General features: G+C 42.2%; 1 protein-coding gene across 6 annotated transcripts; it reads right to left on the bottom strand.

Annotated features, from left to right (window-relative positions):
• Positions 1 to 28,532: 28,532 nt before the first annotated feature.
• Positions 28,533 to 47,648, bottom strand: LRATD2 (LRAT domain containing 2). 6 transcript variants are annotated; one of them, XM_041460657.1, is made up of 3 exons: positions 46,786 to 47,040; positions 45,717 to 46,595; positions 28,533 to 29,561 (listed from the first exon to the last, which is right to left on the bottom strand). In XM_041460657.1, exons 2-3 carry the CDS (start codon positions 46,588 to 46,590, stop codon positions 29,509 to 29,511), a joined length of 927 nt encoding a protein of 308 aa, XP_041316591.1. In that variant the 5' UTR covers positions 46,591 to 46,595; positions 46,786 to 47,040; the 3' UTR covers positions 28,533 to 29,508. The 6 variants fall into 6 exon arrangements, with proteins under 6 accessions (XP_041316591.1, XP_041316589.1, XP_041316587.1 ...); XM_041460655.1 differs by lacking the exons at positions 28,533 to 29,561; positions 46,786 to 47,040 and adding exons at positions 38,186 to 38,475; positions 47,361 to 47,648; XM_041460653.1 differs by lacking the exons at positions 28,533 to 29,561; positions 46,786 to 47,040 and adding exons at positions 38,186 to 38,475; positions 47,378 to 47,648.
• Between the last annotated feature and the right edge of the window lie 24,441 nt (positions 47,649 to 72,089).

Genomic DNA, 72,089 nt, shown 5'->3' with positions numbered 1-72,089 from the left:
TCTGAGACACTCTGGGCTGGTTAGCCTGATCATGATCCCTGGGAAGGTGTTGGAACAAATAACCCTGGAAAGCATTCCCAAGCCTATCAGTGACAGGAAGGTTACTGGCAGTAGTCAGCATGAATTTAGGAAGGAGAAATCAAATCTGACCAAACTGATATCCTTCTATGCTAAGATGATACTGACTCCCACAACATTCATAGATAAACTGGTGGAGCAAATATGGAGCAAATAACAGGACAGTAAAGAAGACAGTCAGACTCTTCTCAGTTATGTTTATTGAAAGGGCAACAGGCAAAAGGCATGAGCTAATATGTGGGAAATTGCTTTTAAACATAATCATAATTTTTTATTATGATGTTGGTCAAACAGTGAAACTGGTTGCCCAGAGAAGTTGTTGAGCTTCAGTCCTTGGAGATGCTCAAAACCTGGCTGGATGCAGTCCTGGGCAATCTGTTATAGTTGACTTCAAAATATATCAAACATATTAAACTATTGTTTGTTTGTTTATCCAAACCCAATGTGCTACCAGAGGACAAAGATTCTGGAGTAGGCTTCTGAGTCTTTTGCCAGGTTATTTGTTTCACCTCCACCATAGTGGAATCAAACCAATGATCCCATTGACTGAAAGCTCTGCACCCAGGAATGCTTAAATAATCAAAACCATTAACAAAGTGTGTGGCAATGCTTTGGATTCTTCTTGATGACGAACACAAGCAATAAAGTGTTGTTTCGTTTTTAAACAGTGACTTCTGAAGTATCAGGTAAAGATCATGAGATCTGGAGAGTTTATTAGTGTAATAAATGTTGTCCAGGAAGATACAGAGGCACATTAGCATCATGTAAACATGATCCAAGACTGGGTTTGCTCATAGCACCATTGACTGGGTCCAAGAGCAGTAAAAGAGCACATAGAGTGTGGGGTGAAAGGGTTTGTCCATGACTGAAGTCAATATAAAATTTTCTCCCTTCTCTCTAGCAGAAACTCACTAAGCAGGAGAGTTGAACTAGTTTTTAATTTACCAAAGTGTTTTTTTTTTTCTTCTCAAGGCCCAGAGGAAAACCAGACTTCTGTAAAGTGAAAGGAACTTGAAGAATTTCTTCTATTTCTTCCAATCTCTAGGGAATCTGGCCTCTTCTCTCATAGCCTACCTCATTTTTGAGACCAGTGGTTGTAGAATACTCAGAGAGATGAACCAAGAAAAATAATAATTCCCATTGTGCTTGGGCAGAAAATAACATCCAGTGTTCTCAGTAGCAGGCCTGGCCATGTGGTCCAACCTCTGCAACCTTCAGGCTTCAGTACTGAGAGTCCCAACAGCGATGAAACGCTGCCTGCCAGGGCTTCAGCTGGTACAGACTGCAGGAGCATGTCGTGCTTTGTCTCATGGGTCACTTCCTCTACACAAGTTTCTGCCCCTTTCCCAGCTCCCCAGTGGCTGTGGCGTTCCTTTCAGTGCCTCCAGAGTGGAGTTCGTGCCTGACATTCCAGCAGGGCTTGCTGCTTCTGAGCAGTCGCTTAGGCTATAACAAAAATGAGTTACAAAGTGACAAGACAGCTCTAGACACACCAGTGAACTAGAAATAAATGGAAAGGTCAGTAAAATATTCTTCTGCTGAATTAAAATGTGGGGTTTTTTTTTTAAGAATACACGGAAATGGAGCAATAGTTAATGCTTTGCTATTGCACAACATATTTTTTATATATTTCTTATCTCATTAGCACACTGAATAGGTGTTTGAGGATGGGATGCACCCAAAAGCCCATTCTCTGCAAAAATAAAGGAAAGGAAATGTGCAGACAATAATGTCACAAGAGCCAGACACAGAATTTTCTTCAAAATCCCTTTACTTCTCTTTTCTTGTAACCTCTGATCATGATCTTTAGGAGCAATATTTTTCAAATTTCCTGTGTCCTAGAATCATTATTAATGGAACACTGAAATGTTCTTTGAACATCTCTAGGTGCAAGACTTTTAAAATCAGATCATTTTCTATTACTGCTGCATTTTCCCTTTTTCTTACTGCAGCATAAGCATCATTTGAACAGATGATACTTTATGATACTTTATGAACTGACCCACTTAGAGACAATACCATGCAATGTTTGAAGCTGGTATTCTGATCTGGCACATACTTGCAAGTGTTGGTGTCTCTTCTAATAGCCCTTTACCTCTACTGAAATCCAACTGCAATGGAAATGGGCAGAAAAGGCAATGCTGAATGTGATAAAATGCCTCTGAAAGCACAATACATAGCTTAATGTACATAGCTCAATGTACTGTGCTCCATCCCTTAACACAGAAGTTAACAACTATGGTTCCAGGTGCTGTGGAAAGAATTGGAAACAACAGGACCGAAATGGTTTATTAGGAAAATTTCCCTAATGAGAGGGTCACAAAATCAGGATTTAGGCTTACTGTCCCTTCCTTGGTAAGTCTCAAGTCTTCCTAGAGGTACCCCTTCACTGTGTCCCACTTCCCTTCACGGAACATGTGGATCCCAGTACTGTCCTACCCTCTGGAGTGATGATGGCGAAGTTTTCAAAAATGATGGTAACTATAAGGAAAATACCTATAACAATTAGGAAGGGGTCGGGAACAAGGATGTAGCAGGTATTTCTTCATCAGATGTTTTCAACCTTGCAGGAAGCAAGGCATTCTTCTAGGAAATCTTTGCCTGGTGGAAGCACAACTGCTCTGATGTTCATCTGAGAGTGACATTCTGGCTAGCTCCCGTCAGAAGCTCTTCTGGTAGCTTAGACAGCACTTGAGATAGGGAGGATGCCCAAGCACTCAATCATGGTACAATTATAACAAGCTGCTGAACTGCTCCAGAAAACATCTCAGTTTCAAACCATCAGGTTTCTCATATTTAGAGTAAATTTTACTCTAACGAGCTTGTTCATCTAACAGGCTGGAAAATAGGGTAGGAACTGCCAATTTGTACACATTTGCCACTAATAGGCTTCTCAAGCACTGTGGAGGTTTCTATAGCTGTGAAGCCATTTAGATGGCCTCTCAGTCACTCTCTGGGGATGGATGTTAGATCCATCACAGCCTGCCTCAGAGCTATGATTTGTGTTATGGGTTGTAGTGGCTAGCAAAATTGTCAGTATCCAGAACTGCACTGTGCTTTGGCTGTCCAAAACCAGTCAGAAAGTCATCCCCTCTCCCAAAAACCAGCACTCTTTATGTACAGAATGAAAAGTCACCAGCTGGTGTGTGTCTGACAGCAGACAAGTGGTGAGTAACAGAGTCAGAGCCAAGTCTTAGTTCACCAGTGAAATGCCAGAATGGGCACAGCCTCCAAGGCACATCACACTTGGATGGATGAAAAGTGTCAGCAGACTTAGATTATTAATTAATTAATAATGTCTATTTTTATAGGTTCCAAAGAAAGTGCAGCTCTCTTTGCATTCTCTGTACTTGCAGTGTGGTTGTGTCTGCAAATGAGAACCTGTCCAGTAGAGTGAGACCTCCTTTCAGGCTACAAGGTAGCTGCAGTACACATCCTAGCCGTGTGAGCTTCCCAGTGTGGGTGCTGGTGGGTTAGGGACAATATTTCCTTCCCAGGCAAAGTTGTTACAAGTTAGACAAAAACTTTTTTTTTTTTTTTCCTCTTTGCAGGGTGAGTTCCTTCTTTGCTGACAGAGAACAATTTGCTCAGTGATTTGATGCTTCCTGACTGTTTAGTTACTTTGTACACTTAAATAGAATGAAGTTTTAATCTGAATTATTCCACTTAGAAACAAGGAAAAACTCTGCAAAATAGGGCTTTAAAAGGCAATATTCTTTCAGTTTTGGTCAGTTTCTATTCCAAGCCACTGGAATAGAAACTGACCTCAGGAACAGATGCCAGCTATCCCTGAAAAATACTGTCCTTCCTCTGCTGCAGATGGGAAGCAAAAATGAAAGATGTTGCTCCATTCTGCCTGCTGGCAGGGGTATTTACCTAATTGTGCCTTCTCAATGGCAGGAAAAAGGCCAGGAGGATGAGGGTCACAAGACCTTCATCCTGGTAGACTGTGAATAGAAACCCAAGATTTAACAACTTCAGAATATTAACCCAAGCTCAGCAACCAGTTTATCAATATGCAGTCACTTACTGAATGTAGGATCAAGCTGATGATCCCAGAAATTACTGCCCTGGGATCTAGTTTTGACAGTTTGATTAAACTCACTTAAATATGACAAAAGTGGAAGTGAATAAAGCTGGTGCTCCAGAGGGCACTCCCTAGTACTGTATCAATTTTCAACACAGTAACAAAAGTGCTTGTAATCCAGCCTTAAAGTGAATTAAAACTAAATGCAAGATGTTCAATTCTTTCTATGCAGTTTGTTTCTCTAAACTGTGATTTGTTTGGGTTTTTTGTTTTGTTTTGTTTGGGGGTTTTTTGTTTGTTTGTTTGTTTTGTTTGTTTGTTTGTCTGTTTGCCTTTTCTCATTTGGTTTTTTTTTTTTTGGATTTTTTGCTTTGTAACGTCATGGTTTTTTTGAGTTTGTTAACCAATACGGTCAAACCCCAAAACCTAAACCATGAAATTCCTCAGACGGATTAAAAATAATAAGAGTTTTAAATGTATCTCTTTTTTTAGTTGCTATTTGAACTGTTAGAATTTAGGATTTTGATCCTTTTGGATTAAGCATTTAATTTTTCTCACTGTAAGCAAGGACTATCATTCTCAAGAATTCCAGGAGACAGTGCTTCTACTACCAAGCACTATACAAAGTGAGAATACAAATGGTATCTGGAGTGTGGTGGGCAAAGTCCTCTACCAGTGGAGGATTTCTGCCTGTAACCTGAAAATTGCAGGCAAGAAATTTCTGATGTCCCATGATGAAGAAAAAGAGAATTTCACAGGATTCTGACCATTCGAAAGAAGCCATTCACATATTCAGAAGTGGTCTTATTCACCTTCATCACCATTGTTTGCTTCATTTCTGTATGAATATGATTGCATACAGTGAAGACCTATGCCTTATATCTATGTGCTTGTATTGAGGAGATTTAGAAATTGCAGTTGAGTGAATCTTTCAGGCATTAGGCCTTAGCTCTAAAGAGATACTCAGAAGTAGCTTAAAGCCTTTTATTGACTCTGATTTTTTTTTTCATTAGAGCTATGCATTAAAAGCCTCAGCTTTAATAGAAATTTGGGAGTAAATTGCTGTGCTGCTTCAAAGCTACTAAAGTGGAATCTCATGTAGCTGCAAGGACTTCTTGCCCAGTCCAACAGCTCTGCTTCTCACATTGCTTTCAATTTGTCCATTTTCCCTCTTGCTCAGCATCACTGCTCCCCTGTCAGGCACTTGGATGTGCAGCTGCCATGACAGAGGTCTGTCACCTCTCTAGATAGACAGCAAGACGTAGCATCAGTCTCTACTGAAAGAGAAAGACTGATAATGTGGCATTTTATTTTAGCTTTGAAGAGGATGCTGTGTACAGGGGTTACCTTTCAGTATCATCTTGGTGGCTTTCTGAGTGATTTCTATAGTAGGAAAAAAGGTTTGATCCCCCTTTAGGATATTCTAAGGTCTGATAGACTCCTGCAGCCTGTATTAAGATGATGAAACTCCACCTGGACTGAAGAATCATAGACTCATAGAATCATTTCATTTGCAAAATTCCTTTAAGGTCATTACATTCAACCATTCACATGGCACTGTCAACTCCAGCACTGAACCATGTCCCCAAGTGCCACATCTGTAGGGTTTTAAATACCTCCAGCCATGGTTACTCCACTTGAATGTATAAATTTTTTTTGTTGTTGTTGGTTTGTTATGTGTTTTCCATAGAGAAAGCTTTTCTTCCAAACAGACAGCATTTTGTCTTGCTAAGCTGAGTTATCACAGGTTCAGCCCTGCCCTTTTTCCTGAGGAGAGGTGTTGTACCAGGGCTTAAAGTAAACCCAAGGAATGGCAATAAATTGTGAGACCTGGAATTAAGGGATTAATCCTAGAGGAAAATACCACTTAGGAATAATTCAGAAAAGGGTCTGCAAGCCCTGCATCCTGCATGGGCTCACAGTGGGGCCAGGCACTGGCCCCCCTGCCCGGTGTGACAGACACAGTGGAACTCTGGAAGTAGGTCCAGCACCAACCAGGGCTTCAGAGGAGCAATCTCTGCTCCAAGAAATCAAGTTTTACAAAATCAGGACTTAAGTTTGTAAGACAGCTATTACAGTCTTTATTCAAGCAAAATATTTGAACATAAGCTGGGCTGTAAGGGTACAGTTAGTCCGCCAATTTCAGTGAATGGCACATACTTCAGCTTCACCTGCTAAGGAAAAGAACTTATCAGGCAATTGTATTTCCACATTGTCATTCTGTTTTCCAGTTCAGTGAGAAGAAGCACCCTGATTTAACTGAGACTTCCCCTGAACAAGCAACTCATCAAAGCAATACAAGGCTATATTATGCAATAAAAATTATGTTCTTTCATGTTGTACCTTGGCTTTCTCTCTTAAATGATGATTGGTGGGGGTTTTATTGATGTTCAGCAGCTATATATCAAAGACAGCAGCTCATAAGATCAGAGAAAAATTATGATTGTGTATTATTGGCTGGTTATTATTTAAAAACAAAGCCTGTATTAGCTACCCCTCCATCAGACACACTCTTGTGGATATTTTTTAATGATTATTCCATTTTCTGAGCCTCACAAAACAATTTAAAGCTAAGCATAGTAGAGCTTATTCTGCTTAAGATATCAAGGGAATTTACATAATGACAAATTTAAACGCAAACACACAAATTAAATAACTTCACATGTGAAGGAATATGCTTCAAAATTTGGCATATTCTTGCTGGCTGGGATTCAGAGGATAATTAAAACCCTCAACCTTCTTGCTGATCATCAATCCAGAAAGCATGTAAGTAGGTTTATAGAACAAAAGGCGAAGGCCGTGCTCTCGGTATCCTGTCTAGACAGTGAGTTGACCTTATTTAAAGTGGTGCACTGGGGGGCATCTCCCAGGACTTGAAATCCATGAAAGTTAAGGAGCTAATTGCTGGAGATAAATCATAGTGTCCAATAGAAAAAGTGTCCAAAATTTGTATGTACTTAGGGAATATTTTCAAAGAGAAAATAGAGCCAAGGAACCCGTGAAGGAAGGCTGCTTAAACTACCATCTGCAATTCCTGTCTGTTGCTTGAGCCGTCTTGTTCTGTGCTAAAGTGAATCTTTGCACAGTTGTGCTGTGAGCCATTTTGAGGAACTAAGCCAGCTGAATACTGAAACTAATTTTCCTCGGTTTGTTTTCAACAGATCGGTTCCTCAGTGTGACTCACTCGTGGACAGCCTGAGGAATGATGCTAGGGCAGGAAGGAACAGCAAAGAAGCTGAAATGATTATCCCTTTACTGACCATTGAATGCATTATTCATCTACTGCCATGCTGAGAAATATGTTTGTTTAGCAATTTGATGTCTTCTTTACAAGGGCATATAGTGACAGGACAAGGGGAAATGGCTTCAAACTAAGAGAGAGTAGGTTTAGATTAGGTACTAGAAAAAAGCTCTTTGCTGTAAGGGTGGTGAGACTGGAAGAGGTTGCTCAGAGAAGTTGTGGCCCATCTCTAGAATTGTTCAAGGCCAGCCTGAATGGGGCTTTGAGCCTGGTCTAGTAGAAAATGTCTGTGACCATGGCAGGGGGCTGGAATAAAAGGATCTTTAAAGTCTCTTTCAACCCAAACCATCCTATGATTCTGTGATTCTTGATGTTCAGACTGACAGGTAATTGTAATAAAGTGTCATATGGCTTATTACCCCTCCTTTCTCTTTAGCCCGAACATTAGGACCAAGGTGTTCAGCATAGTGCCAGGAATAGGTGAGAGACTGAAAAATTCTGTAAAACTTACCTCAATAGTTCCCTAATTAACATGCTTAATTTGATGAGACTAAAACCATATTCAAATTGGCTGTCATCAAGTTATGGTGTGTTCACTAATATTTTTATAATACCTCTTATTTGCATGGCATAACTCATTTCAAGTGAATTATGGCTTTTTTTAAAAAAAAGCTGTAATTGTGGGAATGGTAAATGATCATCAGTCTGTGTTTCATCAGCTATAGAATAGGACTATAAAAAATGAAGTGTTTATCACAAGGACTTGGGCTTCTTATGATTATTCTCTACTGGGTTTTGAGGTACAGTTAATCCTCTTGGTGCAAGCATGAATCTTAGCATGATCTTATACAGTGTTGCTATGAAGACTAAATATCAATAGCAAAAGTAATGATCAAACTTTTTACTTAAAGAAGGTCTAGATGTTTTGACTCAGCAGAAAGTGCAGCACACAATTTGAAAATAAGATACATTTTAATATCCTGAAAAGTGATTTATTGCAAAATGTGTGCACTAAAGAAGTGTATGGGTAGATATATAAATATGAAAGTACTCTGCTTATATCTGATGTCTTGTAGTTATTTCAAATTAAGTCTTGAAAAAGTCTGTGTGATTGTTTTAATTAATGTTTCTTGAGACAACATAGTTATCTGTGGGTTAAGTAATAAAAGGAAAATTCTTAAAACATGAAGATTTTTATTTTAGGCTACTGAGCATTTTGTGCCATAAATTCCATTAGTGTGGGATAGTTGATAGATTTAAATTTGTGAGGAACTTCTTGTTCTAGATTTGTGAGTTTTAGATTCTTTTGGAGATGGCATCATCTGAGCTGGCATCCTCAATAATATCCTTTCCTAAAACCACTTATTTGAAAGCCTGATCTTTAGAAACATATAATCATTTAGGGTGGAAAAAGATGGTGAAGTCCAATTGTTATCTTAGCACTGCCAGGCCCATCACTTAACAGTTCTTAAGTGCCCTTAAGTACCACATTTTCACATCTTGTTAACACCTCCAGAGTTGGTGACTCCACCACTACCTTAGGCAGCCTGTTCCAGTGCTTGATTACTCTTTCCATTGAAGAATTTTTCCTAATATTCAATATAAACCTCCCCTGGTGCAACTTGGGGATCTTTTGTCTTGTCCTATCCGTTGTTACTGTGGAGAATAGACAGACCCCCACCTGTCTACTCCCTCTTTTAAGGTCCCACTTGATCCTCCTTTTCTCCATGCTAAACACCCCCAGCTCCCTCAGCTGCTCCTCACAGGACTTGGGCTCCCTTCCCCACCTGCACTGCACTTCCCGGGACATGCTCCAGCACCTCCTTCTTGTAGTGAGGGGCCCAAAACTTTATTTTTGTGGTACATTTTCCCATTTATATGGGCTTCTTACAAAGGAGATTGCTTCCTTCATAAGCAAAGGGTATTAGAAATTAATGCCCACACTCTGAGAAGTGAGACAGATTTCCCTGATTTCAGAGAGTTCAGTTCAATTTTATGCACTGTCACAGACAGTGGGACCCTTTCCCTCTGAGATATTCAGGTACTTCCCCAGCCACTGAAAGGGGAATATAGTAGAATCTAAAAATCCACCCAGTCCTCTGTTCAGCTTTTTGTTAGCTAATTGGAGGTAGATTGTTTTGGAACCAAAACCCAGGAAATTCACCTTTGCTTGCCTTGACACACAAACAAGGGCCTGTCAGTGACAAAACACCTTTAATTCAAGCACTCTTTCTTGCAATGGGGCACAGAGCGACTCATCCAACCGTGTCAGGCCATGCTGGGACCACTGTCTCTGCTCTCCCACCTCCATTATGTCCTTTTTTCTCTGCTCTGTCTTGGCCGTGCATGCTCTGGGGAAAGGTTGTTTCATACATCCTTGTATCACTTACACTGGTGCTGGACCCTTACAGTAGTTCAGGTCCTTGTGGGGTCTTTGCTGCACGACACCAAACAATCAGCTGAGATGTTTAAATCTGAAAGCTTTTTCCTCTTCACTGTGCAAGCAATCAGGGGAGGAAGAGGAGTTCTTGCCTGCCTTTGCAGGCTTATTTAGGCATGTAAATTGAGTACTTGACTGAATTGCTCTCTCTTCATTGACCACATAGGGAGTCTCCGGAGACTTATGTCCTGCCTTAGGCATCTAACATCAGACAACTACAAATTGGCTGTGTGCTATCATGATTATAATTTTTTCCTCTCTTGCTTTATTTATAGGTTTATCATTTCCATTATTGTTTGTGTAGTTGCTGTGACCTCTTTTTTAACAGCAAGATGCAATTTTTTGCTTTTTTATCTTGACCATCTAGGCTAGTTTTCTTATTCTAATAATAATTCACTTCAGAGAGCCTTCATCCAGTTTTCAATCCACTTTGCAAGCTGCTCTCATTTGCATCTTCCAAAGCCCATATGAATCACATAATCATTGGCGCTGAAAGAAACCTTCAAGATAAATCTTGTCCAGCCATGTAGCCAGCACCACCATAACCACCTCTAACCCCCAAGTGCCATCTCCAGACTCCTCTTGATCACTTCCAGAGACAGGGACTCCAACCACCTCCCTGGGTAACTTATTCCAATGTCTGACCACTGTTTCAGTGAAAAAAAATTTATAATATCCAATCTGAACCTCCCCTGGTTCAACGTAAGGCCATTTTCTCTTGTCCTTGAGACAAGAGAAAGAGCATCTCACTTGAGACATGGCAGAAGAGACTGACCCCCACCTGGATACCATCTCCTTTCAGGGAGTTGAGAGTGATAAAATCCTCCCAAGCCTTCTCTCATCCAGACTAAACAAACTCAATTCTCTCAGCCACTTCTCATAACAATTATTTTCTAGACCCTTCACCAGCATCATTGTCCCTCTATGGATAACCTCCAGTTCCTCCATGAGGTAGGAAAGGAGCCCATAAGACTGACACCAAGATCCTACTGAAATTAACTACATCCAAGATGAAAAGCATTGTCTGTTAAATGAAAACACTGTGAATATAAAATTTTACCTAAGTTCTGCCAAACATCCACTGATGTTAAAAACATCAGTGGAATGATAACTGAATTTTAGCTGAGATTCTTGAGAAAGTGAAGCCATAGTTAAAGTTAATTTGGGGGAGTTGAATTACCCATCTTTGCTCATAGAAATGCTGTGGGTGCTTCACTGATTGGAGAGCCAAGATATCCCAGTTCTTGATTGCTGGCTCTACACCAAATTGTCTGCAGACAGAATTTTATATGATTTGCTGAAGCTGTCCCCAGTTTCTGGTCTGCGTGACTTTTCAAGCTGATATAAAAATAAATCCCTTCAAGTTTCTTAGCACAGTGTAAAATTATCTAGTTTTATACACTAGCCATTTTTAATAAGTTTTGTTTTCTGGACAAAAGCCTGTATTTATTTCCCTGGGCTAAGCAGGCAGGTTGCACACAGTGAAGCTACACTGGTGTCATGCATTAAGCACAGCTCCCAAAATTAGTGACTATCTGTGGATACAGCCCACTGCCAGAACACCCAAGGAGTGGAAAAGGCCTAAAATACTTGGCATCAAAGAAGTGATTGTAGCTAGAGTGACTGACTGATTTTTTATTTACTGGGGATTGTCTTTTCCAGGAGGAACTACTTTCTGCCTTTGTTACTTTCCTGGTAAATGAAACAAGAAAATAGTTTTGCTTGAACTCATTCATTTTACCATCTGTGAGACTCAAGAGGAGATTCGATGTGCTAAAAGTGATATGTGATTGATATCATTATATTCTGGATAGAATGCATTAAAATATTTTTATTTAAGGTCCAACTAAAATAATGAGCTTCTTTTTTGCACAAGATTCTACATCCTTTACACTTTTGCATTCTTTAAACTATGCTTCTAGAACATTTTTTAAAAGTACCCACAGCTTTCAGTTTATTTGAAAAAATATTATCATTTTCACATACATTTAATTAAAATTTGAAGAAATTTAAATGGTGGCATGAAGCAGATTTCTGCTGGAATAGAATGGAGAAGAAACACCCCCTAAGATGCAGCAGAATTTTTCTATGTTCCTACTGTTAATACTTTGTCATTAATTTTCTATTATTTTTAGGAAGTGTTCTCTGGTATGTATTTTCTTATTCAGTAATTATAAGAAGTACAGATCTGTTAATACAGAACTTCAGATAAAGGAGTTCTTAATCTGATCACTGTCAGCACTGGGGACAGCATAGACCCACCATCACAAATTGTTCTTTTGCTCCACAACGTCCAAATTCTGAATGTTTTGTATTCCATTGAATTATCATACTAAAATATCACAGCTTGACCTCGCTTCTGGTTTAAAAATTGTCTGTACTGAAATAAGAGTTAGAAATGAAACCTAAGCATGAGAGACCTGCTCTGTTTCTTCAGCATCAGAGCTGTTGATTGCAGTGACTACAGTAGATTTTATCTTCCTTCACGTTTGGAGAATTAGTGTATCAACATGAATAAGTGATGTATCTTATTTTCTTTTTATTAATTTTATTCTTTGCTAAGTGTCACTGCCAGCATGGGGTAGCTTGTAATGGCCACTAATTTCATGGTCATCTGCAAAGTCTTAATTTGCGATAGCAATAGGAAAGCTTTTAACAGCCAGATCTGTTTGTAGGTCCCTTGGCAGATCTTCTTAAGCCTACAAATCCGTGCATTTTTCAAGAGAGAGAGTAATTTTTAGATAGTGTTCTGCTTCAAAGATGTAGTTTAAAACTGCCAAAATGATACTTAATATTTCAATATTTAGATTTTAAATTTTTCTCTTTTTTTTTTCTTTTAATGGTACAGCTAATGTTTTATGGTTTTAGTATAATAAGGGTGAAGTTGAAACAAGACATGTATGATTGAGGTTTGCAGTTGACCTTTCTAACATTTTTAATTTGCAGACATTCTATCTTGATTTTTATCACCAACATGTGATGGGAAGAAATACCAGAATTTCAACAATCATTTAGAAGATAGATAAAGCATCTAACCTGGCAGAGTGCATTGAGCTGACAAGGTTAAAAGCTAAGAAAATTTTGCTGAGTGGTGGCTGCTGATTAAACATGAAAGGACAATAAATGTGTAATATTATAATGGTGGTTTTATATACTCCATTCAAAAAGAGAACTGTAGTTTAATGAAACCTTAATTTAAACAACAAAGAATTAATTTCTCGTCTTTTTCTTCCCTTCCTAAAATTACAGGAGCCAAATAAAATTAGAGCCTTTCTTTGAACATTTTAAAGATTTTACTAGTTTAGGACTGCCTGGATACTTGCTTTTATTAATATTTTATCCTGCTTCTTCACTTGAATTGCATTTTTTGTGGCAATACTTTAATTAAAGGGAGCTGAGAAGCAGAAGAATTGTTCTTCAAATCTTCAGTTGAAATAAAGTGGGGTTTGGTGCTGTCAGTGTGAGACTGAATGGTTTACTCTTGAGGTTTAATTTATATCAATTATAGTTGACCATCCTGTGAGGATAACGTGGATAAATGTTAAGGAGAATGTAACTGCTATGATTTTTTCATACCCAAGACTGTGTAGTTTGCAGAGTCTTTAGTGTTGTGTAGCTAAATAGGTATTAATATGGTGTGGTAACAGCCACCTATCCAACCTAGGCTGCAACATGCCATCCTCACTAACTTCTGTATGTCCTTCTTGCAGGGAAGTAAAATGAAGGGAACATAAATACATCTGACAAAGTCATCAGGGATTAGAAAACAGAATCCAGCAATAAATATGGTAATTAGGCAATTTGAGACTTAAAGCACAGGGTTCTTTGAAAATGCAATTTTGGGACTGAGAACCAGCGCTGAAAATTTTACCATTAAGGAGAATTATGATAGAACTGAAACTTTTTAATGACATTTAAACATTTTTTATTGGGAATTTAATAACTTTTCTGCTCATGCTAGGGAAATTTTAATGATGAAGCTACGTATAGAGAGCTTTCTGTGCACACCCGTCCTCCCTACTCTGTCTAATCTGCAGCAGCTGAATTTAGACTCCTCCAACATTCTTTCTATTGCAGTATGATGATGGGGGACTGCTTAGCTAGCAATGAGAATGTGGAGTTTCATGATTAACAGTAATTTTGGACAGATAACACAAACTAATTTCATGTATTTGAGAACACTTAAGTAAGCTTTGCCATTTTTCAGTATTATGTTCCTCATTAATATCTACATATATTTTTGTGGTTAGTGTTTCCCATTATGATAACATGGTAACAAAGCTAATATCTTGAAGCCCTGTGAGTAGGTGATTCCTATTAAAGAAGGCTTAATGAATTTTTAAAGTGGAATTTGAATAAGCAAAGATGCCAAGTCTAAATGCATGACAACAGTACAATTTCTTTGCATCCATGAGATTTTTCTGTGATGTCTCTCTGCTCCTCCCCACTCTCCAGTCTGCCATCAGTTGCTCCTCAGCCCATGGGGAAATCTCTTGGTCTTTCAAGCAATGGCAAAACTTAAATAAGAAATCTGTGCATGGCACCTTGGGGAATATATGATGTTAATTTGGTCTTGGTGATGAACCATAAATTTGATGTCTCACTTGTGTGGACCAAACTAAGAAATTTGCAGATTTGCACTCTTTCAATATTTCAGAGTGTGAAGAGATGGTAGAACCTTTTCCACTGTATCTGCAGCAGTGTCATGTTTAATTAGGGACCATTACAGATCACTAATAAAAGCATAACAAAGAAACTCTCACTGTAACTTGCAAAATTATTATAACTAGCCCTGAAAGCTGAGGCAGATGGAGGCAGCTGAGGCAGAGGTAGATAATGATCTATGCTGGGCATTAATTGCATTTCCCCTGGGCTTGGCTAAGCAAAGTGTGAGGTGCTCCAGCCTGGGGAGCCCTCCCTCTCAGCATGGCAGGGCAGCCCTAGTGCCACAACATCATCTTGTTTTTGCAGGAGCACTAAATGCAGGTGTGATGGTATAAAATCTGTATGTGCAGGTGAGGTGTGCTGTGCTGCTTTTGAAACTGTGCAATTCAAGATGAACACTCTGTACTGCTTCCTAGACCCTAAATCTGTGCACAGAAAGTATACAGGTACTCAAACAAAAAGGTCAGGAAGTTTTGAACCCTTTTGCCAGAGGCAGGGTAACCAGTATATCTGTCACCCCAAAATATTTCCCATGTGGTTGCAGTGCAGGAGACAGGATGGAGAGAATTACGTGCTGATAAAAGTTAATGAATACTTTGTGTATGCCTCAAAGAATAAGCCCCCTTGATTTTTAAATCTCTTCTGTGTCACTTCAGCTCCCCAGACTGATCAGTATCTCTCAGACAAGGCTTTGTCATTGGATTGCAGCCAAAGCATATTTTGGCATAGGCAATACTAACAATCTGCCACTCTGTGGATAAATAAACATTTGCATCATTGTGTGTTTAAAAACTAATCCTGAAAGGCATTAAGTTGCATTTGCAAATGTCCTCAGTGTCAGTCTGGGTATTCCTGATGTCCTCAAGAGCATTTTCCAATGAGCTCCCTTTCCTGCATTGTGTGATTTCTGTGTGAGCACTGGGGGATGCTCACTTTTCTTTAGCTATTTTTTTTAAATGTAAAAATTCCCAAATTGAGCCATGTCAGTGTCACTCAGCTATCTTTGCTGTCACTGCTTTTGTGCAAAGTTCACACAAAACTAACAATGATCTCAACTGGACAGGAAATCTACAGCCCACCTGATGTTTTTCGATTGCCTTTTCACATGAGCAGTGCAGCCCAAAGCAGATGGAACAATACAGTGATGAGAGGAAATACTATTGTTGTGTGTATATCTACTGCACCATTACAGTGTCCACAGGGGCAGACCAGGCTTTTCCATTAAAAGGGATCATTGACCTTAACACATTTCAAACCCACCCATTTCTATCCTGAGTTCATGTATTGCCTTGCAATCTAGTCCCTTTTTCGATGTTTGATGTTTATAGGTAAATGTTTTACAGTAAGGATAACAAACCCAGAAAGAAATGAAACAACATCAATTTCAGAGCCCATTTGGTTTCCTGGAATGAATCCTTGTACGCTGGTACACTCTGATCTTGTGCTGCATTTTGTCCCTCAGTTTTAGCAGCACTGCAGTTTGGATTGCTATATCCTACTGTCTCTGTGGGACGTCAGGTTCATAAACCAGTGAATGAATTATATTCATCCATTTGTTTAGTTTTATCGTCTGTGGCAGATAGGATAAGGAAAATAACTTTGTGTAATAAGGAATCTGTGACTGATGCTGTGTAAGTTTAAAATATATAAGTCATGGCTGGTCCTGTGTATGCAACTGAGCCCAGTTTGGTGTAAAGAAATCATAGAAATGCACTGATTTGTGGCATTTCTGCAGTCTGTAACTACGGCCACAATTTAGGACTATTTCCTTCTTCTCGGTGCTTTCTAATGCTTCCCCCTCTCTCTGATGTTGTTTGTTCCCACTCAGCCACACATCTGCACCTTCTTTCTGTCTGTAGAAGAGGGCAGGAGCTGCTGCAGGACCCAGCCACGTGTCTCTTGTCCCAGCTTTCCAGTGGAGCTGGATCCAGGTGCAAAAGCCTTTCCCATGAGCATCTGCACTTCTCACCCATTTGAGAAAAGGTTCTGCTTTGAAGTACAGCAGGAATGGCCACAACTGGTCCCTAGAGAGACCCTGGAGCCCAGACAGGGCCCCGTGCCAGCAGGAGGATATTCCTTGCAGGAACTGTGACCATGGAGAGTCCTGGCAGGATCAGCTGTCCCTGAAGAGCTGTAGCCTGGGGAAGGGCTTGCAATGAAGCTCTCTTCCTTGATGCATGCCACAGATTAAGTCTGTGTGTTCAGTGCCATGACAATAATCAGTCGTGACAGGTTACTGCAGGGACCGTGATGTCGCCAGTGGGAACCCCAGTAGCATTTGGAAAAAGTCTAAGGGATATTTTCAAGTTTAAATTTGGAGCATTTTCATTCTACTTAATATTACTTAATTACCTAATAACAGTTTTTCTATCACAGAGACCAGCTGAGCCAGAGCAATAGCAGAAAATGCACAAATCAAATCAATGTTGGGGTTTGGCTATGATACATTCAGAATTGTAAGTGCATTGTGAACATTTGGACTGTTTTGCTAACACAGTTTTGATTCCCTGAACAAAATTTAAAGTGAAGACAAGATGAGAAGTTCCCATTTGACTCTAAATACTGACAGGAGGTTGTTTATTTCTTTTTTTATTCTAATCTATAGTTTCAGGACTCTGTGATGTTGTTCCATGACTTTGCTATTGAAGGCTGGCTCATTGTTGGAAATTCAAACCTCAAACTCAAAAACTCTAGCTCCAAAGAAGTGAAAAATGTAAGTGCTAATAGAATGTATTTTGTAGCAATTCCTGGAATATGAGAGCTTGGAAGCATGATAGTCTGCTTGGAGGCCAATATCCCTTGCAGTTCATATAATAAAATTAATCCTGTGCATTTTGTTTGATCTCCAGACGTTACTCCAGCTATTTGTCATGAGGAGAGTAACGCAATCCCTCAAATCATCCAAGATGTTGTAGGCTAAGACCAACACCTTTGTTGCTAACTGGAAGGCAAAGCAGCAAGGACTGTGGGTTTCTCACTTTACCATGTCTCCAATGAGCCACTTCATTCAATAATTCCAAGCTGCATCCTGCCCTTGCTCCAGTGCCCGAGCAGTCCCAGAGCAGGGTCTCCAGTGGAGCAGATTTCAGCAGCCTCACTCCTTTAGTTAAACTGGAGGAGGAGCTGGTCAGTTAAAATTAAAAAAAAAACCCACCCCAACACCCACATCACATATTGCTGTGTATGACTTAGATGTTAAGGATGGGATTAGAATTTGCAAGAGCGAAGACTCTTCAATATATTTGCATATATTATGTAAATGTCCTTGAAAATATATTGACATATATTAAACATGTGAACTCTGTAATTTGTGGTGCAATCTCTCACACTGAGAGTGATTCTGCACAAAACCTAGTGAAGTTTAGCTTGAAAATATGCATGGTTAATGTTTATATAATTAGCCAGACACACAAAGTGTAAGGCTAATTATTTTAATTGATTCATTTCAGTTGTGTAGACCAATTCTTAGAGTAATTACTTGACAAATCTTAATTGATTCGTTTACTTTTTTTGAAGACATCATTAAAGGTACCGTTCCCTGGGGGGAATCTTCATTTCCAAGAGAAATATATATAATTTATAGTTAATGTCCTGGACACTGGCACAGAACTTGCTGTTCAGGGACAAAGCACTGCCAGCCCTGGAGGTTTTCTCACCAGCCAGTATTAAAGGTGTTCAGATGAACAATGTAGAAAACAGCTGCCCCTGCAGAGAGTAATCCTCTAATATCCAAGTACTTGTCTGAGCCTGGAAATGGCTGAGGAAAGAGCAGGAGCTGCTGCTGCAGTGGCATGTGTGCAGAGGATGTGGAAGCATGGAAAGCAAAAGCTGTATTTTCTGCGTAGGAGCAATCTGAGCTGCATAACTTTACTTAAAATGTAAGGTTTCAAGGAGCTTCACCAAGGAAACAACACTTTCCAGCAAAGTCATCAGGAAAATATTCCAATTATTTTGGTGGTAGCAGTATTTTGCCTAAAAATCTTTGGGTCAGGGCTGCATATCTAATTAAGGCTGTGATCTGCTCTATGGATATTTGTGTGTGTGACTATATATTAGCTAAAGAGGCAGGATAATAAAGTTTCTGGTTTGCTTTTGCTGTTATTGTATTAACTCCAAGTTTTTTATGTCTTTAAACTAATGTTTCTAAAAACACTGAGTTCAAAAGCCAGTTCTGCACAGGAAGGTTGATACTTTGTTCACAGTGGTTTTATTGTTAGTGAGATTAACTCATGGATTAGAAATGGTGAACCTGCTAATTTAATTCCCCCACCACAATCTTCCTACCAAAATGCAACACTCTTGTCCCAAATACAAAGACTTTACAAGAAAGAAATTAACTTGGGAAACGTATTTATTTCAAGGGGGGTTGGGGGTGGGGGGTGGGGTTTTAAATTGTTTTTTGTGGTTTTTTTTCATTCTCAGAAGTAACAGAACAATGTACTGAAAATCAGGGAGGAAAAATCAATCTGAGGCAAGAAGCAAGCATGAAATGCTGTAGCCCAAGTGGATAAAATGAGATATAAGCAACTGAAAACAGAGACTTAGCATGGGAAACGTTAAGCAACCTTATCTCTCTGTGTTGCTAGCAGCTCCATCTGTTACACACAGTAAAAATACTGAAACCAGAAAAGCAAACACAGCAATGATCAACTTTATTTATTAAAATAAAGATGCATAAAACAACACTCCTATATCAAAATGTCCTAGAGGAAGAAAACCAATCTCACCAACATGGTTTCCCAGTACTGGAAGAACTATGAAGGGAATTGCTGGAGGCAGAGAGCTGCTTTTTGTAGGTAGTGATACACACTGAGATACAGAGGACAGAAGGGTTTCTAACACAATAGAGGCTTTATATAAATTTTTCCAATTTGCATTTTCTATAGCTATGTTAGAGACCCTGGCTATTCTGTTCTCTTTTTTTGAAATTAATTGTTCTGAAAGTATACTGATCTAAGTAATATACCGTTTCCCTAGGAGATTATAAAGATGGAATCTATTTTGATGGTTAATCATTAAATGGAGTCCTTTCCATTTCCAGGAACAGAACAGCTCCTAAAAGAAACAGTGACTGAAGTGTTCTGTATTCATGCAACCTTGGGTGGTAAATAAGCTGAAAGTCATGCAAGCAATGGCACATTTGAATCAGGTACTCTCTGAATAAGCAACTGGAACCATTCTGTTTGCAAACAGTGAATTGGCCCAAATGGCACCTTAGGAAAGAGGATGCTATCAGCTGAGTGATCTAAAATATGTTTTCTGCTATGCTTGCTGCAGGTGACAACATTTTTTGTTCTGTGCATTCCTAGATAACTTACCTAAATTGAAAATTAACTTATGATGTCAATAATCATACAAAAGTATAATTTTTGTGGGTTTTTTTTTTTTTGCAAAGAAGGAGTCAACACTGTAGTTAAACAGACTGATCTAGTTCCCTTCTCCAGCAGTGTCAAAATGAGGATGCAGAAACTGTAATAAGCATTGATACTTCCATTTGCAACACCTACTGAAGATTCCTTCAGTCAAGGATTTAAATCAAATTAAACCTTAGCCCAAAGCAAAAATCAGTCCTACAGAGGCAAATATATCATTGCGTTTGATTCAGGCAACAGCCCATCTTCTGATCAAACAAAAAAATTATTTTCCTTTTAACCAGTTCCTTTCTCACCCAGATGTTGGTGTTTGTATAAAATACCACACATAATTATGCTAAATTTTATGGTATCTGCTTAGCTGAAGCAAATTTAGTAATTTTTTTTTTCAGAAATATACAGTCAAATAAATGTATGTGACTTAAATGTTTGCAGGACTAATGCTTATGTGTTGATGCATGCATCCTTTTCCACAGAGTTTTTAAACAGAGCCTCTGAAAAGATCTCTGAGTTCCAGTATGAAGCACCAGAATATGCTGAATTACTCAGCTGCATCACCGAGCATGGCAAGTGTGTGTGATGTGTTGGTGTAATTTCTATCAAATTAAAAACAGGAAGCAGAAGGGGCGAGGCTCTGCTACACCAAACAGATGCCTAACAGTGATAACCCTGCTGACCACTTTACTGAACTTTCCATGTAGAACCCAGGTGATGGCTTGCAATGAGTGCCAGCTCCCCACACCTCTGGGATGCCGCTCTGAAGGCACTCCATGCTCCTTTCAGTCTCCTGGCACTGCCTCCTATTCATCACAACCCACCACAGACACCACACTGTGAATGAACCCCAGCCTGATTTCCCTGGAAAGTGTTCCCAGCCCGAAGGGGCTGCGAAGCTGCCTGGATGCTCACAGACAGAGCAGTGCCACGGCACACAGCCATGCTCTGTCCACAGAGGCCCCTTCTGTTCCATGCTGAGCACAATCCTTGGTGTGAGCTGGCCCACACCAGGGAGAGGTTGCCCACAGATTGCCCTGGCAATGATTTGGGGCCAGCACAGAGCAGCTGTTGTGGGCTTGAACATCTTGTGCTGAGGACAGGAGCTTGGAGAAGGGGAATTAGATGTATGGATATAAAATCCATGTTATCACTTTGCTTACTAGGACCAGAAGAATGGTGTCTAGGAGGCTTATGTAGGCACACAATCTGAAAGATATGAGCCCAGCTCTTTTTACATGCAGCTTCTGAATCATTAAGCTACAAAGCCCACTTAAAAATGAAAGCTGAGACTTGGCTTCCATAGTGTTTTCCCTTCTCAGCATCATGAATAAATACAAACTCAGTTTTACTTTCTATTACATCATCAGCATTTGGCTGTGCTTGCTCCTGTCGTAATTCCTGCTCTGTATTTTGGAAAGAACACAGCTAATGAATGATCTTTGTTGCCAGGGTTTCACTAATCATTTTCTGCTCTAGGAAGCTGCTGGGAAATGTGAATGTGCCATGTTGCTCAGAGAGTCTTTATGCTCAGTACTGCTTGTGTCAAGTACTGTGGTTGGTTTCCAGCAGCAAAGATCTGTCTGAGCTTGCATGGGTTGTGGAGATTGCTAAAACTATTATTTTTTCTCCCCATTTCAAATATAAAGGCATATCTTTCTCATGTCTTCCCATTGTGCCTGAGCTCTACAGATGACTCTGATTCCCTGGCTTTAAGAGTTTGTGCTATTTGTTTGATGGGGTTTTGTTTTCTTTTTCCAGCTATCAGTGATGCCTGGTCACTATAAAAGTGTGAACCAATTTTTTTCTGAGATTAGTGCTCCTAGAAATCTTCCAGGTATTTATTTAATAGAATGATTTACATAATTTCCTGCACTTCCCTATGTATGTATAGCCTGCTCCAGTTTTGTAGGATTGGTTTAAACTTGTCTTGTGCATCCATATCAGAGAAAATACCCCTTCAGATGCTGATGAATCTATGATGATAATTTAATATAACTAGCTTTGATGTGAAAGGAGGGAGGCAGGCAGAGAAATCTATGTGACAAAGCCTGTGACTCTGACCCCTTGTTGAACCTACGGTGCCTGAGGGGAGACATCTCCAGTGCTGAGAAGTGCACAGGATCCTGCCTGAGATGAGGTTAATCTCAACCCAAGTAAAATTTTAATGAATCTTTCCTGGTTTACTGCAAAATTTCAGGGTGTATGAACCCCACTTAGCATTTGCACAGACAAGCTCTTTCTCCTCAGTTGTCACATACACCACACTACATTTACATTTACAGAACCTCTGGCCTTTACCTTCCATTTCTAGGACACCTTTAATCTGAGGACTGCCATGCTTATCAGATTTGTGGTCTTCTACCTTTATAATTCTCAGAGAGGTGAAGGGTCTTGAGTTGCTCTATTCATGAACTTGCCAGGTTTAGTGCATTGCAAAGGCTTGTAAATTCTTTTTTTTCTTTTCCACTGAGTTTGTTTTCCTGAAGACACCATTAGCAGTTCAAGCATAATTTTGCCTTTTCTTTTGTGGTGGGACAGATACCAATGCAGTCACATGGATAACATCCACAGGAACAAGCCCACCTCTGTAGATGCCTGGTTCAGCCTGGTGCTTCTGGCATGAATGGTTACTGATGAGTGAAATGCAGCACCTTTGGAGCCTCCATGAGAGCTAATTAGTTTCACCACTGCTTTGTTGGTTGTGGTTGCTTTTATTTACAATATAGGGTACATTGACTCCTCTGCCTTCCTTTCTCAAAACAAAAAAATTACCTTTTCTCCTTCTCTGTGTTATCTGAAGGTAGGGACCACCCTCAGGGAAGATGCCAGTTGATGTCTGCCACCTAAGGTTTTGCTCTTGATGTTGATGTGATACTTGAAGATAATTCACATGTAAAAGTTCATATGAAATGAACCCTCACAAGAGACAGAAAAACCTGGGGCATGACTCATGATTTTCAGAGTAGTTTTATGTTTTCCTTTGTTTATTGAGTCACTTTTTGTGTCCCTTTGTGTGCATTCTGACTGCTGCTTCTGGCATTACATACAGCATGTTTTGGTCAGGTTCTGTTTCCCTCAGTCACATAAAGCCTTTGAAGTCTTTCATCACTAACACAGTCCACTGAAGCATGGTCTCCAAGTCATTTCAAAGTACTGATTCATGTTGATCTTTTGCTGTGGTATTATTCTTCTGTTTAACTTCCTCATTCTACTGCAAAATTTGAAGAAGTCCTCAGTGCTGCCCAGCTTTGGGCATACAGTGCTCCACTGAGAACTTTTACAGGTCTTGTGGACAGTTGGTTCCTGGTTTCTGGGATTGCAACAAGGCACTTCATAGGGCGTTAACATTTACTGCCACAGATAGTGAGAAAATTGCTTTCTGTTTATCTTTATCTATAATCTTATTTGTGAGAAAATAGTGGCTCAACCTTTTTAACCTTTTGAACTTCCGTATGCTTTCAGACAGCTGCTGTGTTTCACTGTCTTTCTTTATTGTAATCAACATGTTCATGAGGTGTTATCTTCTGTTCCCAAACAGAATTTCATTCCTCAAACTACTGTGACTGAATTAAAAATAGAAAATATTTAATCTCTGCCTGTATGAGTAACAAACAGAGTATTCATCTATCACTGGTCACAGTGAGTGCTGGATATACAACATGAAGATTTCTTTTAAACAATGGATCCAGTTTGAGGAATGTGAAATATCTGTTATATTCTTTTCACTCTGAACTTCTGCTTTAGATCAGGGTAAATAAATCATCTTTAGATTGACTGGCAGAAATACTAGTAAAATGAAAAAAAAATTAAAAGAAAAAGCATTGCTGCACATATACAGAATTCATAGTAAGCTAGACTAATATTATTTTAGTGTCCAGCATTTTTTATTCTCTTTTGCCATGCTGTCTGTTTATTAAGTTATACCTAAAAGGTTAAGTAATGCTGCACCATAATATTGTGGCTTGTGTACATCATAGTATATCACAGACCAGATGCTCTACAGATGTAAATCAAGAGGGATTCAGTGGCATCAGAAGAGCAGTATTGGTTTATTAATCAATACATCAACTGGAGATCTGTCACTTTATATGTAGAGATACATTCATACATAAAAGAACTATAGAAAATATGTTCATTGAATTGTCAAGTTCCTGACACTTGAAAAGGAGAGCTGATAGATGAGGTACAAGTGTCCAGATGATTTCGCAGAACGGCACTTTTATTTTTACAATTGACAGCAGATAGAAACAAATTCAGCAAAGACTCTGCTCCAGAAGTTTAATCCTGACAAGAAATGTGTGAATATATTATATTATGTGTGCATGCACACAAATTCGTCTTTAGAGCGAGGATATGCATGTGCATACATGTGTGCTATGCAATGTATATATAATATCAATTACAGTATGTGCTTCTCTTACAGCTGAACTGGGAACATGAACAGGAGCAGAAAATGTGTGAAAACAGCTGTCTCCAAAGAATCCCTCTCCTTTCCTGACTGCAGGTTGCCAGTGTTTCCTAGAGACTGCACAAGCTACAAAGTTGTGCATTATTTAAGAGAAAGGCACATAAATCTCTCATGAGGATTCAACCCGAATGTGTTCTTTAAAGAGAGAGGTTGATGATGCTGATGCTTGATTGTACTATAAAGCTGTGCACTTTTCCATGCCAGCAGAGTTTGTGCACTGAGCAGTCATTCAGTGCCTCAGAAACATCTGTGGCAAGACACCTGATTCAATTTAATCCCTTACCTTGCCAGGATTTTTGCAAGGCTTTTTATGTTGAATACAATGGGCTCTTCAGCTTCTTTCCTGAAACCTTTGGCAGCTTTACCAAATACTCCATTGCCCATATCTACTGGGGGATATCAGTTGCAACAAAGAATACACGACAAAGTGTACTGTAGTATTGCTAATCATCCACATTAGGTAAACAGGGACTTGGTCTATCAGGATTCTTCAGCATTTGCTATATGCCAGGATATTCATGGTACCTCCTCAGTGGAGAATGTAGTTGGAGGAGGTGACACTGGGGCACCAAGCTTAAGGATGCCCAGCACAGCACATTCACCACAGCCTGCTACAGGTGCAGCTCTAACTTAGCCGCCCTCTTTTGTGTGGTGCTGTTTGACACGCTGCTGAGAACATTGCACAGACATTTTGAGGCTGCCAAAACCCTAATTTTACCTTGGGGACTGAGAAGTCTCTTGGTTCCAGGGTCTGTTTGAGGTGACTGCCATTGTCAGGTGTGGGTGCAGTGACAGAGGTGTGTTCTCCTGGCCTTTGCCAAGACAGTGGTTCTGCTGACTAATCAGTGAGTTTCTGAAATCGTTGTTTTTGTACATTTTTTGCTTGGAGATTAAGCTGAGCAGAATGACAGCCCTTGATCTGCTCTCTGCTCAACATGAGGGAGGCAAATTAACACAGATGTGGGTGGAAGAATCAAGAACTGAAGTCTAAATCAAGAGGAAAGACAAGTTTTGAGAGGGGCTGATAAGTGATACAGCAGATTATGAACAGCTAGGAAAGGAGGATGAAAGAGCTCGAGAAAGGCCATCTCAGAATGATTGGTGAGTGCTCACTTTTTTTGGGGGGGGTGGGGCATTTTTTGGCTTGTTATGACCTCCCCTCTCTGCTGCATTGCTAGGACATCTCAGAACAGATGTCCAGTTCACCATGTCTACCAGTAGATTTGATGTACTAAAGCCACTGAGCACCAATGCATGTCAGATCCTGTTTATGTGCGGGACTAAATGTCTCCATACTTCCTAGAAACATTCACCCAGATGGGGAGAAGAAAAAATGTTCACCAACACTGCAAGGAATGGGCTGCAAAACTAAATTAATATCAATAGAGTGAAAGGGGCTAAGGTTGGAAAAACTGAAATACTCCAGCAATCAGTTTGAAACATTAATAGACAGACAGACACATGAAACCATCTTTATGGAGTAAGGGAGTTAGCAGAGAAGTAACTCACTAGTGACACTAGTGAGTTAAGCCACTTGCCTATCAGCTCATGATGTATTCATCAAGCCATCTCAGCTTAGATATGCTCAGTAAACCTTTATCTTCATAGAGCTTTACAACCTATGCAACAAACAAATGCAGTTTGTTTTGGCTGTTTTTTCAGCACCTCCTGATTTCTGAGGAGTTACAGAGAAGAATCTACTCCAGTCTGTGACCTGGCTGTTTATATTGTAGCTAGAGGTCACCTCTATGCTTGAACAGAATCTTTATCAAGCTAAATGCTCTTTTTTTTCCTCAGGCATCAAAGTTTTGGCATGATAAGATAACCTGAGTTGAGTTGAAAGTTCATATTGATATGAACTTATATGAGGTCATATTCATATAATAGGCAGCATACAAGCAGGAAAAATAAGTTGTATCTATTGTTTTCCCATTACTAGAATCCCATTTTGTTTGTGGACACTGGGAGTAACCGGCTCCACTCAGTGGTAATAGTAGTGATGGCTCTTCTAACATTTAACCATAGCTACTAGAGTGTAAATGTAAGTTATATACACCAGGGTGAAAATGGTTGTGGTCTCTATAGATTTCCACAGCAGATACAGGCTTACCATGCAGTAAAACAAAGAAAACAATTAATAACCTAGAGCCATCTCCTTCTGTTGGAGTACATTAAAAGAATGAGGAGAACTGCAATTACCATTAGTGGAAATACCCACATTCTGATATTTACTCCTTATTCTTCAGTTGACTCTGAGTGCAGGATTGGATATAATCTCTGAGGCCCAGCAGTCTCCTTTGCATGAGAGATGAGAGAATTGATCTTGGCCAGTGCTGCTTAAAAATCACTGGCTGCCATATGGAAATTAGGGACTATGATCAGGATGTGGAGCTGACATTCCAAGGGTATGTGTGCCACCCAAAATTTGTTGCTCTCCTTTAGCCAACATGCTTTGAATTTTTAGCTAGAAGGCAAGGGAAGACAGGAATCACTCTAATGCAATATTAACCACTTGTATAGGGATAACGTGTGCAGCTACAGAGCTTTTTACTCAAGACTCTCAGCCATCACAATTTAAGGAATTCCCTTAAATCCTGTGTGCTGCATTAGGTAACTGGACAGCTATTTGCAGTAAGATAAGCCTGGCACTCCTGATGTTCATGGTATTTCTTACACAGGCAAAGACTGCAGACACAGTTTACCTGTTTATCTCTGGTTGTATTTAGTAATCTTAAAAGATGATGAAACTCAATGATAACAGTCACACTATGAAACCATATTGTTACCAAAAGGTAAAATGTTTTGTGTTTATCTGACTGAGATGGAACTGCTCCAGCCCAAGCTTGTCTGTGACTGGAGTAGGATATATATATTTACTTTCTGTCGCAAGCTTTGCAGTGACCTGCAAACAAGAGTCAAAATACTGTTCTCCTGCATGTGGGAGGTTAAGCCTTCTTCCCTGAGCACTGTGCAGGGAGCGTGCAGCTCAGTAATGCTCATGCATTTTACATTGGTATCAGCAGGGTTTTGTTTCTCCACCATGCTCAAAACAGAGCTGAAATGGCACCTCTGGGTCAGAGAAAACCAAGGGGACAGCCCAGGCTGGAAGGGAGGGATCTGCCTGCTCTAAGGGCATTGCAGAAGAAAACCTGAGGCAAAATGATCCCACGAGGACATGCAGAGAAACCCAAATGCTGATCAAGGGAGGCTCTGACCAGTCCCTCAACTGGTCTGTGGAGGGCTAGGGTCATTGGCTCATTTCCATGAGCTTAAGATGTGATTGTGACCTGACATATCTCTCAGGTATGATATTTAGTTTGCTGAACCATGTGTTAACTACTTAACTACCAGTTCTATTCAAAACCATATAAGTATTATTACAAAATGATCCTTTTTTGTCCCTTCTAAATCACACTATTCTGTGATTCCATGATTGTGTGATACTATCTGATATGGTTTATTTTCAAAGCCTTTAATAATATGAAGTAAATCAGAGTAAGACAGATGAAACTCCTCTATGCAGTATAGTCATAAAACCAGTGGAAGAGCAGAATCATAATTTGCTCTGTCAAACTTCCATGATTGGGTTTATCCAAGGTAAGCGTGGATGACGGTCTTGGATTCAGAGTGCAGGTTGCAGGGGACTGTCAGCACATGCACACAAAAATGTGTGCAACACATATACTCACACAGGTGTGTATACATACATATAAATCTGTCCTTGTGTGTGTGACTGTGTGTCTGTGTACACATATGTATCTACAGAGAGAAAAGGAAAGAGATTGAGTACATATGAGCAAATAATTCAGCTCTCCTAAGATCCAAAATGCCCTCTGGATGTGTTTGCCTCTCTTTGCTAAGTACTGAGAAAACCTAGGGAGGCTGAACAAACGCTATTTTTAGTAATACATTTCCTAGCTTGTGCTACTAATTCTAACACACTGAAAGGTGTTTGGGATTTAATTAACTTGGCTTTTAATTCTGATTGTTTGCTTTGTTCTTTCTTCCACTCTGGGCAGAGAAAACGAAGGGTGGACTTTCACCTTTATTACCAATCAGTGCCCAATCACTTCCACTTTTTCATTCTCAGACACGTACACAGAGTTTCTGTGCATTTCTCCTGAATTCAAAACTCTTTTTGTTATCAGAGAGAACTGAATAAACAAAAATTCAGGGAACCTTGTCTGCTTTGAAAAACAATATATTTTATACTGTCTGGGTTGCTTACATTTCAAATTATTTAGGTTCAATTCTGCCTTTAAAACTTGTTGTTTAACATATTTCTGGTCTTAGTCAAGGGGATTTGCTAGTCTGACATCCATGCAGAACATTTCATTGTTTCTACATAAAAATGGTTCTCAGTGCTGCAAGGCTGAGCCAAACAAGGGAATTCACACCACCCAAACCTCCTTTCAACTCCAGCCAGTCCAGACTCGTTTTTGCATACTTTGGCAAGCCCCAAATACAGAAGATGGTTTGTCTTTCCACAATAGGCACAGTGACACTGAGTACACAACAGGGCACCTTCTCAATCTTCTTTCTACTTCATGAATTGTTAACATTTTAACCTCTTAATTTAAAGCCATCATCTGAGATGACTGCTTTGTCAAGAACGAGGAACATTTGCCCAGTTCTGCCAAAGACTGTTGTTATTTAATATAGAAAAATTGTATTGATAAAACAGTGCTTAAATCAATGGCAGTACCTACCTGTTGATAAAACTGTAGTAGTACATCTTAAGATGTAGTAGTACATCTTAAATGAACAGGAGAAACATAATTGCATTTAGTGACTACTTGACACATGAAAACAAAGGTGTTTAGTTGCCCCCTTTCCTAGTCTCAGGGCAGAATCAGTCAAAGGAGAGCAGTGCAAGAGGCTGAAGAAAGAATTTAACCATCTTGTTCCTTATTCATAGCACTCAGCTTGTTATTCAGAACCTGGTACTTTGGTGAGATTACCTATTGATGAGTGCTTCAATTTTGTGGAGTTTTAGCCAGGTAAATTGTGTTGAATTGTATAATTGTTAATGTTTAACTGGAAAAGTCCAGTTTCTTCCAAATCTGAGTATTGGAAGAGCTCCTTGATCTCACATCAACGTCCTGTGTACGAATGACACAATGCTGCTCACATTATCCATGGTGACGCTTCCATGCAGCCACTGGACAAGAGTGACCCTTCCTCAAGTCACAATTTTAGTTCTGTGTACAGATCTGCATCTTATTTTCTCCCCATTCCACTTTCCAGTTTGCAGACAATCCTTCTGCAAGAAACTTGAAAGAAGAAAACCTTAATTTCAAGATTGCACTGGATTTAGTTCACATCAATACAGGATCTTTGACTCAGAGAGATGAAATACTGGGCACTGCTATCAATAAATAATCATGTCTTCCACATGCCCTTTCCTTGTAGAAGTAGCTTCCATTTGGCCTCTATTAGAACATACCCCTGTCTTTGGCTATGCTGTATTTTTGTTTCTTTACCAGAGATACTGAAGGGTACGTTAGTGCCTGAACAGAAATCGCTCTCAGCATTGCTTGAAACAGGTTCTGCTTGCTAAGTAAACACTTTGTACTAGTTACCACTAGCCTAAAATGATAACAGACTTTTGAAAACTTATCTAAAGCAAAAATGGCTGCTTGAGATCAAAGTCCAGATCATGAACTTCATTAATTTTGCTTTTATATACCAGGAATAATGACTCATATTCTTTGTTTCTTTTCATACACCACAGTAGGATGTCTCATTTGCAGCCAAAAAAAGAATAAAGACCAATGAATGGCAAATTAAATTACTGAAATTCAGTTTCTCTGCTTTTCCTCAAATTTGCAAAACATTATTGCTAACACAACACTTTAAAATCTACAATATATATTTTGCCCCATTTGTAGGTGGGCATCTCTATTAAGTCACAAAACACTAACTGCAGTATCCTATAATAATGGTCTTAACTGTGGCAGTAAATTGGCAGGAAATTATTGTAATTTTCCTTCCTGAAAAAAACAGGCAAACCCATCCAAAAATTCATGTTTGTGTGAAAATACCCAAACTCCTTTTTTTTTTCCATTTAAGGTCTCTATTACCCACTGTAACATTATACACTACTTATTTGCATTACACATCTTGTTTTTTCAGAAGCTACATATTACATTATAGTTTAAAAATACGAACCAAAAGTTTTTTACAAAATTATGAAATTCCCTCTAGAATTACATTTTGTGACACAATGTAAGCAATCCCCTATTTTCATCTTTCAAAACAACATTCCAGCCTGGCACAACATTAGCCTGCAGGAAATATATAGGACATCAGCAGAGCTGGCAGCCTGTTGGGACCATGTTTCCTCAGTTTGCAGTGTTCACATTGCTTTAACCTTTGTACTTTTGCACAAGTGCATGAGGGATTTGAAACCTCTCACACCCTCCAGAACCACAAATTGTCAACCCACCGAAGTCTTTGCCTCTCTGGTTTCCAAGCTAATGCAACAGGAAAGGTAGGATGAGGAGTGGGCAAATGAGCCCTCTGCTCAGATTTGAACGACAGGGAAGAGGAAAATGCCTGGCCTTGGGAAGAGTTAATCCTGCCTAGCCCAGCCTAGCATGACAAGCTGCGTCATGGTGACTTCCCTTGCAGCACTGAAAAGTTTGACAACACTGTTTGTTTAGGGCTGTGTCCAAAAGCACAGTCACACCCTGTCAGGAGCTGCAAGTGTGACAGCTTTCCTTCAGTGCCTGCTCTCTGTGCAGTCCCCCAGGACCAACAGGGAGAGAATCCCCTGGTGAGGCAGAGCTGGAGCAGCAGCAGACATTGAGACAGGGCTTTATCAATCGTTCATTTTCAGACTCTTGATTCAGAAGCACTTTTTTGGGTGTGGGCTTACAAAGAAGCAGGAACTTCCGCTGAGTGTCAGTGTTCTTTCAAGTGCACTTCCCTCCCTAACAGGCTTACAAGTTTCCCATCAGCTCGGGGCTTACTTAGCTCTAAAACATGTTTTGCTGTAACAAAGTGGAAAACCTGAATTTGTCAAAAATGAAGTGCTTCTGGGCCTACCCATATTTTTAAGTAAGGTCTCTATTCTGTCATGGCTCTGCTGTTGCAATTTATCTTTATATGCACGTTTCAGTGGTTGCAGAGACGAATTCTATGTCTACAAGTGGCCTGTTTTTCAAAGGCATGCTGTGGAGACAAAGGTTGAAACCCAAATCACTTCACAGCAGTCTGCAAGTCTGCCTCTCTCTTCAGAAGCTGTAAATGTGTCTAAAGCAAAAAACAACAGTTCTCCCATCTGTAAATAATGGGCTTGGGTGAAATAGCTCAAATACCTGAAAAAACCCTTATTTGAAACAGAGAAGGAAATTCTGGTTCTGGGCAGCAGCCTGCAATACTTTAGGGCTGGATTAGTATGCAGGAAGTAAAGAAATGAAAAGGCAAAGGGTGGTTAAAAAATGTCATTGCACAAACATGCATGCATATTCTCTCAGGCCCTGCTTGGTGGTTCAGTAATGCAGCAGGCAATGATAATGATACAATTTCATAGCTCCTCTAATCCCAGAGGATGCACAAAATGCTTGACAAAGTTCTTTATAAGCAATAGTCTGGGCCTCTACTTCTCATCTGTAGAGGAGTGGAAAAGATTACAGTACAAATATAGCAAAATCTGGTAAGCTCAGAAGCAAGGGGAAGCAAAATATATTCTATTCAATGAATACACTAAAATTTGTATAATAAAGAAATTAAGCTTACACTTAATTAGCAGACAAGCTAGAACTGTTCCATTTTGGTTTTGGGAAAGTGTGGTGGTAATAGAAAACAGAATCACCTAGAAGACACATAGGCCATTTGTACGCATAAATCTCTGATTCAGAAGAGAATATGGAGGTTCTGATCTCATTACATGGCAGAGAGAGAAAGATACAGCCCTGGTAAACTTTATTTATGAACCTTGTCATTTCCCCTACTGTTGACTTTGCTTTTGCAGTTTGCTTATTATCTTCTAAGTAGGTTTTATTTAATTAAATGACACCCTATTAGAATCATGTAAAAATTCTCCTGAGGAAGGAGTCACCACATGTGAATGATAGGTTTTATTTGAGTGGGAAGATGAGGTTCAGCAAATTAGGTATTTCTTGTTGAAGCCTCTAAAGACAGGCTGCCTTTAAAGGTTTCTCATTTGGGTGATGGGATTAACTGTAAGCGTAGTCTGTCTTTTTTCATAGATAGGGAACTCTGTCAGACCAGATGCATCATTTGCCTGCCTGACATCAGGTTTACAAAGTGCTCTCCTGCAAACAAATGACCAAATTCAGTGAGCTTCTTGATTTGTATTAGAAAAATCTTAGTGCGATGTAAAGTTACATTCTACCAGGCCAAAAGTAGTGTTCATAAGCTTAATAAGTTGATTACCTCAGCTACTGGTAGACAATAAATGGTTATTTATCAGGACATCAAAATCTTTCAGAGAACTTCTTCCAACCCTTTACAGTCTCTGGAGCAAAGCAGTCCAAAAGTCCAAGAAAGAACATTTTGTGCTTTGACACAGACTACACATTTGCTTTGCAGTGTTATCATCTGTTGTTTCTCTGTGGCATATTTAGGCAAGTATCTTCAAAAGGTGTTTGTAATCTCAGCGACAATTTCTTGTAAGAAAAGAAGAAAGAACTCTTACCGTGTTTTTATTGTCACCTTAACCACAGTCTATTCCAGGAATATGAAGCAGCAGCTAAAGAGCATTGGGTATTTCACACAGGAAGAGTGCAGGGGTGGGATGCTGGCACAGATCCCCACGCCCAAGGAATGGTGTCAGTGCAGAGGAACCTGCAAGGCTGTGAGGCTGAGAGGGCTCAACTGAGCAGTGAGCAGCGCTGGTGCCTGTGCTGGGTGGTGATTCCTCACCTAGCCCTCTCCCAGAGGAGAGCTGGTATCCCAGGGAGAACACACACACAACAGCACAGCTCGTCAGTGGCTTAGGCTCACACCTCTAAGAAATCAGGCTAAAAATATTCATCATGGGACCACCTGTGGCAACTGCAATGTCATTTATTATTCAAGGTCTATCAGATGGTGAAGGGACAGATGCTGTGGGCATCCTCAGCACTGACAGACTGTTCATCAGTGTTATGAATTTATACATCCCCTTCAGGTTCTGCTGTCAGTTGTGTTCCTGGTTAAATGAGTCAGGCGAGGAAGTACATTCCTTAAAGGAATTGTAGTCTCCTATACCTCAAAAACTTCAGTCACAGAGGAAATATCCTACTTTGATGTGGTTCAAGAAGGTGGCAGGGAGAGGAGTAGAAACTTTATAGCAAAACCAGCTTGACTCAGAAGAGGGACTGTGTGCTACATACTCAAGACTCTTTGGGGTGAAAAAACCCTAGAGAAGAGCGAGGAAATGTTCTCAGTCTACATGTAGAAATTAAAGGTGTATAGAGTGAGACATTCTGATAATCTCTGTATTATTTGAAGAATGATTCTTTTTATAATGCCTTTATTCCCACAACAATGCTGCTGTTCCAATAGCTCTGTCAGAGCTACTGAGTTAACCCTGCTGCTGCTCTGAGAGAAGTGGAAGCTGCTGAGCTGAAGCAAAGAAGGTGGATAGACCTTTTCAAGCTGGAGAACCATCAACTTAGTAGAGAGGAAGTGACTTAAAAAACAGAGTAAGGTAGACTTAATAACAATTTCTTGAGGAAAACTGCTGGTCAGAACAATTAGCTATGAATCTAGGAAAAGCCATAACTGAACAGAGAGCAGAGGATTTATTTTAGTTTGGTATCTGGGAACACTTTGAATGGGAACTAAAAGAATACTTTCCCTTTCTAAGCAGATCCCTAAAGAGGGGTGGCCGGGGCTGCCTCCAGCTCCAGCTCTTCACTCTTCATTATGGCACATTATGGGACAATTGCAACAGTAAGTATGGTGTAGTCATTATGCCAGTCACAGCTATGCTCTGCAAATGTGACTGCATGGAATATCTGGTTTCTAACACAGGCTGTGAAGGGATGTCTCTTCTTACCATGGTCAGGAAGGAGCTGACAGGCTCACCAAAGTCTTCAAAAAACCTCAGCCTTTCAGTTAGCAAGGAGCTTAGTGCTCTCATGTACTCAATTTTCTCAAGGGGAATGCCATGCAATATTGCACAGAGTAGTTATAAGGCATTAGCTGCCATCTCATTTACAGAAAAAAAAAAAAAAAATCACTCTTTTCCCTGCTGCAGTTCACCAGTGATCAGCTACACACAATACATCCTTGATCATGTCTCAATTGAAAGACTTTTTTTCCATTTTGCTGGGCTATATATTTAGCTTGTGGGAGGCCAGGCCAGTTAACAGTGTAATGTACTTTAAAAAGGAATGTGATTACTAGTAACTATTTTTCTCCATTAAAATCTGCAGAGAAGTTTACTTAGTTCTTTGTCAAGAACTAAGTTTCTTAATCAAAGCAGTAAAGAATTTCAACAACCTGCAAATCTGGCCATATAGAGTTACAAAATAGGGAAAATTCACAATTGTGTCATTTTTCTTTGAAACTCCTTTATCTCAGTGAAAGATATTTGAGAAAACCCATCACAACACACACTGCTGTACAATTGACTGATGTTCCTTGCCACAGGTTTTGTAGCAGAGGGTAAAGGCAGAGCACAATTGTGTTGAAAAGCGTTTTAAAAATCACTGCTCTTTTTCTAAAACCCCAACTTGAGTCTTTACTAGGCTGTACCATGTGACACATACAAGCTGTGTTACATTAAAATGTTTAATTAGAAATATGAGTTATGCCTTGCATAGTAACAAGAAACCACCATAAAATAATGTATACTCTGATAGTCTCAGACTATCACAGCAGTCACGCATAAGCTCAAATCACTTTCAGTGGGACATTGATTAATTCATTCTTTGATGAATCTAGGCCCAGGCATTCAGCAGCTTCTTCCCCTTCTCAGTATGAGTTTAGTTATGTGAAGCCAGAAATGGCCTTTGTATGTTTAGACTTTGAGAGCACATTCAGCTGGAATCCTGCCTCACACCTAGGGCTAGACCTCTGCAATAATGCAGCTCTGCTTGTTCCAGCTCTGAACAAAGACAAGCAGGGCTATGGAGTTATGTTACTCACTACAAGTTGAGGAATCAGCTTTCCATGTGGCTTTATCCTCCCACTCCCTTTCCCACAGGAATAACACAATGTGAGTTAAGCTTGTGCCTTTGCCATTATCTTGCTTTAGTGGCTCAGTTCCAACACACAGCCATGTACCACCTCATTATTTATATCCTGCTAGCATCTTATTTAGTACCTCAGCTTCCATCACAAATGTATTGGGATAACTGGATAAGAGACTCATTATAATTGCAGCTTCTCCATAGGGGTCAGCATGAATATGATAAGGTGCTCCAAGTGCCACCTCACCTGCAAATGGTGTTTTTCCCTGAAGACTCACTTCCCACAGGCTACAAACTGCTATTGAATTTCTGAAGTAATATTTTAATAACTTAATTTAAGATTTAACAGCTTTCCTTCCTGTGCTTTGTTGTATAATTAATCCATGTGATGGGAACTCATGAGACTTGGGGATCCGAGATGCATCTGGACATGCAAGGGCTGTAAACAGCCCTAAAACCTGTGCTAGGGCCTATTTAAGGTGGGCAAATGAGAGCTGTGTGTGGGGAAAAGAAATTATTTTATCCTTGGAGGTAATCAGAAACTACTTTTTGATAGTTCAATGTGTCTTTCAGTCATATCTGTAGTTTGTTATAACAGTAGTAAAACCAACAAACTTTTGTCCACTGACATTTAAGGTGGAATCCTTGACTTCCTTGGCTGAGAAGATCTGGCCCAACACCTCCCAATATCTTGCAAGCCTGTGTGCATGCCCATGAACTGTGGGCTCTTCTGCCTCCTGAAACACACTGCAAGCAGATACTACAGAGACCCTTTGAGCCTGACATTGAACAGTCCACCATGGGATTTTGTCTCTTTTCTTGCTTAGTGCTGTGCTGCTGTGTTTATCACATGGAAGAGAGGAGACCTGTCACTGCCATCCTGAATTGCTGAAACAACTGAAGCCTTGGTATCCCACTTCTCCAGAGTTGCTTCTCTGTAACTGCAAGACTTCCATGAGGTTTCTTGTTTCCTGCTGGTAGTGCTATTCTGCATTGATATGACCCAGAGAATGCAAATGGGTCTGGCCCTAAGCACTGGTTAGAGCATTTGCTCAAGTTTAATGTCCAAGATCATGCTCTGGATTAGGCAGAGCAGAGGTTTGAAATCACTTTCCAGGAAAACACGTCTGAGTGAGCTGCCCATTTACCTGTAAATGGGTGTGGCTATCTCATTTCTTCAGTTTGCAGCAAGAGCTGTGGAACCCAGCTCCAGGGGACAGGTTGTAGCAGAGAACACCTGGCTAAGTGTGCACAGCAGTCTGCCCCATTGCTGAATATTTCCCTCTTCTGCACATCCCTTTCAAGGGTGCACTGCTTTCTTGAGAAGCTGAGGGAAAAAAGCATAGAAAACAGAAAGACACACAACAACATGAAAGGAATAACACCTTTGGGCATCAGGGATGGGTTCCTCACTGTGTGCAGTGCTGAGCTTCCCAGCAGAGCACCTTTTCCCCACTGGACATGAGCAACAGCTCTAATGAAAGCTTTGTAAAGGAGAGTGCTGCCAGCTGCCTTCTCTGGGAGCTGGATGAGTTGTGTGCAGAGACTTGTTTTCCACAAACAGGATTTACATAAGCACTGCACACATTTCTCTGTGTGCTGTCAGGGTGCCTCAATCCTTTTCTCTCTCGAGGCTCATCTTCCTCTGTACAATTTCTGTGGTGAGCCAGGTACACTTGTGTACCTGTTTTGCTCAATTAAACCTTTTCCATGGATGTGAGTCACCTATTTCATGGACCAGAACATACTCATTTCATTTCCTCTGCCCTCTGGTTATTGAGTTAATTAATACTTTGTAAACACCTGGAGACCTCATCACACTAACTACTGTACAAAGAGCAGGGCTTGTCCCAGAATGATTCTCTGAATAGGACAGGACAGAAGAAGCTCAGGAGAAGGAAAAATTAGACAGCATAGACTTTTATATGGTGCTCAACTCTTAATAGTCCCAGTTAATTTCTGCTTACTGACTAAATGCAAGCAACAAATTCTGGTTTCAACATAGGGACTGACCACAATTCTCAGTGACCTGGGGAGAGACAAACAAGCCTCATTGATCATTTAGGTTTCTAGCAAGCTCCAGACCCTTCCAACAAGCTCTGCCAGATCTTCTTGACCAAGGGTTTCTTTGAGTTCTTCATTTCCACTGGACTTTGGATCCAGTGTTTGGGAGAGACCTATGTGGTGGCTGGCCCTGGCACACAGCCAGCAGTGTGTTGTGGCTGACAGGGGCTTTCACTTGCTCAGAAGGGGCCAGGAACTCTCTTCAGAGCAACAGAGATGCTCAGCAATGGTGGTGATGTGCCACTGGCATCCAAGGAGGGAGCAGCTGCAGAGGGACCCCAAAGAGGCAGTCTGGAGGAGGAGGAGGAGGGCAGGAGGGGCTGCAGGCCCAGAGCAGAGGTCCCCCTCAGGCAGCACCTCAGCTGGAGCACAGACACCTCTGTAGCCCAGGGAAGGGCCTGTGCCAGGACAGGGAGAAGGGGAAGGAAGGAGGAGCAGCCAGGAGGGGCTGGGAGAGACTCACCACAGCCCATCTCCACCCCTACACCCCTTGCTGTCATGGGGAAAAGGGAGGAAAGGTTTGTTTTAATTTTTCTTTTCTTTTCTTTCTCACCATTCAAACCTATTTTAATTGACATTACATGTAATTTTTGCCATTATGTATCTGGTTTGCCTGTGAGTCATGGATCCCTGTCTTAATCTCAACCCATGAGTTTTTCCATCTTCTTTTCTTACTCAGTAAGAGTGAGAGATCAACTGGAGGGTTGGGGCCCTTGCCACAGGGAGGACCCAGCTGTGCAATCTCAGGCTGCAGGGTGCTCCTGGGGCTCCTCTTCTGCAGGTCTGTCTGATGAAGCACCTGTGACCAAGGGAAGGAGCTGCAGCAGGAGGTCAGCATGCTTTGGAGCTACACAGATGATGAAAAGGAAGCTGACTGGATGCTCTCCTGGATACAGGGGAGCCTGACCCTCAAGCTGAAGGAGGGACAGGCAGTCTCTGCTTATTGGATTGGAAAACAGAGAATGGTCCATTCCTGTGTGAAAGAAGCCAAGCAGAGCATGGATCATCAAGGGGTCCTTGGCAAAACTCAAATACAAAAAACCTTCATCACGAGTGGTGAAAGGCTACGTTAAGAAATCCTCAGTCTCCATAATTTGAGCTATGAAAAATAGAACTGGATTCAGCCCTGAGGAACCTGCTGTAGTTGCATGTGTCTTGAGCAAAAGAGTAGATTACAGGATCTCCAGAGGTCCCTTCCACCACTATGGATTTGCCATGATTATGCAAGTCTGATGTTCCCTCTTCCCTTCCTTTCCCCTCTAGCCCTTGGGCACCTTGACTTTGGCCACAGGCACTGCCTCCTACCACAATGCAGAGCTCTTTGGAAAAAAGCACAAGGCAAACATTCAAATTGAAACTTGGGCATCTTCCTTTATAATGACAATGGCAATGTTAGTGGTGGGCAGTAGGATTTTATACAGTATCCTAGAGACCTGAGCAGAATTTCAGGACAGATGAAGGCTGAAAACTGATTTCTTTTTCTGCCTGGGGATGACGGGGATTCAATCTTCCCATCACTCCCAGATTTTTGTGGGGTGGATCTTCATGGGTGTTGTACTGGAAATGATCCACAGTGCACTGAAGAGGGAACTGAAGAGAAAAACTCTCTGTAGCAGTCCAGTGCTCAGAGCAACCAGCCAGGAGTGCAGAGACCTCATCATAATCCATGTCCCACTACTTGCATTTTAAATTACCCTATTTCTAGCTCAGATGTGTTCTGACATAAAAGGGCATTGCAAATGTCCTTTTCAAGATGCTTCTTTTTGGTAACTGATGTCACATAAATTCTGGAAGCAGCCACTGGGAGAGAGATCCAGCAAGCAGGATCTCCCTCTCTATGGGCACAGGCTGTGAGAGAATACATGGACTGCTTTGCTTTATGTTCCCGGAGAAACTTCAGGGAAAACAAAAAAGGCCCAGAGCCTCAAGAAAACACTATGGTGACTAAAAAAACACACATGCACAAAAAACAGGTCAAACTATGAAGCTTCAGAATTCAGTGGCCTCCAGTGCTAAGTGATGACTGAGCAGGGATTTTCACGTATTGATCCACTCACCTAAATCACATTTTTGGTTCTTCATGTTTTCAAATCTCCTATCAGACACCTGAAAATTCAGACACTCTTGCAGTCACACAGAGCACAGCTGGGTGCCTTATACATCTTGTTCAAAGTCACCTAAGTCCATAGCAGAGCTACAAATTCGATGTTATGGTAGATTCACACCTGCAGCCTTGAGCCTTGAAAGCTGCTGTCTCTGATATCAAAATTTGTCTCACTTCCTCACACCTATAAGACAGCTGTCACGGACAGCTGCCACCCACAGAAGAGCTAAATCTCCACCGATACTTTCAGCAGAAGTCTCATCTTGTTACAGCTGGATTTCCTCAGGATGGTTTCACTCAAAGAATCCTTGCCAGAGCTGACTCAGTCCTTTCATGTGAGATTCAAATAGCTCCTTGTGGTCAGGATCTTGAGCACAAGTACAGCTTGTCGGTTGTATCACTGTTTTTGCCATTGTGAATATGCATCCAGCGGAAGGCTTTAATGGATTAAGAATGCTTACCCCATGGGTGTCGTATTTCCCCACCACACACAACCCTTGTCACCTTGATTAAGCAATGTCCCCAAGGCCAGTGTGGGTAGAAGTATGATCTCACACCAGCCATGGATCTGCCATGAGACAAAACACACAAACTGAACAGTCGTACAGATTTCCCCAAAAACTCCCTGTGAGTTCTGTTCTCTCATTTCTCCCTCTAGCAGACACTACATCTGTTCCTTTAGCAGTTGCTGGCAGAAAAGACAAGCCCTGCTGCCAGCTAATACTATATGATCTGCTGCTGAATTAATTTTCCACTTAAAAATTAAATTATGGGCCAGATCCTCATTGGATTTAATACAGCTATCACCTATTAGGCATCTGATGCTCTGGCCTTTTATACAGATTATTCTTCCTCTTTCTTTGAAGCAAGAACACAACCAAAGAGTTAGATTTTGATCTGATGTGTGAAGGCAGTGAAAATATTGTTTTGTGTCTGATGCATACACCATGAGAAATTACAACTTTTTTCCAAAAGCTGTAGAAAAACACGCTATTCAAAAAAACAAAGGAAAGAAAGGTTGTAAAAGACACTATAAATCTTTTATTTCTTTTGAGTTACTATGAAATGCCCTTCATTTTGAAGGAAATGGTACAATCAATGATGTGTACTTCTTTCTCAGGAAAAGAAGATATTTGCACTAACAATTCAACATTTACTGACAAAAGACAGCTTACAGAAAATGCTCATGGTGGAAAAAAATCATATTTGTGATTACACTTCTTATTGTGGATGATTTCATGAAGTGTTACAATGTTAGGAATTTCAAGTGTGCATTTAAAGAAAGCTTTTAATCCAGTATTAATGCAAAGGAATTTAAACCATCTAAACCACTGGTGTTCAAAATCACCCTGATTTCTTCCTATTCACAGTTAAAGAAAAAGCCTAATCTGAAAGTCTAAGGCCATGATACAATACTCCTCGCCTTATCACTGCACACTGATTTTTAAGAGTAGTCAAGCATACTCAATTAATAGTAGATTTCTTACAAATAGAAACTGTGGTTGGAAACAATGTATTTCCTACCTCTACTTAGTTACTAGTCTCTGATCTCTTATACAAAATTAAGATTTTGCTTTCAAAAAATATTTGTTCCTACATGGCTGTTAGCTTTATGGTTGGTGCTGTTAACTGTCAGAAAAGCACACATGGGAAACCACTCAACAACACACTTCACATACCCAAGGACAGACCTTTGGTAAAACTTAACCAAAGGAGAAGAGAAAAAGAAAACCACCATTACATTCAAAATCTGGAACAGATTAATCACACAATATTACCTATTATAGTACTGAGTGGAATAGTGAAATCAAATGAACAAAAGGAGTTTGCCTATGGTTTCATTTATACAAAACAATTTAAAGTTTACTTCCATAGTCTAGGGTCCTTCAGTCTGAAGAATGTATTTTTCCAAGCAAGAAAATACAGGTTTTGAAATCACATTTGGGAATTTTCCCTCTCTACTCGGCAACTGCCTACCACATTGGCCAGAGGAGTTCTAGAGTTGCTGTAATCAATACCTTGCATTCACACAGAATCAGGGATAACAAAATATAGTCTTCAGTTTATGTCTTTGTTCATCACCACGGAAGGTGAATGTCTAAATTGTGTTTTTAAAATTACTCAATCGATGGATAATTGTACGTTTCACTACAACGCCTTTTCCACGGCATTATTTGCATCAAACACACCAATACTCCAGGGAAATAAGACTGCTCATCTACATTTCCTAGCTGGAGCTACATTTACACATCTGGGGTTCAGCCTTGTCAGCCTTCACATGTGCATATTGATATGCACAGGAGCAGATATACCCAAATGAGTAAATTCATATAAATTAATGTTTGCACAATCAAAGGACAAATTATATTAAGTTTAAATGTTAAAAATGCAAGGGAAAGCTTAAGCATGATGAGACAAAGATACCACAGGAATCTGCAGATCACCAGCTTAGCTTACAACTGCTGTGTAACACACCTCTCACCAAATCAGTGCAGCTCCTGCATTTCCAGAGGGAAACTGAGGCCAAAGTTTGGGCTGGGTTCCATGAGCTGTTTGGACAAGAGGCCCTTTGAGAAACAGCTTTCACTGCACTACTTATTCTTTCCTGTTGATTATGCAACTTCAGAAGCTCCACACTCCCACCACAGACATCCTATTGAAATTCCAGACCCTCATTCATAAAGAAATGTAAATATACACTTAATTTCAAGCACAAGAATGGGCTTACTGATTCTCAAGTGGCCTCAAGTAGGTACGGTCTACTCAAAACTTTAAACTCAATATAGAATTAAGACCTTTGCTGAAGCACAAGCTCTGCAGAAGGAGCACACCTGCATTTCTCTGTGTTAAAGCAGATGCAGAGAAGAGCACTTTATGTATTCCTTTCCCCTCTCTTTTGTGATCCATGTAAAACTCCTGAAGTAGACACATACACAAAAGTCAATTTTCCTGGGAGCTCTTTTTTTTTTTTTTTTTAAATCAAGCTCCAGAAATCCCAGCTTACTCTGCAGACAGTAACTGAGCAAAGCACAGCAAAGACAAGAAACCAAGCAGTTGAGATGCGCTTCTATAGCAATTTCTGTTCTCACATCCAGGTCATTACAGGTCCATGGCTTTAAAACCAGACTGCTTAGAAATGTGTGCAGTGGTGTTCAGTAGCACCTATTAAATAACACTGCCTAATCAACAAGTAGGGGAAAAGGACCTGCCTGTTAAAGATTCAACAGCTGCATCTTTATCTGCTGGAATAAGAAATCCCTGTATGGAGGTAGCCCTCTTTCAGACAAAATTTTAAAATATGCCAAGCTTTCCACCCTCTTTTACTTTTACACATAATGGAATGTCAGGGGACAATAAATTCCCAAACATAGCTTGCAGGAAAACTTTATGATTCCAAATATCAAACACCTGTATGCCAGAGAAGCACAGAGGTTTTATAACACAGCAGAATGCATGCCAAACTCTGCTGTGAGGCAAGCTCCTCCTTCACTCTCTGTCCTAGCAAAGCACTGCAAGCTCTGGAATTCTTTGCTAAGGCCTTGTGCCTGTGGGGGAATTTATCCTAAAAGGCATGACCGGTACAGAAAAGCACCAAGACCAGCACAAGAAAAGATTTCAGTTGGTCAAAGAAGCTTTGAGCTTTGCTCTTCATTCCCAAGCAGATTTGGTCCTTTTTCATTAAAACAAAACAAAACATACACCCCAAAACCCACTACTCAGGATATCTCAGAAGGAGAGAAATGGCTAAGTGTCATAGTTCTGATGTTTCAGACACAAAGGAAAAATATTTTCACAACTAGTTTACTGTTTAGTACCCTGTAGATACATAATATTTGACATTTATAGCAGTTTCAATATTTTATGACCTAGAATATACTTTAGATCATGAATGAAAAATAAACCCATTCAGAGAACTGGAAAATAACGTGCATAACAATTTACTTTCAAATGCAAGGTTATGAAGAGGTTTTTTTAAACTTCCAAAAATATCTCTAGGAAAATATTATTTTACATAGCTATATTACACAGTGAAATAAACTTTGTTATGTACAAGGTTTCAGTATGAAAGAAACCACAGCTAGACATTCACTCATGGTCTAGATAATCTGTTGTCTCATATCAGTCAGAAGTACAACAGACAGACTCTCCTTCACTCTTTTTCAGACTGTCTCAGTGATCATTCCAGCTTTCAGCAGTTACTAGTAGTTGTGTAAAACCTGTGTGCAGACATCCACATATTAACCCTAACACAATCAGATATGGGTAGATATGCTTTCAAAACAAGGTTAGACATCTGCTTGACAACCACAGTAACCTGAGTATAACTCAATTGCATATTGGTGAAAAAAGCCACACTTAGTGTAGGCACCTGAGCTATAGCATTCTAAAGGAGCTTGGTATTAAACTCTCCCCTGGATTTGTGTTTCACAGGCCAAATCATAGCTTGTAGATTTTAGGCAGGAAACATGACACCACAATCCACTTGGCTCAAATTGGCAAAGTTGCTTCATATAGTCTTAACTAATCAAAAGCTTGTGTCTACCTATTCTTAAACAACAAACTTTGCTCCTGTCACAGAGGTGGAAAGGACACGGAGTACTTTGCTATTTGTGGTATAACTGTAAACAGCTTCGGGGAAGACCATATTAATTATGCTTCAAGTTTACATCACACTGTTTGTTTCCATTACTCAAATGAACTCAAGCTTATCTTCAAGTTCACATCATCATATTGGGTTTTAAGGGGGAGGAATTTTCAATTAGAAACTGCCTCCAAATCAGTGCTCGTTCATACACCCCAGATCCCAGGACAAAGATCTGACAGGGCTGCCTGTGTGGGAGATAGTTCAACAGCTGAATAAAAGTTCAGGGAATATTCAGGGCAGGCAGCACTGCACTCCCCCTTCCTGAGGGACTTGCACAACTTTGGAGGCATGTCCTCCCCTCTAATGCTATAGCTCAGCTGCATACCACAGAAATTAGCAAAAAAAAAAAAGAAACACAAAATCCCTAATGAAGAGGAAACTGCTTTGGAACACCCAAGCCCTTCCAGGCCTGTAATGTCTTCCAGCCTGTGCTCCCTTCCATCACAGCTGTGTTCACTGTGGTGCAGAACCTGTGGCACGCTCCAGCCAGAAGCACCCAGCCAAGAGGTCACCCTCTTGAGGGACAGCTTACTCAAGACATACTCTTACACATAAGCAACCTGCCTCTACTGCCTCTGTGTGCATTACAGACACAATCAGGAGCTCTGCCACTTGCTTTAGGAGAAGCCAAGGCAGCCTGTAAAGAGCCCTGACACAGCTCAGCATCTGCCTGTAGGAGTCCCAACACACACCAGTGAGCAGAGTACAACTGGGCTGGCAAACTTCCTTCCCTGACACCTGTTGGCAACAAATATATTTTATGTCCCCGAAACCACATGCTGATGGCAAAGGAGAAGGTCCCCCAGCCCACCTGCAACCTCCTATCAATTAAGAAGGCACCAGGCACATCAAACCCATTTCATTAAAATCAGTGGAGATTTCTGCCTTACACCTTCTGGGGAACTGGCTACCAAACCCACAAAGCCTTCAATCAGGCGAGGAGCAGCTCCTTGCAATACCAACAGAAGCCACAGCCGAAGAGAAACAGTAGCAGATAAGGAAAAACAATATCCTCATGTTCAGAGCTACATGGTCATGTCCTGGAAGTTGTTGGCTACTTCTTAATGGCATTAAATACTATTAACTTCTGCTGATAAGTAGATGTCAAAGGCATTTAGCATCTTGTAGGGTCAGGCCTACTAGCAGATGGTTGAGGAAAAGGCTATGTGTGAATATGGCAGAGAGGAAGGGAAAGAAGTATGAGAGGGGTAGAATTGCCCTGAGTTTTATCCTCTACAAATAAGTCAGGGGTTTTATCATCAAGCACTGAAGGAGTTAAGCACTAAAGCACAGACACTTAAGCAGCTTTCCCCCTTCCTTTCACATGTGATTGGAATGAAGCTGCACCGAAGCAGCCCAAAGGGCTTATAACAGCTCAATTTCGCAGCCTTCAGTTTTAATCCCCATCACCCAGGCTAAGCAGAATGGTGGTGCTGAGGCTGCTACTCCACAGCAGTCTGAGCACCTGGATGATGATGGTCTTCCTCCTCCTCTTCCTCCTCCTCTGCAGCCTGCAGGTGGCTGGAGAGCTCCTGGATCACAGCAGCCCTACCAATCTGGTCATTTCTCCTCTTCTCCATGATCAGATCCTCCAGGCTCTGAAACTCCAGCGTGTGGCTGCGCTTGTCCCCCAGCCGGATCTGCAATCGGTAGGGCTGCTTGCCTATGCGCAGCTCCCCGCCGATTTTAAACTCTCGCTTGCCGTATCGGCACCAGGCAGCAAAACACTCCGAGTTTCTCCAGCTCAGGTCCCGATCCTTGCAACCCACCTGCTCCAGGGCATTGCGCACCACCGCGGCCGGGCTGAGGGGTTTGTAGCGGTACAGCTGGTTGGCAATGCGGCCGCGTCTGCCCTGGCTGGCGTCGGTGAGGAAGCTGTTCACCACCTCCAGCCGATGGAGGTGCACAACTTGGAAATCCCCCACATAGACCACCCAGTGCGGATACTGGGCTTGGCACACGAACTCCACCAGGTCACCTGGCTTACACCTATTCAGCAGGTTCTCCGGGGTGTAGGTGCTCAGATGCCCCCCACCTCCTTCATCACCCTCCTCTAGCTGAGTGTCCTCCTCTGAAAAGCTCTTCTGGTAAATACACTCATCCCGGTAATAGACTGAGCACTCCACCTCGTGCAGCTGGGGATCGTAGGGCTGCAGGGCAGGGTTCTCACCCCCCAGGTCATGCACCGAATCCTGCTGCTGCTCCAGCTCATCATCGTCATTCGAAAAGATGTAGGAGACCCCGATCCTGGGCCCTTCATCTCTGTCCATACCTGTCGGGTCGGCCGTAGGAACTTCCCTGTAGTTGAGATGGGTCAGCTTCTCCACCTGGTTCCCCATGCCCGCTGCAAAGACAGACACACGGCGGGGCCATGAGGGCGGGTGAGCGGCTGCCAGAGAAGCAGCGCGGGCATAAGCGCGGCTCCCCCTCCACAGGCGTCCCGGCTCTCCCCGCTCAGCGCAGTCTCTAGCAGCGCCCCGGGGCTGCGGGAGCCCGTCGGGGACGGGGGGAAGGGGGACACGAGACTTCCCTACCTGGACGGAGGAAGGCGCGGCGGCGGCACCACCACCTGTTAGGCGGCGGCGAGGAGAAGGAGAGAGGCGCAGGAGCCGCCGGGGAGCGGGGCAGGCACCGAGCCACCTGTTAGAGAGGGGCTGCGAGCGCCTGGGGAGGTGGGGAGGTCCGAGTTGGGGACGGCAGAGAGCGCACCCCTCCGCCGGCCAGGTGAGCCGCGCCGGGCCGCCGGCCAGGTGCGCCTTCCCCGCCCTCCCCCGGCACCGGGCGGCCGCGAACTTACCCCACGGGGCCGGCGGCTGCGCGGCGCCGGGAGCGGCTCAGGGCGAGCNNATGGCCCCGGCCCGGCGCGGCTGCTGCTCCCCGCGCAGCGGCAGCGCCCGAGCGCCGCGCCGCCGGCTCCGCGGCTGGGCATGAGCGCCGGAGAGGCACGGCCGAGGGGAGGGAGGGAAGCTGGATCCGCCACGGACGCCCCGGCAAGCGCTCAGCCCCCAGCATTTAAAGAGGCAGATCTTCTTTTCTTTTTTCTTTTCTCTTTTTTTTTTTTTTTTTCTTCCTTCCTTCTCACCCCACCCCCCGGCTTCCTCCCCCTCACCTCCCTCGGCCCCGCACCTTTTCCCTCTCTTCGCTCCTACATGCCAAGCGCTTCGCTCCCCGCCGAGGCTGGTGGCAGGCGGAGGTCGGGCGCAGGGCTGCCGGCGCCGCCGCTGCGCAGCTCTGCGCGGGCAGCGCGCTCAGCCCGAACTCGCACAGGCGCGGCGCCTTTAAGGGAGCGGTGCCACGGCAGCCCAGCCCGCCGGTGTGTTCGGGGGGAGGCTCCGCAGCCGGAGTTTGCCCGGGACGGCGCCGAGAGGCGAAGAGGAGCCGCGGTGTGCGGCGGTGCCCGCGCAGAGGCGCGGAGCTGCCCCGGGGGAGCGCCAGGAGGTTCCTCCCCGGAGCCGCGCACGGTGACAGGGAAGTTGTTAAGTGAGCACAATCAAAGCGCGCGGTTCTCCTGGGCTGACTTAACGCCTTCTATTCCTCCATGCGCGGAGTGTGTAATTGGGTTTATTAATTTATTTTCTTTCCGACTCCAAGCGCTCAGTCTCTTTTTCAATATAGAAGATTATGATTCTTTCTCCCTGGAAAGGCATTATGAGATCTGGTGGGAATATTTTGCTTTCTGTGTTTTGGAGAACACAAAACAATATTTTGCTTTTTCATTAATGCCTAGTTAGTGTGCTAGGTGGGTTTATTTTTTATACTATTTTAACAGTCACTGGTAAATTCACGCTGTTAAAATAGACTACAGAGATAATTTATGGGATGTAGGAGTAATGTCTTTAATTTTGTCTCATTTATTCCTTTTGTCTGTTGTTTTGTAATTTATAAGCCCAACTGCAACTGCTGTTCTGAGTATCCACTAAATAGCGGCAAATGAAGGAACAATTGTTGTGTTACCAGGGCCCTGGGCACTGCCCACAGGCTCAAAGAATACAATTTCCATCAGATTCTACATCTCTGTGGTTTCAAATACAGACCTGCCCTTTGGGGTGAGAAGAATTGCTCCATCTGGGGCTGGGGAGATGAGCACTGCTTGGGATGGTGGGGCACTGCAAGCCATTGCAGCAGTGACAGCCTGATCAGGACCTTCTCGTTTTGGATTCAGCTGGTGGCTATGTCGATGGGAGCATTTTTGAAATGAACCTCCCAAACACCCAGCCCTGACACGCGTGCACTTTGGTTTGCACACATCCCAGTGTGTTTTCAAACAGTGCACATTTCTTTCACATCCCACCAAACTAGATGTACCCTGTGTGGCAGGGCTGGATCAAGGCTAGCTGAGCAAATGTCCAAAATGTATTGAATGTAGATGTGATTTCTGGGCACTGCGTGTTTCCCCCTGCAGTTCCTCTCCTCTATAGCTGCTGTTGAACAAAAGAGAGCCCTGCTTCATAGTCAGAGCATTGTGAAAATGCTTCACTAATTAAAGATGGGCATGTGTGAGAGTATCCTACAACGAGGAGCTAAACTGAACATAGAAGTGATTTTTTGATGTTCTCCCACTTCCATTGGAAGCTTTGTCTCAGCAATGTATCTTACTGTCTCTGGACCAGTTATACTTCTTCATTAAAATGTTTGGCAGCCCTGTGTTCAAGGCCAAGTTTCATTCTGAATCTTCTGCAGTGTGTGAAATGATGTGTCTGTGCATGAGTGGAAACTCAGTATGGCCCAGGCAGTCACTTGTGTGTTCATGCACATCCACAAAGATTTGCAGCTCTCTATCATGCTTTCTCTTTTTCTTGTCTGCTTCATTTCACCTCAGTGCTTTATTTTCTGCACCTTGTCTGCTGCTTTTGATATTTGATCTCATTGAGCTTCCTTGCCATGACTGCTCCATGGAATCCATACTGTCTGTTCAATCCACTGTTTTCTAGGGTAGGAAGCCTTTGGTGAGTGTTTTTGTATTGTAAACCACATCCATAATGGCTTACTGTACACATAGGTAAGGAATTGGGTGGAAAATCCACAAAGAATCTACCTATATCACTTTGCCTAGTGCCTATATATCACTTTGCCTAATGCCTAAAATTATGATGGTTAAAACTTCTTCATGCTTAATTGCTAAGCCTAAAAGCAGCCGTGCTTGCACACATACTGAAGTCAACAGCAAAGCCCACACTGTTAGGTACAATTCCTTCCTGGGGTCACTCCCAGGTTCCAGTCGTTTGCTTGTTCAGATTGCAGAAGTATTTCTTCTTTGTAAATTCTCTTTTGGAGAGAAAGATCCACCCCAGACAAAACAGCTTTCCTTCTGGAGTGGACTCGTTCCAGCAGCTCCCTTCTCTGAGTCTCTCCAAAGACTGCAAGGAAGCAGGGTTCAATCTATGTGAGATCTGTCTCGCTCAGCTCTACAAGAGCCCTCCAACATTTTCACAGCTGAATTTCACGTCCATATACTCTCAATCTATTGTTGAATTCAGCAACACATCTACAGGTTCCTGACAAAAATACTGTTCTGATGGGTCTTAATAAGGCTTGTGCAGTATTTGATATGCCTGAAACTTTGATAGCCCATTTTAAGGCAAAAATACCTGCCATGCTGGAGGGCTCTCTGGGAAGCCAAAGCTGCTTGGCCATAAAGTCCATTGATGTATAAAGAGGAGACTGCATCTCTTGGAGACTGTGGGACATCTATGGAGCAAGTGACTTCTATTAATCTTTGAAGTGCTAGTTGTGGTTGTTTAAACTTAAAGCGAATTTTGAGAATTAGATGTAACAGTTATTTTGTTGTCCCAACAGTATATCACTTTGTTGCTCCAACTGCAACCTTACACATATTTTACATCCAGAGCTTGAAAAGGTGGTATGGATTTGAAATCACATTCATCCTTACTTGGATATGAAGTGCTGTGGTCACACTGTTTTTGTTATTAAAAGATATCCAGGATGAGAAAAAGAAGTCTTGCTATGTGTTTATTTTTTTTTTTTCTTAGCAGTGCTTCTGAGTAAGACAAGGTTTAGTCTCATATTCTGTAAGCACATTCTGTTTCACAGGTATTCAGCCAGCTGATGGCTATGACACCCTTGAATTATTTAATAGCTTCCATTTCTTTTTTGCAGTAGAGTTTTATGAGGACTGAGATAAACTATGCTCCATTTGGCGTGTAAGCACTCTACATCATAGACCTAGTGAACCAGAGTGCTTAAACACCACGATGGAATTAGGGGCACTGGAAAAACACCCACTTCCTAGTGAAGTCCATGGAAGTTCTTCCATGGAGTTCTGGAGAAATAAATCATGTCCTTAACTGAGGGCAGTGTATGACCTGAGAGTCACTTGATGGATGGTGTCCTTCTATGATAACCATTGCTAGGACCTCCAAGGATATTTGGATTCAGAATAGTAACGTTTCTTTTGTGACCTCTTTGTCCTCCAGCGGAATCTGCATCCCTGAGTCAGGCACCAAGGTCCTGTAAAGCCAGGAATGCCACCTAAAATGAGATTCATCCAACCTGGCATGCCAGTGGTAGCTGGTAGGGAATGTGACAGAGAGTTAAGTGTCCTGACAGCTGTTGGAATATGGTGCTTCCTTTCACTTGTGTCACCCTAATACTCTCCCAAGGTTAAGTGCTTTAATGAGGTTGGATTTTCTCACACGCAAGAGGAAATGGTGCCACGTCAGTTAATAAAAAGCATTAATATTTAAGATTGCTTCCTTGGGGTATGAAAGACCAAGGTTGAAGTCTCTTATCTCACTGAAGGAATTTGAACTGATATCTCCCGGGAGGGTACTGGAAGCCACCAGACTGTAAGCTCTTTTTGAGCAAGTCTTGCTTTCTCTGTCCCACTGAAGCTGTTCAGCTTTGGATGGGCTCATTAAATACCCATTCAATCTGTCTGAAAGAAAAGAAAAGAATGACAACATCTCTTAGATCAGATGCAAGAAGGGAATGAGAGTGCTTTGATGTCCTCTCTAATGAATATTCAGATGTCTCACAATCATGCAGTATCTTCATCAGGAGCCATTCAGACAGACCCACCAGAAAGATCAGAAAGTTTTGTTTTAGGACATGGTCATGAGAGTTTCCTTCATGTCTGTGCTGGAGCTGGAAGAGATTGGGCCTCTGGGTCTCACATATCCTTCATGACTGGTGTAACCTAGATGGTATTAGATATCAGCCCCTCTCAGTTTCTGTTGTGTTAGAGCCCTGCCATACTGCTGTCTCTGCTGGGCCAGGCCTCATGAATGCAGAAGTGAGAGTTTGTGACATGAGTTTGGGCTTCTGTGAGAAATATGCTGACACTACTCAGTGGTTCTGCTTGTGTCTCCAGAGGAAATATCAGGAATTTTGAGAACCAGAAAATTTATCTACCTCTAAATGTTGAGAAATATTGTAGAATGTTGGTATTTCTGGACCTTGAGTTTCATATTTGACATGAGACAGATAATCAGCCTCTGGTGTCAGGAAGGTTTTATCTGCATTTAGCCTATAAATCTTTGATTACATAGAGTTTGACATCTGTGTGCACACATATGATCTTTGCTATTCCTTGTAGTGTAGCATGGCTTACCATATAGTCAAGAAATGAAAGGTAGACAAACTGCAGATAGAGGAGTGACCCACAGCAGAGAGAAAATTCTGCTTTTTTCTAAAACTCTTACTGGAAGCTTATGGCTCTGTTATCTACTTCCAACACTCTAATTTGTGACTAAATGTGTTCTGTGGCAAAATAAATTGCTGAAATTTCCAAAGCTACAGAGTTTTTAACTGAGACCAAGTTGTATCTCAGAAGCTCTTCCACTGTGAGTTTTTAATTGGTGCATTTCAGCAAATGAAAATGAAGTAATTCATATGTCAGTAGGAGCCTGGATTCATAGGAATTTCTATCAAACCAACTTGAGCAGTGGGAAAAGCTTAATTAAAATGTAGTCAATTTTTGGGGTTTTTTTAAACCAGAAAATAGCAACTATATTTCAAACATAACTTAACAAGGAAGGAGGTACAGCACACACATCCTTCCAGCATGAGAACTGCTCATCCCTTGCAACTCTCATCTGTCTCATGCTGAGCTTCTGCCCTGGAAGCTCCTCCTGTGATGTGTCTTTTAGCAGGTCTCAGGAGTGCTGGCTGCCTTGGTAGCACAGCGTGTCCCTGCAGCTGGGAAGGAGCGGGACTTATGATGGGAGGAACTTCTGATGATTGCTCCTGGTGTGCAGTACCTAAGCAGAAGTCATTAGTAAAGGGAAGGAGTCTTTTCTTCAGCTGTTGCCATACTGCTGATAAAACATGGCAGTATTACTGTGAGGTAAGCACATCACTCTTTCCTGCAAATCTGTGATGTGACTGCAGGTAACTCAGAGAAACTGTGGTTACCCTATCCCTGGAAGTGTTCAGGCCATACCAGATGGGACTTCAGGCAGCCTGATCTAGTGGAAGGTGTCCCTGCCCATGCATGGGGTTGTAGCTTTAAGGTCTATTCCAACCCAAAGCATTCTATGATTCTATGGCTGTATGTTTATGCTTCCGTTTAAATGGGGTGGAACAGAGGAAACACGAGCAAAGCCTCCTGTTGGTGCTGTCTGTGCCAGAATGTGAGGCTGGCGAGCTCAGACCGTGTGACCACACACAAGGTGGTAACACAGCTGGGAATGTGTGGGGTCTGCTCTCCTCAGCCCAGCTCTGGGTGCTTGCTGACTTCACCCAGAAATGCTGGCATGGCTGCTCCCCACAACTGCAGATCCGTGGCAAAGTATGGGAGCAATAGCTGAGCAGATAATCTACCTTGTTATTCACCCATTAGACTGAGAAATAGGTTAATATTTTTTCTTCCGTAGCCTATGGAAAGCAGCAGAGGTGCAAAGCCTCTAACCATCTGTGAAGGTGATGTTTAGGGCTTTCTGCTGGACTTGTTCCAAATCCAGCAGAGCAGGACCCAGCCCGTGGCTGGTCTCAATTGCTGAGGCTGCAGTGCTGCAGGGGTAGCAGCTGTGGGGCTGTGCACAGCCACCTGCACCAAGGTTAGCCCACCCTGGGCTAACCTGGTTCATGGTGTGTGTGTATGGAGGGTGGGAAAGGGCTGGTGCACAGCTTGCCTTCCTTGTAGGCCTCTCAGAAGCCTCCTGTCACATTGCTTATCTCCCACATTGCTTGTCACCACCCATGGATGCACAGAATGAACCCACATCAGCCCCAGGTGTGTTAGGGGTATGCCTGTGGAAGGAGGGTTTGCTGAGCAAAACAAGGAGGGAACAGGCAGCTGAAGGATCTGCTCTGGGGCAATAGTGTTGAGGCAGAGCTGGGGGAAGCTCATGGGCTTCAGTTTGCATCAGTCTGAAGCAGTTTTGCACACACCCTCATCAGAGTGAGGCACAGCAAAGCTGGATGTGGGCAGCAAGGCACCCTTGAGAGCACCAAGTGTGCTTTAGCAATGAATTTGGACTTCTAATGAAATGAAATGGAAAGATCAATGCTTTCAGGGCTCTGGTCTCCATTTGTGAATAGCAGCTACTCCTACTTGTTGCACTGAAATGCTGCAGTGATTAATAAAACCTTTAAGGCCCTGAGGTGTTCAGAGTGCCTGCTAACAAGGCCCATGGAGGCAGAGAGGCAGATTGCTAGGTAGGTGACATGTTTTTCCAAGGAGCAGGAGTATCCAAACTTGAATCAGCCTGCTGATGTCCACAGTGCTTGGTGTGGTCCCTGACTCCTTACCTGGGCCTGCCTCTGGAAATGACGTGCAGGAAATTCCCTGCAGCACATGCACCAAACGCCTTCCAGCGAGGTGGTTTTCAGTCAGCTGCAAGCCTCCCTCTCCTGTAACTCACTAATGATGCTGCTGAATTGTTGTAGGCTGCAGGGGACCAGCCAAGCCCAGGCAGGCTGGAGTGACTCCTGTGGGTTCGTTCATTACTGCCTGCCATGAAGAACCATTTTCTACCTTAGCTAAAAGCACACCTTGACAAACAAACTCCTTGGCTTGTAGAGAAAAAGCAGGTACAGAGTCTGCTGTGTTAAACAATTGCTGTCCCTTGGTGGAAGGTGCATAAGCATGAGAAAATGCTGCTGTACTTCTTCTTAAGAAGGCATCAGTGCTATCTTCATCTTCCACTAAGCCCTTTCTGATAGTGCCTGTGGGAGGAAAGCAAGGAGCAGATGGTTATTTCTTCAGTCCTGTGAACTAGTTAGATGAAAACCATATTCCTAGTAGAATCTACTGTCAAGGAAGCTTCTGGCCTGCTGGATAGCAGTGCTGGGTTGGATTTATAAAGTGGTCTCTGGATAATAATGTGTATGTTAGTAATAATGACTTTCATACTTGTTAGGACTGACAGCCCTATGTGTTTGTCTTTCTGGAGACAGATGTTCTGCCTGGTTATGGTTGATTCCAACTGGGGAAAGAGGACAGCATGAGCAATGTGCTGTTCATTGTTATTTCATTCCTTTTTTTGTTCCTTTCCCTCCTTTCCTCCCTCTTTCCTTACCTGGGCTGTCTTTTGGGCAGGAGCCTGACAGATCACATCAGCTGCTGCAGGGAAGCCCCTTGGCCATCTGAGTGCATCCTCCTCTGCCATCTATCAGAGCACAGGAGGAGGCTCAGGCAGGCTTCTGAATTCAGCTCAGCAGCACTCCAAGCAGTTTGATGATGCTTTCCATCCTCACATGTGATACCAGCTGAAGACTGGGCTTGATGCTCACGCTTACAGGCAGTGCTTCATCTCAGACAGCCTCTGTATAAGTTAAAGTTGTCAGCTTGACACCAAATCCCTTTTCTTGGCTTTTTCTGCGTAACATGGTGTTCTCTTGCTCTGATTCAAGTGTTATGTGGTTCCACATGAAGGAGATAACAGCATGAGCAAAGCTGTGGGTAAAGATAAATCATCTGTAGGAAAAGATAGAAATGCTGTTTTTTGGAAGGCAGCAAGGCCACCATGCCAAGGGACCAAAACACTTACTGTAGCAAATGTCTGCAACGATCAACTTAAATCTCTACTGCCTTAAATTCAAAGTGATTTCAATGCAAAGCCATTTTTCAGTGTGCTTTTTTTTTTTTATCAGAATGAGCTGTATTAAAAACATTCCTCTATGGAAGACTCAGATTCTCATTTTTCACCTGACAGGTCCCTCGTTTGTTGCTATAAAGTAAATCCAACCCATGGTTAACTTGAGGGAAAAATTCCAAATTACTTCAAGGGAAGAAAAATTAAGTTGTGTGCATTGTGCTCTTTCAGGGATACACTGATTCAGTGATCTAATTCTACTGGGTGTCCTCTCTTTTTAACATTTGCAATCTACTGATCCTAGGAGTAATCAGAAAGAAGACAGTGTTATTTTGCTACTATAGGCAAAACAATTCTTACAGTCTGTGCCACTTCCTTGTTCAAAGTAACAGTAAAATACACATGAAGGTGATGACTTTGGGATGGATTAATGAACTGGATCTTGGTTACAACAGAAAAAAAAATAAATTGAGCTGATTTTGGATCCTCTAAAGAAGGGCCTTCATGACTGTGCCACACAGTATAATTTTGTGTATTGATGAAACTCAGCAAGACTCACCAGTCTAGTGAATATGGGTTTTCTTGTTGGTTGTTTTTTTTGGGGGGGTTTTTTTTTTTTTGGTTTTTGGGGTTTTCTGTTTGGTTTTTTGTTGTTTGATTTGGTTTGGGGTATTTTGTTTGGTTTTGGTTTTGGTTTTTTTTTTTGGTTTTTTTTTCATTTCACTCTTCATCCTTGAGAAACTCTGAACAATTCATGGCCTGAGTCACAGTCTCTCTTGCACTTTCTTTTATAAGTGCAGAGGGAAACATTTCCAGTTCTAGGTTTCCAGTACATACTGATTAAAGCCATATAATAGCCAGATTTCAAGCATGTCCTTCCATGGCAGGTGGTGTCCTGGGCTGTATTGATCAGTGTAGCCAGCAGGTCCAGCAAAGTGGTCTTTTCCCTCTGTTCAACACTTATGAAATTGCATCTGGAGTGCTGCTTCAGTTCTGGGCTCCCCAGCAGAAGATGGACAGTGACAGAGCTAACAGACACAAGCTGGAATCTGGAAAATTCTATTTTAAATATTAAAGGGGTGTGGATTTTGGTGGTTTGGGGTTTTTGTTTGTTTGTTTTCGTTTTGTTTTTTTAGCAAGGGAGTGGTCAATTATGGAAATAATTTGCCCAGAAACATTGCTTAGTCTTCATCTTTGAAAGTGTTAGCCTCATCTGGATCTATCCCAGAACAACCTGATCTAAGCAGACCTTCTTTGCATAAGGTTGAATTAGATGACCTCTGCAGGTCTCTTTCAGGACAAATTATGATTCTATGATTCTCACAGGTCACAATAAATCTACTTATTAATAATTCCTACCAGATCCAGTGAGTATAATTTACAGCTTCTTTCAATTCCATCCTGGAGTCTGATTCAGTAAGAACTAGATAAAATCTTCTGCTCAATTTGAAACTCTGTGAAGAGAAAAGAAATCCTTGAGGCTCTCCTTGTCTAAATACTTAAGTTCTGAATTTCCTGGACTTCAAAGGCAGAAGCACTTCTCTGCTTGGAAATGTCTTTTTCTGTGGATGCCTAAGAATAAAACTTTCCTTATCCTTGCAGATACACTGGGTCATCTGACCAAATGACACCAAACTGCTCCCCTGATTGTCCTCCAGCTGTTTGGTTGTTGTAGAACCCTGTGTGCACCCTACCCATGGTGAACAGCACCCTCTCAGCTACCTTGGGTGATGCCCAGGGGTCCTTGTCACTGCCCTGGGATAGGGCTGACAGGCTGCAGCAGTCAGGGGTTCATATGGTCAAGGGTTTCATGAATTCCTTTCCCCATCAGAAATTTGGCTGATGGGCTTAAGTCCAAAATCCAAGCTCAATTCAGTACTGAAGTGATTGCAGTGCCAGGTCTTACGAAAGACAGGCATTCCAGATCCCAAATAAATGCATGCTTTAAGGCACAAGGTTGCTTCCATTCTTGACTGATCTAAACAGGCTTGTGGGAAGGTGCTACTCCTGAAAGCAAGGCTGTGGGATCTTGGCTCTCCAGGGCTGTGGTCTCCTTGGTGCTGCTGTGTTCAGTGCTTGTGATGGACAGCTGGGTGGCATCTGGGGTGAAGCCACTGAGAGCTGTGCATGTCTGGGCTCCTCTGGCTTGAAGCTGGCCTTATTTACTCCACAAAAGAGGCTTTGAAAAGTTGATTGCTTAGGTTTTAACTTTTCCAAAAAGGTTTCTCTGTTAAAAGCTTCTGGTTAGAAATACCAAACCCTGTCGTTGCTAAGATTAAGGTTTTTGTTTCTTAGAAATGGCTTATAAGCAGAGACCAGCACATGGATTATTTCTTCTTCTTTAGCCAAGTGGAGCGAAGGTGCTTCAAGTAAATTTGGCTTCCAGGAGGATCAGTTTTGCATGTGATTTTGATAATGGTTTTCGGGAAGGAAGGGTCAGATCTAATTTTTCATGTTTGTAACTCATATGGGAAAAAAAAAAAAAAAGAAAAGAAAAGACAGTACTTACCACTAACATAACTAACATGTTGGGGAGTTAGCCTGTTTTAAATGAAGATAGCAAAACTAGCTACTGTGTTTCAGTAAAAATTTAGAATGGGTTTTATTTTTGAATATTAAAGAAAAAATGGAATAGCATCAGATTTATGGGTTTTGCTTTCCTGGAACAGGATTTTTTTTCCTCACTTTTTTCTGTGGTTCATCACTGCCTCCCTCCCCAAGGCTAATGTCATAAGCAAAATAAAATCTGACTAATTAACAAGACCTCAGGAAGATTGTAAATACCTGTCAGGAAACAAGAATGTTTTTTGCTGTTGCTAAAAATGACCTTAACTGCGACCTGGAAAAATTGTGCTTGTAGTTTGTGAATGAAGGCAGTAACCATGCTGTGGTACTGCTGGCCTTATTATGAAATGCACATCGCAGATTGTGTCTAATTGCACACGGTGGTTTTATGGTATCTGCAGCTACTGATCCAAGACTCAGATGTCAGATATCAGCACTCTTGCTATAGTTAAATGCTGCTGCCATGTAATAGGCTCTGTTTATGTCTCTTCCAGCTTCCAAATTGCTGTGTCTTGGGTCAGTGGCCTAAGTTCAGTTTTTATAAATTCCTGACTGAAGTTATTAGCTCTCCTCTTTAACAACCAGGATGAATTAATGTCACATTATGCCCCATTCAGGGAAGTGTGGCCCCAGCTTTTATCATTGTCACTGGGCTTGCTTGTGCTAGGTTTCAGCAGAAGGAGGTTGGTGGAATTCCTTCAGGAGGGTGTATCCATCCCATTGCTTACATGAAGAGGGAAGTTTTCTGCTGATTTTCTCAGATCTTGCAAGATTGCTTTATCTCTTTGGAGGACTGGAAGAAGGTAGACCTATGATGTGGACAACAGATATATCCTCATTTCCCCAGCTTCAAATGCACATGAGCTTGAGATGTACTTACAAACAAAATGTACAATAAAAAAAATGGATATTCATATTCCTAAAGTTCAAGGGTGCAATTCTGATGCCTCAGAGAGCATCACCACTACCTTACCATCCATATTCCTCTAGGTCAGTCCTCCTTGTGCCTACCAGATTCCAAACACCATGATCTGCTTCTGTATTGCCAAAGGGCCCTTGTGGTGCCCATGCCTGGATGGACCCTTCTGCAATGCCCTGTCTTTCACCCTCCCCTTCAACTTCATACCAATAGCAATGTTTTCTTTCCACCAGTGCCACCAGAATAAGATGCTGCTGAGAGGGATTGTGTGGGTCCTGTTCTGTACCTGTTTTTCAGACATTTAACACTGCATAGAGCCACTTCCAGTCTTTGACATATGTGGTGTCAGCTGCCAGGAAAAGGATTAAAGCGCTGGGCTCCTTGCTGCACTTCATTTTCATGCAGCCCTGTACTGCTTCCTGTTTCCAGTTTCATAACAGTTTTTGCAGAGTGCTTTGTTCTTCCCCTATGCACTTGGAACTGGCAGTAAAATGTGGATTGTTCTCAATGTTTAGCATCAAGTCCTACATGTGGGAAGTGATTTATCAACAAGATTACAGGCTGGAGTACTGTGAAAATTGGACTCCAAGGTGCCATAATTCTTTGGAAAATGCCAGCCACGGTAGGTTTTACCTCCCAGCGGCTGTCCATTATTGATAGCCTTATTCTAATATTATGTTTATGTTGTAAGCAGTGACCAGCTTCTCAGCTTTATACTTACAGAGGAGCAGCTTATTCAAGTTTTGATCTTCATACTCAAAAAACAAACTTTCCATGCAAAGTAGTGCCATAAGAAGTCATAATCACTAAGCTATTCTTCTGGAAACATGGAAATGTCAATGCCTAAAACATTCTGATGTGACAGATGAGATAGTCAGGGCCAGTTGTACAGTACTATGGAATCTTCATGTCATTGATAGCTCATGCTGCTGCTCAATAGCAGAGAGAAAATAATATTGTAATTCTCCTGGGACATTTTTTAATTATCGGACCTATGGCAAGGGAAAGGAATAATTAGCACAAATGCCCACTTTAAGATATCCAGCCACTGGGGTTTTTTTCATGGGAGGGCTACAGGCTGTGTTACAAAATGTGCTCAGTGGGGTGATGTGGCTGTTCTTGAGCTGACAACAAGGAATGAAGTGGTATTTCAGTCTGTCTCTCTGCCAGCATTGCCTTCTCTTATCTTCTTAGCTCCTCACCAGAGCTTGCTGGCCCATGAACATTGGTGATGCTCTTAGTGGCTAGACAGCCAACCCACTGAAGCTGGGGACCCTAAACTCCTCTGGGCAACATCAAAGGTCTCAGAGACAAAGTTAGTAGGAGGAACAAAGAAACAGAGAAATTTGATGTGTGTGTCCCATGACCCCATTAAACTTAGAGAAGTGCCAGACTAAATTGCTCTTTACATTTTTTTTGCTTTATATCCTTTTTTATCTGCCTGTCAGGATATTGTCTCTTTCTCTGAGAAACTAAAGAACAGAAGGCACTGAAAAAAATGGAAGTGGTTGATCTGCTTGGAGGCTGCAGTAGTCCCACTAAAGCTGGAGGTATGGAGATTTCTAAGACAGGCTGTTATCTAGAAGCTGCAATAAAATACCTGAGAAGTGATCAAGTGTAAAGTTTACCCATAACTGTGCCAGCCTGTTTTAGACTGGAATTCTTTGATATTGAGATAGGTTTCACAGACTATCTATAAATATTTTGGAGCCAGCAAGTTTAGGAGGCTACTGTGATACAAATAAAAGAAATTTTGAGGGTCATGAAGTAAGTAAAATTAGCAGAATTCCTATTGACTTCACCAGGAACAAGTTTGGGCCTTGAGTTATTTGGCTGATAAATTTTCAGCAAGACTGAAAGAAAAAGAGTCTAGGATTTTTTTGATTCTAAGATTTTATTAATGTTCAACCAGGATGCTGTTTAATCTTCAAAACAAATACCAGCACTCAGAACACATCAGTTGTTTGCATTCTGAGCTCTGTGTTGCACTTATTCATGGACAGGGAAATTACAATGACAATAATCATTGTCAGAATACTAATGTGATGTAAACTAGTGTAGAGATATTTATTCAATAGAATGCAATTACCAGCAATACTCTACTTTCTGAACAGTGTGACTGTAATCCAATTTAGGCTGTTTAACCCCTGGTGATTTGTTTCCGTTTGTATTGTGATAGGCTGAAAGCAGGCAGGATTGCTGGGGGCAGCAAAAGGGAGAGTAAGGGGGAAAAGGACCCCATGTAATCTTAGATCTTAATGACTTTACTAAATCTACATAACCACAGGGCTGTTCTTCATGGTTGTGCTGCTAATTGAATTTTAAAATAAGGGTAGATCCTACACTCACTTTCTCCCAACATAATTTCATTTTCTGACGAATGCTTAGTCACCAGTTTAAAAAATCCTTTATTACTTCAACCTGAAGTTACATCAGACCCTGGATTTCATATAAGACAGGATTCTCAGGTACATGGTGGAAGCAAGTGATTAAGAAGATATTCAAGGTGCCTTTCATGACCAACTTCTTTTGCAGAAGTGTTCTCGACTGCAGGAGTTGTTGCAGGATCCCATGGGCAAAGGGCAGCTTCTCTCCTTCAGAGAGAGGGGCATCACGGCAAGGACAGAGTGCGGGGACCTTGCTGCAGGCAGTTTCTGAAGACTAAAAACCTTCAACTAGATACTGGTACACTCATTAACAAGAGGAGTCCCCCTGAAAGTAGCACAGTTTCTGTGCTTCTGAAACTAGCACAGGATATCTTATCAGCACAGATAGAAGTCTTGGAATCTGGTCTTTAAATAAAATAAGTGTCTGAGTGATATTGTTTTAGGTGCAGAAGAATATTTTGTAAACACACAGATATAAGTGGAGAAGACCTCTGTCCATCTGGTATGGAGTTTGCTAATGGTGATAGCAATTTCTCCAAGACAGGCAGCATTCAAGCAGAAACCATTGTGTAAGTGCTGCAAGACTAGAAAGCACAGAAAAGCACTTCTCTCCAGAGAAATGGGCCTTGGATGGGAACCTGAGTAAGATTTCCAGCTTTAGGGCTTTTGCACTTCCATTCAGGTTTTTCTGTCACTTAAGCATCTGCCTTGGGCAAAAGATGCCAGCTGGGACTTGCCCACTTATGCTGTTGGTTCATCTTGCAATGTAAGAGTGAAGCAGAAATGAGTGGGTAAGAATTGCACAGTCAGGACAGAGAGGTCCTAACTCCCAGGGATTCTGCGTAAGAGAGATTTGCAAAATTAGTCCCTTAGTATTTCCAACAGCCATTCAGCCATAAAAGCAGTGACTGAAAACCACATAGTGAGTGCAGCTACTATTCTTTTAAGTCCCATTCAAGCTGTTTATTTTTTCACTTAATTTTTAATATAATTTGTCTTGTGAGTTTGTATGAGGCATCCCTCCCCAGTCATTTACCAAGAGTGCTGTGGGGATTCCTGACAACACAACTTTTTGTTGTCACCACATCAGTGAGCTAAGGAAGAAGGCAGTTGTGTTTCCTACAACACTTCTTACCTGGGCCCAGTTGGATTCAAACTGCCATGCATCTGCATTTGTACATCTGTAATAAAAGAAACAGCTGCAGAGCAAACTGTCAGGTGACAAATTTCCTCTCTCTGGACTAGCTCTCATCTAAGCTGAATTCTCTTTGCCAATGTTCACAGCCCATGTTACTTTCACTGGTGTAAGATAAGGGGACTCAGAGCCTTTCTTTCCTTACCTGGGAAAACTTTGTCCAGCACGTGGCTGCATAGCAAACCTGGCTGCACAATGCCCAGACACCCCCTTTTCCAGTGCCATTCCCTCTAAGCAGTCTGCTTATCTTGAGCAAATTGCAGCACATGGCCCCTCTGAAAAGCCAGATCCTCTTTGCCACTTCTCATACCACCAAGTTTTGAAAGAGCAGTGTTTTACAGTGAAGTTGAATGTTGGTTTCTATTCAATACAGATGAACTATGAAATGTAGTTCCATCTAAGCCAGTTTCCACTGATCATAGACCTTCATAATTCCTACAGATTGATTATAGTAATTTCAGTTGATGAAGATTCTATGCACAAATTTTTAGGTAATGTTTTTGGCTATGAAGGTACCATACCATTTTACCTGGGATTAAAAACTGACCTCTACCTGTCTACAACCTTTTTTCAGCTGCTTGTAGAGAGTGATAAGTTCTCCCGTGAGCCTCCTTTTCTCCAGGATAAACATCCTCAGTTCCCTTAGCCACTCCTCATCAGACTTCTGCTCCACTCCATCTTGGAACAGTTCCCAAGTTGCCTTTCTCTGGGGACTCCAGAACCTCAATATCTTTCTTGAAGTGAGAGGCCCAAAACTGGACACAGCACTAGAACCTCACCAGTGCCAAGCACAGGGGGACAATCACTGCCCTGGTGCTGCTGGTCACACTATTGCTGATACAAGCCAGAATGCCATTGGCTTTCTTGGCCACTTGGACATCATTATCATCTGCTGGCTTATGTTCAGCTGGTTGATAAATACCCCTAGGTCCTTTGCTGCAGCTTTCCAGCCACTCTTCCCCAAGCCTGTAGTGCTGCAGGGGGGTTGTTGTGATCCAAGTGCAGGACTCAGAACTTGGCCTTGTTGGCCATGTTTGGCTATTGATCTGACCATCTTTTTTGAGTGGGAAATCCTAATTCCTAGGTGACCATCCTCAGGAACGTCTGTGGTTTCTATCACATCAATAACCCTTGTGTCTTTGCTGACACATGAATCTCCATCTCTAACTCCACTGACACAGCAGACTGAAGGTCCTTGCTAGCACTGTCCCTCAAACACTGGCATGATGCCAGCTTTATCTCTAGTGATCCTGGTTTTATCCCTTTCCCCCTTCAACTCTGGCTTAAAGCTCTTCCAGTGAGCCCTGCCTTTTCCTGCACACTTCCTTTTCCCCCTTTGGGACAAGCATACCCAATATTAACAGCAGGCCTGGTGTGATATAGACCAGCTCATGAACAGAAAACCCAAAATTCTGTCAGTGACAGCAGGTTCAGAGTCAGGTATTGGGCTGCTATTCTTCCTATTTCTTCCCCCATAATTCCCTGCAACTGGAAGGATGGAGGAGAACACTACTTGTGCTTCAAATGTTCAACAGAAGCCTTATTGTAATTTGCAGTGATGAATTCCTAATTTTAGAAGTAAGCATGGAGAACAAAATCCGTATTTGAGGGGATGGTAGGAGCCATATTTGGCACCCAGTCAGATCTCAAAGTTTTACCGGCCAAGTAAATTTTACACCTGAGAAAGCCAAGTGTTCTGCAGATGCTTAAATGGGAATGTGTGATAAAGAGTTTTAGAGAAAGAATTCAGTAGGCAGAAGGGAAAAGAAAAAGAAACACATTATTAACATTTCAGATTGTCCATGTAGAAGCAAAATAAGGTGGGAGATGAAGTTTCTGTGTACTGATCATCATTGTCATGGTCTGAAAGGTCCAGTGTGTGCTCCAGGCCATATGAGGGAGCTCTCTCCACCTGCATCCAATATTCCTGTCCCAGGACAGTTCCTCCTCATGATTTCCCTTGTTACTGACAGTGTAATGCTGCAGAAATGGCTGCAGAGGAAGTGTTTGCCGCTCATTTGGTGACAGGATTGAACATGGAAAGATCCCGTACTTTTGCACTGAAAGGATTAAAGAAGTACCCCTTACTACCTCCTCCTCCTCCAGAAAAAGTAGCAACTGAGGAAGGTTGAGGAGGGACATAAAGATGATGAACTACTGAGAATTTGTGCACATTTATGCCTTGACACTCACCTATTTGCTGGAGTTGTGGCCATGAGTTTTGGATCTTTGCTGCTTTAGGGCTGGTGCATTTGTCATCAACCTTCCCTCTAAGGCTTCATTCATAAATCACTTTTGGAGTGTGAATAAGCCATGGGGATGCTTTAATAAATGGTTCCTCACATAAAGTTTTATTCCCCAATAATGATTAGCTTATTAGTAAATCCCTGATGGCATTACTAAGGAGGTCATTGTCATTATCCCTGTTTTATATCTGCAGAAACTGAACCAGAGAAAGGAAAAGTCACCACTAAGTAAGATTTGTGGATGCAAGCTTCTGAGTCAAGGTACATGCTTTCTGCAGCAGGTCACAGGACTAATAGGTGCTTGAAATAAATGGTTAATCAACTGGTTAATCAAATCATTACATCAGAATGTTATAGGACAGTGATATCTTCTTAGAATGTATTTAAAACCATAAGCAGTAACTTGCATCTCTGATTGGCTGTCAACATTTAGCAGCCCAAACTCTTCACAGAGGCCAACTTAAAATACACATAACTATAGAGTTCATCTTTAGGAACCTGCTTAGGTTGTGTACTGTCATCTCCTGATTTGTTAAAAAGAAACTGGCTTGCCATTTACTATGTTTTTTACTCAGAGGCATCCTTTTCATTCAGCTTATCATTTTGAAAATAGTTCTAGTATGCTTGATTGTTTTAACAGTGCATTACTGGCCATAGAAAAATCTGCTGTCTCAATATAAAGAACAACAAAAATAGATGTCACGAAGGCTGCTGCAATGATTGCATCATACAAGGCAGTCTTCAAATTCAGTGAAAGACTTGCATGTCTTTTTCTGACAGCAACCAGAGAGGATTTCCAATATATAAGGATTCCCCTTGAAATAGAAACCTACCATGCCCAGCTATATATGAGTGGCCTAAATACTCCTTAAGGTAGAGAGAGAAGTTTAGACAGAGGGTGCTTCATTCTGCATTGTATAGAACGATAGAATCATAGAATTTTGAAGGTTGGAACAGACCTCTAAGATCATTGGTCCTACAGTTAGCCTAGCACTGCTCTTTCACCACTAACCCCTGTCCCCATGTGCCATAGCAGACATTTTTTAATGTTTCCAGGGGCGGTAATTCCAGCACTTCCTTAGGCAACTTGTCCCAGTGCTTTTCCACCCTTCGCATGAAGAAATTTTTCCTTACATCCAATCTAAATCTCCCCTGGTAAAACTTGAGGTCATTTCCTCTTGTCCTATCATTTGTTACTTGGAAAACTGACCCATACTTTGCAACAACCTCGTGTCAGGGAGTTGTAGAGAGCAATAAGGTCCTTGTGAGCCTCCTTTTCTCCAGGCTTAGCCCCCCAGCTACCTCAGCTGCTTGTCAGAGGACTTGTGCTCCAGACCCTTCACCAGCTCCATTGCTATTCTTTGGGCATGATGATACTGAGACTGCAGCTCCTCCAAGCACGCTCAGGCTCTGAGAATTTACAAAACTTAAAATTCAGTGCAGTAAAATTAGTGTAAATTTAGTACATTACTGAGCAACTTCCCAATTCCTTTTGTAATGAGTTGCAGGGAAAATAGATACTTATGATAGGTACCATGTGATTTACCTCTAATGTGCTAAGCATTGGGCCTCCAAGCCAACCAAGAAGCAAATAAAAAAAAATAAGTTTGAGAGACTGTCATCTAGGTTTAGTGGTTCTGCTACTCAGAGTCTGAAACCACTCTTAAACTAAGATCATATATTTGGAGACTCTTAGAATACTTCTGACACCATTTCACCTGTTGTGGTTAAAGCACCCAGTCAGAAGGTGGGATTTGATGGTTTGGAATCCTTTTCCACCTGAGGAGGTTTGACTCTGACTCCATGAAAAAACCTTGAGCATCAGGGCAGTGGGTGAGCAAAGGTAGCAGTGGGTGAGCAAAGGTGCCCTCTACACTTCACCAAGTCACAGGATAGCCAGGGATTCATTGCTCCAATGGAAAGGCCAATTCAGGCTCCACTGTAGCCTGTGCCAAAGCTCCTGTCTGATTCCTGGATCTCTGCTTGCTGCTCTGAGATTTTTTTCCTGGTTACTGTTTTTACTCCTTCAATCCAAGCTCTCTAATGAGGAATGTGTAAAGAGTTGTGGGAGCAGTGTAGATTCTTCAGGCTGTCCCTTGCCAGCTGAATATGCAGAAAGCTCACACACCATCCGTGTTGCTCAGGGGAGCTGGTTAAGGTAGGATTGTGTGTATGAAATGGGCATAGTTAATGCCTGTGAAGTAGTTTAAAACATCTAAGGGCAACTCAGACACAAAACCTCCTGCTCCAGTGTGCTGCAGAAACCTGAAAGATCCTTTAGGGGAATTGTTTTCCCCTTGGTCGAAAGACTGCCTGTAAATTGGTCCCTTCAGTGTAGTTTTTGCATGTGCAGATAGCTGGCCACCTCCTGCAACACTGAACAAAGAAGTGCAAGGCAAATTCCAGTGCTTGGAGTGTGACATGAAGAGTTTGATGTGCTGCTGAGGAAGCCACACATCCCTATAATGACTTAAAATTCCATGCCTGGCAACCAGGTGCAGGGGGTTAATTAGGCTCATAAGATGGGAGAGCAGGGAGACCTTTGGGAGAAGTTTGTAGACAAGCAGCAAAGCATATGACCTCATTTGAATTTTCCTATTAGATTTCCTGCAGAGATCTCAAAAGCATCCTCTGATCACTGTCTGAAACTGTGTAGGTTTCACATTTGCAAACACAAGGAATCTCCATTAGATTCTGAAGCTGCTGCACATATTTTAAAATACCAAACTGATGATTATGACAAGCAAATAGATCCCTCCACCTCCTTTTGTTTATTTGGACTCTCTTGACTCTTGGGGTAAACAATCTGCCATTCTTCCTTTAGAGCTCTTGTGGTGATGCAGGCTGGAGCTGAAATGGGTGAGACTGGCACTGCTGGACATAAGGCTGTGCTTATGTGAGGCTTTATATTCTGCAGAAAGGCTGCAATAGGAGCCTGAGCTGTGTCTCTGTAATCTGCAGCTCTTTTGGTTGCAGCGGGCTTTTGTACAAGTGTTTGGTGTTTCTCTCCTGTACTGCTCTTCTCATCCCCCACCAGGTCATAGCTGTGCTGCTAGTACATTTCAGTCCTGCAGCCTTTTGGTCAGAATAGGAGAGATCTCTTCAGACTAAAAGGCAGCTAGTCTGTGCCTATGCAAAAGGCTTTGCTGGAGAAGGAAAAGGTAAAAATAGGAAGGGGCCATGACTTGAAAGCCAGCACCAATTAATCACCAAACCTTTCTCAGTCCTTTCTCCAGTTGATGGAAACCCACTGCTGTTCATGGGGGTCTTTCCACTGGCCATAACAACCACTGGTTTCACATCAGCTGCAGCTCTGAGGGCTTGGGAGAGGGAAGGGGGGTTTCCCATCACTGTGTCCAGTTGCAGCACGTCACTGGAGAAGTGTAAGGGGAGTCTCATTTGAGTGCCCCAATCCCTCCTGTCCCAGATGCACGCTTTGCTTCTGCACATTAAAGCAGTCCTTGCTATCAAAGGGAGATGGTCCCTCATGTCAAGACAGGAGCAAATAATAATCTTTACATCTATATAGGCAGAAATCATTCTTGAGACAACCTGCTGCGAGGGTTACAGTCAGTTTTACCATTACTGCAGTACCCATTCCTTGTGAAAATGGCATCAGGAAATTCACCTTCAGCCTTTTGGGTACCCTGTGATCCCAGGCAACCCCTTGGCCACGGACTCTGTGCAGAGCACAGTCGTCACGCTCCCCACACGGCCGCCTTTTTCCATTACACATGTGTGAGGGAAATCAAACCTGGGGGATTCTTCCCAGCACTCCAGACACGCAACCGCACCGCAGAATACAAATGCGAGAGCTGGGCTGACGCAGGCGTGAGGAGTTCAGCCCTCAACCCCAGGGACCAGCAACAGGCAGGCAAACCTTGGAGGGCAGGAGAGCTCGTTAACTCAGTGCTTTAAATAATAGCAGTGGTGAGGGTGCTGGTGATGAGTGTCCCTGCGGTGTGCATCTGTGTCTGTGTGGTTTGACGACAGGCGGGGAACAGCACTTGCTTCTTCGCTCCTCAGGCAGCTGCCCTGTGCAATAGCATCAAGGAGGGCAGAGGAAAGAGGTTATTTAATTTTTTTTTTCTCCTTGGAGATTTTGGACTGATTAAAAAGCTATTTTTGTTAGGAAAGCAACAAGGAAAGAAACCCCAGCCATACGCAGCAGGTATAAAAGAATGTTTGATTCTTCCGACAAGTACTATAAGATTTAATATCTTTGCTGCTCGACCCAATATTGTATCACAGGCATCACTGGTGTTGTGCTTCCCAGCATGCCCTAGCATTCCTTCAAGCAAACATTCACAGTAGCAGAAAGTCCAAGAAAAGGCTTACTCCCTTGAGGATCAAGAAGAAAGCAACAGTGAAGAAAGGTATAGTAGCTATTAATATTAATGTTAAAAGAAGAGAGGGGAGAGAGGACATTTATGGCTTTGATGTGTTCATTTTCACAGGACCAATAGCAACATGGAGAATACGGAAAGCAGATAAAGAGGAAAATGAGGAGGTGGAGGTGAGCAGAAGGCAGCTCAGAAAATTGCACAAGCTGTGGGGAGATTTTCCCGTCTAGACACTTGCTCACAGCAAAGGGAGCGACTGCCATCTGCATCTCCTCCAAAAAAAGGAAAGGAAAAAGGGACAGAGCTGAGACTGAAAAGGAAATCCACCTTCATGCCTCTCATTTTGGCTGTGGTATGGCTGATCCACACTGAATGCCTGCTGTGGGAGGGGAGAGAAAGCTAAGAGAGGTATTGTTGTGTCTAAGGAGGCACAACATTAAGGCAGCATGTGAATCCTCATGCAGGGCTCTGTCCTACTGACACAGTGGGAACAGGAGGGAAGGAACTATTTTAGTCTTGTTGACGCTGCTGAAGAGTAAAAATGGAAGTAATTAAAGGCCTATTCTAGTCTCACTTAAATCTCCAAGTCTTCAGGCCAGAGTTATTTTTGTTACATTGCTTTAATGGTGTTATATTGATGGTTAGACTGGGCTGGATTTTTTTCCCCTACTCTGAATTTAGGAAATGAGCCAACACTTTTCTGTGACAGTGCACTCACTTCACTGAAATTTTGCCTGAGGAAGATTGTTCAGGTCCCAGGAGGAATTCTAAATCACAAGCAGCCCCACCATAACCAGTGCTCAGGCAGCTGGATTACTACCTTATGTTGTAGAAAGAGCAGGTTTAGATCCCAGCATTAGCTAGTCCAAAGCTGGACTGGAAATAACAATGACTCCTTATTCTTAAGGATAAGAATATCCTTAAGAATATAAGGACCTTATATTCTGCACCTTAGGAAAGGTGCTTGATAAATAATCACCCTCAAGTCTAATTGTCCCCTATTTTTTCACTGAGAAAAAATGCCAAAACTTCACTGCTTAGAAACAAGTGAGTAAGAGCAGGACAGGTTTATTTGTTACAGCACCACTGCTGCCCATCTTGTCCTCAGTAAAGTCTGCAGTGTCTGTAAGCAGTGACAGGAATGGCCTTGTCCAGCTACCATGCTCATCCTCAATGAAACTCATCTCATCTCAGCATCACTTTAGTCTTTCTGCTCCCAGGTTCCCCTGTGCAGTCACTGCAGGCTGCACCTATGACTGTGTCAACTTAGTTGGCACCTGTCCCATGTGGGATTAACCCACATCTGCATCCTTGTGTGGCCTCCCAACAGTGCAGGGTGTCAACAGGAAGAGATTGGTCTCTTCTCAGAACAGATATTTGTCCTATGCTGGATCTCACAGGTCACTGCAGGCAGGGCAGTGTAAAGAGCACAGAACTTGATGCTTGTTTTTTTTCCAAAAAAATCAGTGTTGCTGCCTTCCTACATTAAGGCCTCACAAGGCTATTTCAGAACTACCAGTTCACATAAGCAGAGATACAAAGTCCTCTGTTTGCAGAGTCAAGGAGGACCCTCAACCCAGTGTGCATTAGAAAATGCACACAGTCACAGAAAGCAAAGCACGGCAGGAGCTGGCCATGGGAAAGTCCTTCACCTCCCTTGCAAGTGGGGCTGAGCATCACATCCCAGCAGATACTGACAGCCTGCCCAAAACCTCTCAATCCTTTGCTCCAGAATAACCCTTGAGGATCATTTCCCTGCAGATCAATTGCCCGAAGGAGGAAGAGGATGCATTTAACCAGCCCCAGTGAGAGGTACTGACTCAGTTCCTGTGCTCACTGAAAATGCCTGTGTGGGGTGGGCCACAGTACAGGTACCACAGGCTCATTTAGTAATGGGGGAAAAGCCACTCCCTGTCTTCTCAGAAAAGCAATAAAGGACTGAACCTTTGGACCAGCCAAAAGCTCAGGTCAACAGAAAAGGAATTGCTTGGGCAGAGTGAGATGTCATAAGGGGAAGGATAATTTTCTGGTGTGTAGGCAGGGAAATTAGTTCAGACACTTTGAAACCTAGTCTACATGTTTTCAACTCCGAGTGGTATTAACTGGTCATACTTATTTGCAGAGACTGACTGAATGCTAAAGGTGTATTTTAGACCTCATGCCATTCTTGTTACTCCACCCTGAATTTTCTACAATTCTTGTTTCAGTTCCTGAAAGCTGTTTTTCCAGCTATACACAGGAAAATTGCTGAACTCCTCTGGCTCTGAGCAGAGCAAGAGAATTATAGACAATGTATCTTAAGGGCAATTCACCCCTTTATTCATCTTGGCAAGGAGTGGGTTATGTTACATCTCAATGTCCCTTCTGAGCCCATTTTTTACACTCATACAATCCCTGTAACCTCTCCAGGGATACCAGTCACCATCATGTAAGCTCATCAGGCTTGATTTCTTGTGGTTGCCACTCTGTGTGCCTCACACTTCTACAGGTGTGTAACAAATAAACAACCTTGTTCTTTTCCCATAGCCTACCAACCTGTCATGGTTTGACACTGTCCCAATGCCAGGCACCCACGAGAGTCACTCACCGTCCCCTGCTACAGCTGGGCAGTGGAGAGGGAAAAAAAATTAATGAAGAGTTCATGAGTGAGATACGTTCCAGGAGAAAACACTTCAAGGGCAAAACAGGCTCAACTTAAAGTTGCAGAGTGAAATTTATTACTAACAGAAGCAGAGGAGGATAATGAGAAATAAAATAAGCCCTTAAAACACCTTTCTCCCCCACAACCCCACCCTCCTTTCCAGTGACAGCACAGGGAGAAAGGCCATGGGGTTTTGGTCAGTTCATCACCAAGATTTTCTTCCGCTGCTCCAGCAGAGGAGTCCTTCTCCTGTGAGACCGTGGGATCCCTCCCATGGGAGACAGTCTTCATGAATTCCTTCAGCATGGCTCCAAATCTCATGAGCAGCAGTTCTCCCAAAACTGTTGCAGTGTGAGTCCCTCCCACGGGCACACAGTCCTTCCAAAACTGCTGTGACGTGGGTCACTCTTCCACAGGGTGCAGTCCTTCAAGGACAGGCTGCTCCAGCCTGGGAGCAAGGGCTCTCTCCTCTGAGTCTTCCCCTGGGCCACAGCCCCCTCCAGGCATTCCCCTGCTCCAGCATGGGCACCTCCCTCATGGGCTGT

The sequence above is a fragment of the Pyrgilauda ruficollis genome, unplaced genomic scaffold (assembly GCF_017590135.1).
Source record: "Pyrgilauda ruficollis isolate IOZ18807 unplaced genomic scaffold, ASM1759013v1 scaffold147, whole genome shotgun sequence".
Taxonomy (NCBI): Eukaryota; Metazoa; Chordata; class Aves; order Passeriformes; family Passeridae; genus Pyrgilauda; species Pyrgilauda ruficollis.
Note: the sequence above shows the minus strand (reverse complement) of the source record. Positions and strands in the feature narration are given on the sequence as shown.

Coding starts and splice junctions, on each gene's coding strand:
- LRATD2 (XM_041460655.1), bottom strand. CDS start 46,590: ATGGGGAACCAGGTGGAGAAGCTGACCCATCTCAACTACAGGGAAGTT. Junction 38,476..45,716: donor GGAAGACCATCATCATCCAG/GTGCTCAGACTG, acceptor TCTTTCACACAG/GAATGGACCATTCTCTGTTT.